The sequence below is a fragment of the Lolium perenne genome, chromosome 7 (assembly GCF_019359855.2).
Source record: "Lolium perenne isolate Kyuss_39 chromosome 7, Kyuss_2.0, whole genome shotgun sequence".
Lineage (NCBI taxonomy): Eukaryota > Viridiplantae > Streptophyta > Magnoliopsida > Poales > Poaceae > Lolium > Lolium perenne.
In genome coordinates, this window is record NC_067250.2 from 90,605,032 (window position 1) to 90,677,120 (window position 72,089).

The 72,089-nt window shown below is 42.1% G+C and overlaps 1 protein-coding gene and 1 long non-coding RNA gene across 2 annotated transcripts; both read right to left on the reverse strand.

Annotated features, from left to right (window-relative positions):
• Positions 1-24,903: 24,903 nt before the first annotated feature.
• LOC139833209 (uncharacterized) lies at positions 24,904-26,147 on the reverse strand. The gene is made up of 3 exons (XR_011748556.1): positions 25,845-26,147; positions 25,548-25,627; positions 24,904-25,222 (listed from the first exon to the last, which is right to left on the reverse strand). It is a non-coding gene; the product is annotated as an uncharacterized lncRNA (long non-coding RNA).
• Positions 26,148-37,793: 11,646 nt separating this feature from the next.
• LOC127316690 (achilleol B synthase) lies at positions 37,794-50,395 on the reverse strand. The gene is made up of 18 exons (XM_051347144.2): positions 50,129-50,395; positions 49,796-49,981; positions 48,590-48,679; positions 48,328-48,522; positions 47,797-47,881; positions 47,265-47,431; positions 46,972-47,160; positions 46,746-46,859; positions 45,087-45,209; positions 43,479-43,598; positions 43,265-43,363; positions 42,871-42,927; positions 39,825-39,871; positions 39,577-39,720; positions 38,723-38,900; positions 38,466-38,540; positions 38,238-38,321; positions 37,794-38,058 (listed from the first exon to the last, which is right to left on the reverse strand). The coding sequence occupies exons 1-18, from the start codon at positions 50,324-50,326 to the stop codon at positions 37,942-37,944; spliced, it is 2,268 nt and encodes a 755-aa protein (XP_051203104.1). The 5' UTR covers positions 50,327-50,395; the 3' UTR covers positions 37,794-37,941.
• Positions 50,396-72,089: the final 21,694 nt, after the last annotated feature.

Sequence of the window (72,089 nt, forward strand, 5' to 3'; positions counted from 1 at the left end):
AACGCTGCCGAAGATGTGTCCATCGACAGAGCAATTGACGCCTTCAGCGATGGCGTCCGGCGGGAGAGTTACATAGAAGAACTCGGGCGCAAAAAGCCTAAAACCATAACCAAGTTAATGGAAATCGCCAACAGCTGGGCTGATGGCGAGGACAACGTGCGAAGGCCACGACAGCACAGTGACGACGAAGACGATGATCAGCCGAAGCACGACTCGGGTGGCCGAAGGGATCGCCACAAGAGGAGGAAGAACCGCAACTATGATGACAACAACCTGGTAGCCGCAGGGTACTCTGATCGGCAGGATGATCGGTACGACGACAGAAGAGATGATCGACAGGACGGTAATCGGAACAACTCCGGGAACCGTGGCAATTATAAACCTCGGCAGCAGAGGGCCCTCGAACTGCCTTATGCTGAACAGATCAACGCTCCCTGTTACCTGCACTCGTATACCGATTCTAAAGATGGAAAAACAAAGTCGAGCCACCTGCTCAGGGACTGTCGGCAGTTCATTGACATGCATAAACTCATCTAGCAGGGAGGCCAGCAACCGCTACCACCACCACCTCCACCTCCACCGCAGCACCAAGTCCAGCAGGCTCAACCTAATCAACCCAACGAGGCGTTTCCACCACCACGAGGACAGATGAGCATGATCCATAGGACAGGTGTCTCAAGAAGAGAGATGAAGAAGTTCACCCGAGAAATTAACCTGGCAGAAAGGATCATGGCAAACATCCCCGAGTATGTCGAGTGGTCCTCCCAGAACATTACGTTCAGTCGAGCAGATCACCCGATGACCATACCAAAACCGGGACACGCTGCCTTAGTAGTCGAGGCACAAATCGGGGGGTTCAAAATGAGCAAGGTTTTCATGGATGGTGGAAGCAGATTAAACCTAATATTCGTCGATACAATCAAAAGTATGGGGATCACCATGAAGATGCTAGAAGAAACAGATACCTGCTTCCATCTGATTCTCCCAACCGCACCGGGCTACTCTCTTGGCAAAGTTTACCTGAACGTCGTCTTTGGCAAAACCGACAATTTCAGGAAGGAGAAGATCGAGTTTGAGGTAGTGAACTGGGATTCACAGTATCACGCCATACTCGGGAGACCAGCTTATGCCAAGTTCATGGCTGTGCCGCACTATGCATACCTCAAGCTGAAAATGCCTGGGAACAACGGGATGAACATCACAGTCTATGGAAGTTTCTCACGTTCAGACAATTGTGATCGCGACTTTCAAAGGATTGCCGCGAAGTTTGGGCTACAACGAGAAATCGTCGACCCTCTGCCCAAGCTGTCGATACGAGAAATCAAGGAGGAACAACATGTCAGGGAAACCAAGAAGAAGCCAGCCGACTTTACTCCTGAAGCTTCGGCAGCAGAAGCATCGGCAGCAAAAGCTTCGGCAGCAAAAGCCTCGGCAGCGGACGGCATAGAAGGCACAGGAGACAGCAAGACGCTGACAATCGCTGCCCGGATCCCTGGCGAAGTCAACGGCGCTTCAATAACCACCAACACGATGACCAAGCCAGAAGACGAAAAGAACCCCTTCAATACTTGAGCAATCTACTAGCATTTAGTTTCATTTTCCTTTCCAAACAGGGCTTCCCCTTTTTCGCCCTTTAGTCCAGCATTTTTTATTAATAAGTACTCAAGTTTCAATTCCTTGAAAAGCTTTGCAGTTGACCGGAGCACCTAAACCGCATCTTTGTAAATCTTGGCAAACGACGGTCCAACACAGTACGCGGCAAAGGATCATGCTCCGAAAAATGCCTCTACGAGTGCTAAAGGATGCAAAATAAACAAGGACATTAACCCTTCCCTTTGCTATAGATGCCTCTACGAGCGCCGTAAATAGCAAGAGTCCGGAAGTACTCATCAACACAACCCACGTTCGATATTTTGCTTATGAAAATATCAAGGAACAACGGGTCCACCGGCAGTCATTCCACCTGAATAATTCGGGAGTGGCTGTCGAGGCATACATCGGTTGAAGGCAAACTTGCGCATACAGCGGGATTAGCAAAACCCGCAACACGAGCTGATCACTCAAAAGTTTTGCCGACCAACAAAAAATACACACGACTAAACGAGCAATTAAGATTTGCTCCTTCAAAATTTGCCAACGGCATCAACATGGTAAAAATACATATACACGTATATACCAAATAACAAGCGATCCTAACACTTGGGTCAAGTAGTCATAACATCTATACAAACAACCTTTGTTCCTGAAATCACCCTTGCGGAGTGTCTTTTTCCTCAGGTGCCTTCGACTCCTTCTCCAGCTTGTCGACAATCACATTGGCAGGAAGTAAAACCTTCGGGTACAACGTCTCCAAGTCACCAGTCGCATTGGCAACGGACAGTAAATTCGCCGAAGGATAGCGCGCAAGTACAAGAGCAAGCATAAATCTGGCCCCTGCAAAGACTTGAGCTCGCACCAAGTCCCGAATCTTCCTGGTGTTCCCAAACTCCGACATCAGAGTCAATAGTGTGGGGGGAACTCTGTTCAAAGGAAACATTGTCCTCCAAACTACCCTCAAGGCTTTGTAGCATTTGTCGAAGAAATGGTGAACCTGTTGGACCCGATCCTGAAACTGTGCAACAGTCGACGCCTTCGACTGCTCTCGCCAGAAAATTTATTCGGCTGATGACAACTGGGTCAGTGCATGAACACGCTCGTGAATCCGCTTGTTCTCCTCCGCATGATTCAGAGATATGAGTGGCAAGGCGATAAATAAAAGTTTAGGCGGTACGTTTCCGGTGGAAGAGTACTGAATACAAGGGTCAAGGGACTTACAGTTCAAACTTTCGGTGGCTTTATGAAGTTCAGTAAGGGCGTAGCGCTCTACATCAGCCGCAATGTCGCCCTTCTTCTTGATGATAGCAGCCAAGGTGTAGGTGTTGCGCAGATCTTTCTCCAACTGCGTGATCCGATCCTTCATCCGCTGGATCCGATCATCCTCAGAGAGGGCACCCGAAGAATCTTCGACAGATGCAGGCACAGGGAACACCTGTAAGAAACAGTGTCAACAAGCATGACAGACCGATTCCTTGAAACATCGGAAGATACTCCCATCGGGAGAATGCTACTGACAATATTATAGCAAAAAGTGTGCTAGCAACATTGCTAGCATAGAGTTTATTACAACCAAAGGATATCCAAGCAAAACAATGTTTCACATCCAATTAAGGAAAAGTTTGCTACAAAAGATCAGAGCGCCTGAGTCTGGGTCGATAAGCTAGGGCCTGCCGACGTCTTCCTTGATGAAACCAGCTCAAGAAGCTGGCGTGCACATCTAACGGCTGACGCTTTGAAGGTGCTCAAATCAACCAACCGCCCATCCTCTTCCTTCGGCAGCTCCTTGGACATTTCTTCAATATTGGCCTTAAAGCCGTGACCCATCATAAGTTGGAAGGCAAGGACGGCGCCATAGGTACGCGAAGTGCGTTTGAATACCTCGATAACTTCCTTGGTGTCAATCGCGAAGGCATCGATTGATGACGCGTAAAGCACACGCCCGTTGGGAACCCAAAGTGGAAGGTGTGATGCGTACAGCAGCAAGTTTCCCTCAGTGAGAAACCAAGGTTTATCGAACCAGTAGGAGTCAAGAAGCACGTTGAAGGTTGATGGCGGCGGAGTGTAGTGCGGCGCAACACCAGGGATTCCGGCGCCAACGTGGAACCTGCACAACACAACCAAATTACTTTGCCCCAATGTGACAGTGAGGTTGTCAATCTCACCGGCTTGCTGTAACAAAGGATTAGATGTATAGTGTGGATGATGATGTTTGCAGAGAACAGTAGAACGAGTATTGCAGTAGATTGTATTCGATGTAAAAGAATGGACCGGGGTCCACAGTTCACTAGAGGTGTCTCTCCCATAAGAAATAGCATATTGGGTAAACAAATTACAGTTGGGCAATTGACAAATAAAGAGAGCATAACAATGCACATACATGATATGATGAGTAGTGTGAGATTTAATTGGGCATTACGACAAAGTACATAGACCGCTATCCAGCATGCATCTATGCCTAAAAAGTCCACCTTCAGGTTATCATCCGAACCCCCTCCAGTATTAAGTTGCAAACAACAGACAATTGTGAAGGAGATATGCCCTAGAGGCAATAATAAAGTGGTTATTATTTATATCTTTATGTTTATGATAAATGTTTATATATCATGCTAGAATTGTATTAACCGAAACATTAGTACATGTGTGATATGTAGACAAACAAGAAGTCCCTAGTATGCCTCTTAAACTAGCTTGTTGATTAATGGATGATTAGTTTCATAATCATGAACATTGGATGTTATTAATAACAAGGTTATGTCATTGTGTGAATGATATAATGGACACACCCAATTAAGCGTAGCATAAGATCTCGTCATTAAGTTATTTGCTATAAGCTTTCGATACATAGTTACCTAGTCCTTATGACCATGAGATCATGTAAATCACTTATACCGGAAAGGTACTTTGATTACACCAAACACCACTGCGTAAATGGGTGGCTATAAAGGTGGGATTAAGTATCCGGAAAGTATGAGTTGAGGCATATGGATCAACAGTGGGATTTGTCCATCCCGATGACGGATAGATATACTCTGGGCCCTCTCGGTGGAATGTCGTCTAAATGTCTTGCAAGCATATGAATGAGTTCATAAGAGACCACATACCACGGTACGAGTAAAGAGTACTTGTCAGGAGACGAGGTTGAACAAGGTATAGAGTGATACCGAAGATCAAACCTCGGACAAGTAAAATATCGCGAGACAAAGGGAATTGGTAATATATGTGAATGGTTCATTCGATCACTAAAGTCATCGTTGAATATGTGGGAGCCATTATGGATCTCCAGATCCCGCTATTGGTTATTGGTCAGAGTGAGTACTCAACCATGTCCGCATAGTTCACGAACCGTAGGGTGACACACTTAAAGTTGGATGTTGAAATGGTAGTACTTGAATATGGAATGGAGTTCGAATATTTGTTCGGAGTCCCGGATGAGATCCCGGACATCACGAGGAGTTCCGGAATGGTCGGAGAATAAGATTCATATATAGGATGTCATTTTATGTGAAATAAAATGTCGCGGAAGGTTCTATGGAAGGTTCTAGAAGGTTCTAGAAAAGTCCGGAAGAAACCACCAAGGAAGGTGGAGTCCACATAGGACTCCACCTCCATGGCCGGCCAGCCCTAGATGGGGTGGAGTCCCAAGTGGACTCCACCATAGGGGGCCGGCCACCCCCCACATGGGAGGTGGGAATCCCACCTTTGGGTGGGAGTCCTAGTTGGGCTAGGTGTGCCCTCCTATGGAAGGTTTTGGTTTCGGGTCTTATTCGAAGACTTGGACACCAACACTTGGGATCCACCTATATAATGAGGGGCCAAGGGAGGGGGCCGGCCACCCCAAGACCACAAGCTGGCCGCCCCCCATAGAGTGGCCGGTCACCCCTCCCAAACCCTAGCCGCCCCCCTCTCCTCCATATTGCCCGCGTAGCTTAGCGAAGCTCCGCCGGACTTCTTCACCGCCACCGACACCACGCCGTCGTGCTGTCGGATTCAAGAGGAGCTACTACTTCCGCTGCCCGCTGGAACGGGGAGGTGGACGTCGTCTTCATCAACAACCGAACGTGTGACCGAGTACGGAGGTGCTGCCCGTTCGTGGCGCCGGAACCGATCGTGATCAAGATCTTCTACGTGCTTTTGCAAGCGGCAAGTGATCGTCTACCGCAGCAACAAGAGCCTCATCTTGTAGGCTTTGGAATCTCTTCAAGGGTGAGACTCGATACCCCCTCGTTGCTACCGTCTTCTAGATTGCATCTTGGCTTGGATTGCGTGTTCGCGGTAGGAAAATTTTTGTTTTCTATGCAACGTTGTCCTACAGTGGTATCAGAGCCGTGTCTATGCATAGATGGTTGCACGAGTAGAACACAATGGTTTGTGGGCGTTGATGCTCTTGTTATCTTTAGTTTGAGTACTTTGCATCTTTATGGCATAGTGGGATGAAGCGGCTCGGACTAACTTTACATGACCGCGTTCATGAGACTTGTTCCTCGTTCGACATGCAACTTGTATTGCATAAGAGGCTTTGCGGGTGTCTGTCTCTCCCACTATAGTAAAGATTCAATTTACTCTTCTATTGACAACATTAGTATCAACGTTGTGGTTCATGTTCGTAGGTAGATTAGATCTATATCGAAAACCCTAAACCACGTAAAATATGCAAACCAAATTAGAGAGCGTCTAACTTGTTTTTGCAGGGTTTGGTGATGTGATATGGCCATAATGTGATGATGAATATGTATGAGATGATCATTATTGTATTGTGGCAACCGGCAGGAGCCTTATGGTTGTCTTTAAATTTCATGTTGAGTAGTATTTCAAAGTAGTTGTAATAGTTGCTACATGGAGGACAATCATGAAGACGGTGCCATTGACCTTGGTGCTTCGCCGACGATGATGGAGATCATGCCCGAAGATGATGGAGATCATGTCCGTGCTTTGGAGATGAAGATCAAAGGCGCAAAGACAAAAGGGCCATATCATATCACATATGAACTGCATGTGATGTTAATCCTTTTATGCATCTTATTTTGCTTAGATCGCGACGGTAGCATTATAAGATGATCCCTCACTAAAATCTCAAGATAATAAAGTGTTCATCCTTAGTAGCACCGTTATCAAGTCTTATCGTTTCGAAGCATCTCGTGATGATCGGATGTGATAGATTCGATAAGTACATACAACGGGTGCAAGACAGTTTTGCACATGCGGATACTAAGGTGGCCTTGACGAGCCTAGCATGTACAGACATGGTCTCAGAACACGTGATACCGAAAGGTAGAGCATGAATCATATGGTTGATATGATGAACACTTTGAGTGTTCGCCATTGAAATCACACCTTTTCTCGTGATGATCGGGTTTAGGTGCGGTGGATTTGGTTCGTGTGATCACTAAGACAATGCGAGGGATATTGTTTTGAGTGGGAGTTCACTTAGGTTTTTAATTATGTTGAATTAAAATTTGAACTCAATATGTCATAAACTTAGTCTAAACTATTGCAAATATATGTTGTAGAGATGGCGTCCCCAATCAATTTTAATCAGTTCCTAGAGAAAGAGAAACTTAAGAGCAACGGTAGCAACTTCACCGACTGGTTCCGTCATGTGAGGATCTTCCTCTCTGGCGGAAATCTGCAATTTGTGCTTGATGCACCGCTAGGTGACCCTCCTGCAGAAGATGAATCCGATGAAGTAAAAGCTGTTTACGCGACTCGGAAAACTCGGTACTCTCAAGTTCAGTGTGCCATCCTGTGCAGTCTGGAATCCGATCTTCAAAAACGTTTTGAGCACCATGATCCTCATGAGTTGATGAATGAGCTGAAAGCTATATTCGAGACTCATGCGGCAGTGGAATGCTATGAAGCATCGAAACATTTCTTCAGCTGTATGATGGAAGAAGGCAGCTCCGTTAGTGAGCACATGCTCGCCATGACCGGGCATGCGAAGAAACTCAGTGACTTGGGAATAGTGATTCCTAACAGACTGGGGATTAATCGTGTCCTTCAATCACTGCCACCAAGTTACAAGAACTTTGTGATGAACTACAATATGCAGAACATGAACAAGGAGTTACCTGAACTCTTTGGCATGCTAAAAGCTGCTGAGATTGAGATCAAGAAAGAGCACCAAGTGTTGATGGTCAACAAGACCACCGATTCAAGAAACAGGCAAGTCTAAGGGAAAATTCAAGAAGGGTGGCAAGAAAGCTGCCACGCCTCCTATGAAACCTAAGAACGGCCCTAAGCACGATGCTGAGTGCTATTACTGCAAGGAGAAGGGACACTGGAAGCGTAATTGCTCCAAGTATTTGGCAGATCTGAAGAGCGGCCTTGTCAAGAAGAAGAAAGAAGGTATATCTGATATACATGTTATAGATGTTTATCTCACTAGTTCTCGTTCTAGTACCTGGGTATTTGATACTGGTTCGGTTGCTCATATTTGTAACTCGAAACAGGAACTAAAGAATAAACGACAACTACTGAAAGATGAAGTGACGATGCGCGTTGGAAATGGATCCAAGGTCAATGTGATCGCAGTCGGCACACTTCCTCTACATCTACCTTCGGGATTAGTTTTAAGCCTAAATAATTGCTATTATGTACCTGCGTTGAGCATGAACATTATATCTGGATCTTGTTTAATGCAAGACGGTTATTCATTCAAGTCTGAGAATAATGGTTGTTCTATTTTTATGAATAATATCTTTTATGGTCGAGCACCACAAAAGAATGGCTTATTTCTGTTAGATCTCGATAGTAGTGATACGCACATACATAACATTGATGCTAAGCGAATTAAACTTAATGATAATTCTACTTATATGTGGCTTTATCGTCTTGGTCATATTGGAGTGAAACGCATGAAGAAACTCCATACTTGATGGATTACTTGAATCACTTGACTTTGAGTCACTTGATAGATGCGAAGCATGTCTAATGGGAAAAATGACAAAGACTCCATTTTCTGGTATGATGGAGCGAGCTACTGACTTATTAGAAATCATACATACCGATGTATGTGGACCAATGAGCGTAGCATCGCGCGGTGGTTATCGTTATGTTCTAACCTTCACAGATGATCTGAGTAGATATGGGTATATCTATTTCATGAAACATAAATCCGAAACTTTCGAGAAGTTTAAGGAATTTCAAAGTGAAGTAGAAAATCAACGTAACAAGAAGATCAAATTTCTACGATCTGATCGTGGAGGTGAATATCTGAGTTATGAGTTTGGCATGCATTTAAAGAAATGCGGAATACTTTCACAATTGACACCGCCGGGAACACCTCAACGAAACGGTGTGTCCGAACGTCGTAATCGAACTCTCTTAGATATGGTTCGTAGTATGATGTCTCTTACTGATTTACCGTTATCATTTTGGAGTTATGCATTAGAGACAGCCGCATTCACTTTAAATAGAGCACCATCAAAATCCGTAGAAACGACACCGTATGAATTATGGTTTAATAAGAAACCTAAGTATGTCGTTCTGAAAGTTTGGGGTTGCGAAGCCTATGTAAAGAAGTTACAACCGGACAAGCTAGAACCCAAAGCGGAGAAATGCGTCTTCATAGGATACCCTAAGGAAACTATAGGGTACACTTTCTATCACAGATCCGAAGGCAAAATCTTTGTTGCTAAGAACGGAACCTTTCTTGAGAAAGAATTTCTCACTAAAGAAGTGACTGGAAGAAAAGTAGAACTCGATGAGATTGATGAATCTATACTCGTTGATCAGAGTAGCGCAGTACCAGAAGTTGTACCTGTACCGCCTACACCGGCAACAGAGGAAGCTAATGATAATGATCATGAAACTTTGAACGAGGAAACTACTGAACCTCGCAGATCGACAAGGGAACGTGCCACTCCTGATTGGTATGATCCTTGTCTAAATGTCATGATTGTAGATAACAATGATGAGGACCCTGCGACGTATGAAGAAGCGATGATGAGCCTAGATTCCAACAAATGGCAAGAAGCCATGAAATCCGAAATGGGATCCATGTATGATAACAAAGTATGGACTTTGGTAGACTTACCTGATAGCCGAAAGGCTGTCGAGAATAAATGGATCTTCAAGAGAAAAACAGATGTTGATGGTAATATTATTGTCTATAAAGCTCGACTTGTCGCAAAGGGTTTCCGACAAATTCAAGGAGTTGACTACGATGAGACTTTCTCACCTGTAGCGAAGCTAAAATCTGTGAGGATTTTGTTAGCAATAGCTGCATTTTTCGATTATGAGATTTGGCAGATGGATGTCAAAACGGCGTTCCTTAATGGAGACATTGAGGAAGAGTTGTATATGGTACAACCCAAAGGTTTTGTCGATCCTAAAAATGCTGACAAAGTATGCAAACTTCAGCGTTCAATCTATGGACTGAAGCAAGCATCAAGAAGTTGGAACCGACGCTTTGATAAGGTGATCAAAGACTTCGGGTTTATACAGTGTCATGGAGAGGCCTGTATTTACAAGAAAGTGAGTGGGAGCTCTGTAGCATTCCTGATATTATATGTAGATGACATATTATTAATCGGGAATGATATAGAACTATTAAGCAGTGTTAAGGGTTATTTGAATAATAGTTTTTCAATGAAAGACCTTGGTGAAGCATCGTATATATTAGGCATCAAGATTTATAGAGATAGATCAAGACGCCTAATAGGGCTATCACAGAGTACATATCTGGACAAGATTCTAAAGAAGTTTAGAATGGACGAAAGTAAGAAAGGGTTCTTACCTATGTTACCAGGCAAGGTATTGAGTAAAACTCAAGGACCGGCTACGGCAGAAGAAAGAGAAAGGATGTGTAACATCCCCTATGCCTCGGCAAAGGATCTATCATGTATGCCATGCTATGTACTAGACCGGATATAGCACATGCTGTTAGTTTGACTAGCAGATATCAAAGTGATCCAGGAATGGAACATTGGACAGCGGTCAAGAATATCCTGAAGTACTTGAAAAGAACTAAGGATATGTTTCTTTGTTATGGAGGTGACCAAGAGCTCGTTGTAAACGGTTACACCGATGCAAGTTGGAACACTGATCCTGATGACTCTAAGTCACAATCTGGGTACGTGTTTATATTGAATGGTGCTGCGATGGCTGGGCAAGCTCGAAGCGATTGCACGGTGGCGAAGTCTTCAACGAATCAGAGTACATAGCGCCTTCAGAGGCTTCATCAGAAGCGGTATGGATGAAGAGGTTCATTGTAGAGCTCGGTGTGGTTCCTAGTGCATTGGACCCATTAATCATTTACTGTGATAACATGGGTGCCATCGCCAATGCACAAGAGCCAAGGTCACACAAGAGGCTGAAGCATATCAAGCTGCGTTACCACTCGATTCGCGAGTACATCGAAGATGGAGAAGTAAAGATTTGCAAAGTACACAGTGATCTGAATGTAGCAGATCCGTTGACTAAAGCTCTCCCTAGGGCAAAGCATGACCAACACCAGAATGCCATGGGTGTTAGGTATATTACAATGTAATCTAGATTATTGACTCTAGTGCAAGTGGGAGACTGAAGGAGATATGCCCTAGAGGCAATAATAAAGTGGTTATTATTTATATCTTTATGTTTATGATAAATGTTTATATATCATGCTAGAATTGTATTAACCGAAACATTAGTACATGTGTGATATGTAGACAAACAAGAAGTCCCTAGTATGCCTCTTAAACTAGCTTGTTGATTAATGGATGATTAGTTTCATAATCATGAACATTGGATGTTATTAATAACAAGGTTATGTCATTGTGTGAATGATATAATGGACACACCCAATTAAGCGTAGCATAAGATCTCGTCATTAAGTTATTTGCTATAAGCTTTCGATACATAGTTACCTAGTCCTTATGACCATGAGATCATGTAAATCACTTATACCGGAAAGGTACTTTGATTACACCAAACACCACTGCGTAAATGGGTGGCTATAAAGGTGGGATTAAGTATCCGGAAAGTATGAGTTGAGGCATATGGATCAACAGTGGGATTTGTCCATCCCGATGACGGATAGATATACTCTGGGCCCTCTCGGTGGAATGTCGTCTAAATGTCTTGCAAGCATATGAATGAGTTCATAAGAGACCACATACCACGGTACGAGTAAAGAGTACTTGTCAGGAGACGAGGTTGAACAAGGTATAGAGTGATACCGAAGATCAAACCTCGGACAAGTAAAATATCGCGAGACAAAGGGAATTGGTAATATATGTGAATGGTTCATTCGATCACTAAAGTCATCGTTGAATATGTGGGAGCCATTATGGATCTCCAGATCCCGCTATTGGTTATTGGTCAGAGTGAGTACTCAACCATGTCCGCATAGTTCACGAACCGTAGGGTGACACACTTAAAGTTGGATGTTGAAATGGTAGTACTTGAATATGGAATGGAGTTCGAATATTTGTTCGGAGTCCCGGATGAGATCCCGGACATCACGAGGAGTTCCGGAATGGTCCGGAGAATAAGATTCATATATAGGATGTCATTTTATGTGAAATAAAATGTCGCGGAAGGTTCTATGGAAGGTTCTAGAAGGTTCTAGAAAAGTCCGGAAGAAACCACCAAGGAAGGTGGAGTCCACATAGGACTCCACCTCCATGGCTGGCCAGCCCTAGATGGGGTGGAGTCCCAAGTGGACTCCACCATAGGGGGCCGGCCACCCCCCACATGGGAGGTGGGAATCCCACCTTTGGGTGGGAGTCCTAGTTGGGCTAGGTTTGCCCCCTCCTATGGAAGGTTTTGGTTTCGGGTCTTATTCGAAGACTTGGACACCAACACTTGGGATCCACCTATATAATGAGGGGCCAAGGGAGGGGGCCGGCCACCCCAAGACCACAAGCTGGCCGCCCCCCATAGAGTGGCCGGTCACCCCTCCCAAACCCTAGCCGCCCCCCTCTCCTCCATATTGCCCGCGTAGCTTAGCGAAGCTCCGCTGGACTTCTTCACCGCCACCGACACCACGCCGTCGTGCTGTCGGATTCAAGAGGAGCTACTACTTCCGCTGCCCGCTGGAACGGGGAGGTGGACGTCGTCTTCATCAACAACCGAACGTGTGACCGAGTACGGAGGTGCTGCCCGTTCGTGGCGCCGGAACCGATCGTGATCAAGATCTTCTAGGCGCTTTTGCAAGCGGCAAGTGATCGTCTACCGCAGCAACAAGAGCCTCATCTTGTAGGCTTTGGAATCTCTTCAAGGGTGAGACTCGATACCCCCTCGTTGCTACCGTCTTCTAGATTGCATCTTGGCTTGGATTGCGTGTTCGCGGTAGGAAAATTTTTGTTTTCTATGCAACGTTGTCCTACAAATTGCATTAAGTATGGTGCGTAATGTAATCAACAAATACATCCTTAGATATAGAATTGATGTTTTATCCCTAGTGGCAACAGCACATCCACAACCTTAGAGGTTGCTGTCACTCCCCATATTTAATGGAGGCATGAACCCACTATCGAGCATAAATACTCCCTCTTGGAGTTACAAGCAATGACTTGGCCAGAGCCTCTACTAGCAACGGAGAGCATGCAAGATCATAAACAACACATAGATAGATTGATAATCAACATAGCATAGTATTCATTATTCATCGGATCCCAACAAACGCACATGTAGCTTTACAGATAGATGATCTTGATCATGATAGGCAGCCCACAAGATCAGACAATGATAGCACAATGAGGAGAAGACGACCATCTAGCTACTGCTATGGACCCATAGTCCAGGGGTGAACTACTCACACATCAATCCGGAGGCGACCATGGCGGTGTAGAGTCCTCCGGTTGATGATTCCCCTCTCCGGCAGGGTGCAGGAGGCGATCTCCTAAATCCCCCCGAGATGGGATTGGCGGCGGCGGCGTCTCTGGAAGGTTTTCCGTATCGTGGCTCTCGGTACTGGGGCTATTATCGACGAAGGCTTAAGTAGGCGGAAGGATAGGTCAGGAGGCGTCACGAGGGGCCCAGACGCCAGGGCCACGCGGCCAGATCCTGGGCCGCGCCGCCCTGTTGTCTGGCCACCTCGTGGCCCCAGTTCGTTTCTCCCTCGTTCTTCTGGAAGCTTCGTGGAAAAATAGGACCCTGGGCGTTTATTTCGTCCAATTCCGAGAATATTTCCTTACTAGGATTTCTGAAACCAAAAACAGCAGAAAATAGCAACTGGCTCTTCGGCATCTCGTTAATAGGTTAGTGCCAGAAAATGCATAATAATGACATATAATGTGTATAAAACATGTGAGTATCATCATAAAAGTAGCATGGAACATAAGAAATTATAGATACGTTTGAGACGTATCAAGCATCCCCAAGCTTAGTCCGTCCCGAGTAGGTAAACGATAACAAAGATAATTTCTTAGGTGACATGCTATCATAATCTTAATCAATACTATTGTAAGCACATGTAATGAATGCAACGATCCGAAGCAATGGTTAATGTAATGAGTAAACAACTGAATCATATGGCAAAGACTTTTCATGAATAGTACTATAAAGACAAGCATCAATAATCCTTGCATAAGAGTTAACTCATAAAGCAATAGTTTCATAGTAGAAAGCATTGAAGCAACACAAAGGAAGATTAAGTTTCAGCGGTTGCTTTCAACTTGTAACATGTATATCTCATGGATATTGTCAACATAAAGTAGTATAACAAGTGCAATATGCAAGTATGTAGGAATCAATGCACAGTTAACACAAGTGTTTGCTTCTAAGATAGAAAGAAATGGTTAAACTGACTCAACAAGTAAAAGTAGAAGAAAGGCCCTTCGCAGAGGGAAGCATGGATTGCTATATTTGTGCTAGAGCTTTTGTTTTGAAAACAAGAAACAATTTTGTCAACGGTAGTAATAAAGCATATGTATCATGTAAATTATATCCTACAAGTTGCAAGCCTCATGCATAGTATACCAATAGTGCCCGCACCTTGTCCTAATTAGCTCGGATTACCTGGATTATCATCGCAATACATATGTTTTAACCAAGTGTCACAATGGGGTACCTCTATGCCGCCTGTACAAAGGTTTAAGGAGAAAGTTCGCATTGGATTTCTCGCTTTTGATTATTCTCAACTTTGACATCCATACCGGGACAACATAGACAACAGATAATGGACTCCTCTTTAATGCATAAGTATTTAGCAACAGATAAAATTCTCATAAGAGATTGAGGATATTTGTCCAAAACTGAAACTTCCACCATGAATCATGGCTTTAGTTAGCGGCCCAATGTTCTTCTCTAACAATATGCATACTCAAACCATTCAACTCATGGTAGATCGCCCTTACTTCAGACAAGACGAACATGCATAGCAACTCACATGATATTCAACAAAGAAATAGTTGATGGCGTCCCCAGGAACATGGTTATCGCACAACAAGCAACTTATAAGAAATAAGACACATAAGTACATATTCAATACCACGATGGTTTTTAAGCTATTTGTCCCATGAGCTATATATTGCAAAGATAAAGAATGGAAATTTTAAAGGTAGCACTCAAGCAATTTACTTTGGAATGGTGGAGAAATACCATGTAGTAGGTAGGTATGGTGGACACAAGTGGCATAGTGTTTGGCTCAAGGATTTTGGATGCATGAGAAGTATTCCCTCTCGATACAAGGTTTAGGCTAGCAAGGTTGTTTAAAGCAAACACAAGTATGAACCGGTATAGCAAAACTCACATAAAAGACATATTGTAAGCATTATAAGACTCTATACCGTCTTCCTTGTTGTTCGACCTTTACTAGAAAATATCTAGACCTTAGAGAGACCAATTATGCAAACCAAATTTTAGCAAGCTCTATGTATTTCTTCATTAATAGGTGCAAAGTATATGATGCAAGAGCTTAAACATGAGCACAACAATTGCCAAGTATCACATTATTCAAGATGTTATACCAATTACCACATGTAGCATTTTCCGTTTCCAACCATATAACAATTTAACGAAGCAGTTCAACCTTCACCATGAATATTATGAGTAAAGCCTAAGGACATATGTGTCCATATGCAACAGCGGAGCGTGTCTCTCTCCCACACAATGAATCCTAGGATCCAACTTTATTCAAACAAAACAAAAATAAAAACAAACAGACGCTCCAAGTAAAGCACATAAGATGTGATGGAATAAAAATATAGTTTCACTAGAGGAACCTGATAATGTTGTCGATGAAGAAGGGGATGCCTTGGGCATCCCCAAGCTTAGACGCTTGAGTCCTCTTGAAATATGCAGGGGTGAACCACCGGGGCATCCCGAAGCTTAGAGCTTTCACTCTCCTTGATCATATTGTATCATCCTCCTCTCTTGACCCTTGAAAACTTCCTCCACACCAAACTCGAAACAAACTCATTAGAGGGTTAGTGCATAACCAAAAATTCACATGTTCAGAGGTGACACAATCATTCTTAATACTTCTGGACATTGCACAAAGCTACTGAAAGTTAATGGAACAAAGAAATCCATCTAACATAGCAAAACAGGCAATGCGAAATAAAAGGCAGAATCTGTCAAAACAGAACAGTACGTCAAGACGTATTTTTCTGGGGCACCAGACTTGCTCAAATGAGAAAACTCAAAACTAATGAAAGTTGCGTACATATCTGAGGATCACGCACGTAAATTGGCATAATTGTCTGAGTTACCTATAGAGACTACTGTACAAATTCGTGACAGCGAGAAATCTGTTTCTGCGCAGTAATCCAAATCTACTATCAACTTTATCATTAAAGACTTTACTTGGCACAATAATGCAATAAAACTAAGATAAGGAGAGGTTGCTACAGTAGTAAAAACTTCCAAGACTCAAATATAAAACAAAAGTACTGTAGTAAAATGATGGGTTGTCTCCCATAAGCGCTTTTCTTTAACGCCTTTCAGCTAGGCGCAGAAAGTGTATATCAAGTATTATCAAGAGACGAAGCATCAACATCATAATTTGTTCTAATGATAGAATCAAAAGGTAACTTCATTCTCTTTCTAGGGAAGTGTTCCATACATTTTTTGAGAGGAAATTGATATTTAATATTACCTTCCTTCATATCAATGGTAGCACCAACAGTTCGAAGAAAAGGTCTTCCCAATATGATGGGACAAGGTGCATTGCATTCAATATCCAAGACAACAAAATCAACGGGGACAAGGTTATTGTTAAACATAATACAAACATTATCAATCCTCCCCAAAGGTTTCTTTATAGCATTATCAGCAAGATTAACATCCAAATAACAATTTTTCAATGGTGGCAAGTCAAGCATATTATAGATTTTCTTAGGCATAACAGAAATACTTGCACCAAGATCACACAAAGCATTAAAATTAAAATCATTGACCCTCATCTTAATGATGGGTTCCTAACCATCTTCTAACTTCCTAGGAATAGAAGTTTCAAGTTTTAGTTTCTCTTCTCTAGCTTTTACGAGAGCATTTGTAATATGTTTTGTAAAGGCCAAATTTATAGCACTAGCATTAGGACTCTTAGCAAGTTTTTGTAAGAACTTTATAACTTTAGAGATGTGGCAATCATCAAAATCCAAACCATTATAATCTAAAGCAATGGGATCATTGTTCCCAATGTTGGAAAAAATTTCAGCAGTTTTATCACAGGCAGTTTCAGCAGTTTTAGCAGTTTCCGGCAGTTTTGCTCGCTTTACATTAGGAGTAGAAACATTGCTAACACCAATTATTTTACCATTGATAGTAGGAGGTGCAGCAACATGTGGAGCATTAGCATTACTAGTGGTGGTAATAGTCCAAACTTTAGCTACATTATTCTCTTTAGCTAGTTTTTCATTTTCTTCTTTTTCCCACCTAGCATGCAATTCAGCCATTAATCTTATATTCTCATTAATTCTAACTTGGATGGCATTTGCTGTAGTAACAATTTTATTTTCAATATCCTCAGGTTTAGCAGCCATTTTGTTAATTAAGGAAGATTGTGACGCAGATAAGTATGAGATTCGGTTTTCAGTATTTGCAAGTTTAGTTTGCAACCCAGAGATCTCCATATTAAGATTTTCAAGTTGATTTCCTATATTTTTCAACAAGGTAGACTGTTCATTCATAGTTTTAGTAAACAATTTATTTTGTTCATATTGGGATTGCATAAAGCTCTTAGTAGTTCTTTCAATTTCTACCATCTTTTCCTCATTAGGTGAAACATATCTACTATAAGAGTTACCATTAGCAGGATAAGGCCTAGAGTTATTGTAATTGTTATTCTTAATGAAGTTAACATCAACACGCTCTTCTTGAGCAACTAATGAAGCTAACGGAACATTATTAGGATCAACATTAGTCCTACCACTCACAAGCATAGACATAATAGCATCAATCTTATCACTCAAGGAGGAGGTTTCTTCGGCAGAATTTACCTTCTTACCTTGTGGAGCTCTTTCCGTGTGCCATTCAGAGTAATTAATCATCATTTCATCAAGAAGCTTTGTTGCTGCCCCCAAAGTGATGGACATAAAGGTACCTTCAGCAGCTGAATCCAATAGGTTTCGTGAAGAAAAATTCGAACCTGCATAAAAGGTTTGGATGATCATCCAAGTAGTCAGTCCATGGTTGGGCAATTTTTAACCAAAGACTTCATTATTTCCCATGCTTGTGCAACATGCTCTGTATCTAATTGCTTAAAATTCATTATGCTACTTCTCAAAGAGATAATTTTAGCAGGAGGATAATATCTACCAATGAAAGCATCCTTACATTTAGTCCATGAATCAATACTATTCTTAGGCAGAGATAGCAACCAATCTTTAGCTCTTCCTCTTAATGAGAAAGGAAACAATTTTAATTATATAATGTCACCATCTACATCCTTATACTTTTGCATTTCACATAGTTCAATAAAATTATTAAGATGGGCATCAGCATCATCAGAACTAACACCAGAAAATTGCTCTCTCATAACAAGATTTAGTAAAGCAGGTTTAATTTCAAAGAGTTCTGCTGTAGTAGCAGGTGGAGCAATAGGTGCGCATAAGAAATCATTATTATTTGTGTTTGTGAAGTCACACAACTTAGTATTTTCAGGAGTATTCATTTTAGCAATAGGAAATAAAGCAAACTAGATAAAGTAAATGCAAGTAACTAATTTTTGTGTGTTTTTGATATAGGAGACAAGATAGTAAATAAAATAAAACTAGAAACTAATTTTTTTTGTGTTTTGTTTTAGTGCAACAAACAAAGTAGTAAATAAAAGTAAAGCAAGACAAAAACAAAGTAAAGAGATTGGAGGTGGAGACTCCCCTTGCAGCGTATCTTGATCTCCCCGGCAACGGCGCCAGAAATTTAGCTTGATGACGCGTAAAGCACACACCCGTTGGGAACCCCAAGTGGAAGGTGTGATGCGTACAGCAGCAAGTTTCCCTCAGTGAGAAACCAAGGTTTATCGAACAAGTAGGAGTCAAGAAGCACGTTGAAGGTTGATGGCGGCGGAGTGTAGTGCGGCGCAACACCAGGGATTCCGGCGCCAACGTGGAACCTGCACAACACAACCAAATTACTTTGCCCCAACGTGACAGTGAGGTTGTCAATCTCACCGGCTTGCTGTAACAAAGGATTAGATGTATAGTGTGGAAGATGATGTTTGCAAAGAACAGTAAAACGAGTATTGCAGTAGATTGTATTCGATGTAAAAGAATGGACCGGGGTCCACAGTTCACTAGAGGTGTCTCTCCCATAAGAAATAGCATATTGGGTAAACAAATTACAGTTGGGCAATTGACAAATAAAGAGAGCATAACAATGCACATATATGATATGATGAGTAGTGTGAGATTTAATTGGATATTACGACAAAGTACATAGACCGCTATCCAGCATGCATCTATGCCTAAAAAGTCCACCTTCAGGTTACCATCCTAACCCCCTCCAGTATTAAGTTGCAAACAACAGACAATTGCATTAAGTATGGTGCGTAATGTAATCAACAAATACATCCTTAGATATAGAATTGATGTTTTATCCCTAGTGGCAACAGCACATCCACAACCTTAGAGGTTGTTGTCACTCCCCCAGATTTAATGGAGACATGAACCCACTATCGAGCATAAATACTCCCTCTTGGAGTTACAAGCAATGACTTGGCCAGAGCCTCTACTAGCAACGGAGAGCATGCAAGATCATAAACAACACATAGATAGATTGATAATCAACATAGCATAGTATTCATTATTCATCGGATCCCAACAAACGCACATGTAGCTTTACAGATAGATGATCTTGATCATGATAGGCAGCTCACAAGATCAGACAATGATAGCACAATGAGGAGAAGACGACCATCTAGCTAATGCTATGGACCCATAGTCCAGGGGTGAACTACTCACACATCAATCCGGAGGCGACCATGGCGGTGTAGAGTCCTCCGGGAGATGATTCCCCTCTCCGGCAGGGTGCCGGAGGCGATCTCCTGAATCCCCCGAGATGGGATTGGCGGCGGCGGCGTCTCTGGAAGGTTTTCCGTATTGTGGCTCTCGGTACTGGGGCTATTATCGACGAAGGCTTAAGTAGGCGGAAGGATAGGTCAGGAGGCGTCACGAGGGGCCCAGACGCCAGGGCCGCGCGGCCAGCTCCTGGGCCGCGCCGCCCTGTTGTCTGGCCACCTCGTGGCCCCACTTTGTTTCTCCCTCGGTCTTCTGGAAGCTTCGTGGAAAAATAGGACCCTGGGCGTTGATTTCGTCCAATTCCGAGAACATTTCCTTACTAGGATTTCTGAAACCAAAAACAGCAGAAAACAGCAACTAGCTCTTCGGCATCTCGTTAATAGGTTAGTGCCGGAAAATGTATAATAATGACATATAATGTGTATAAAACATGTGAGTATCATCATAAAAGTAGCATGGAACATAAGAAATTATAGATACGTTTGAGACGTATCATCGATCAACTCCCCCGGGGTTTTATCTTGACTGATCTTGGGGAAGATCATCGAGTGTATCCGCGCCATGGCACCCTTCCCCTTCTCAAGAAGCTCCCGAGTAAGCTGATGGGAAGCAAGAGCCATCGACAAGCCATTGGATGGAGAATTGTTTGGAACTTTGTCCAAGGCATCGGCAGGAATGTTGGCGGCTTCTGCAGGAGTACTTACCAGCAATGGACACTGCGGTGGTCGGAGTCGCCAGCGGTGAGGATTTGTTGTGGTGGCTCACCGAACTTAAGAACACTGATGAACTTGGTGCGGCGGTGCAAGCTCCAGCGAAGCTCCGGCAGACTCCAGCACGGCAGAAGAAGAAGCTCGGTGGCGGCGCTCGAAGGAGAGGTGAAATAGGGGGGAATGGTGCGATTAGAGTGTGCGGTGTGGATATTTATAGGCGCGGCATGAGATTCGTGCTCCGCATTCTATGGTCGGAACGCAAGCGCCGTGCCGTTGGATGAGCGACACATGTCCAAACCCTAGGGGTAAAAATGGCTAAGAATCAAGTTACCGTTCGAATTGCCCGAAAATGGCACCAAAATTGGCGGAACCGTTTGAACCTTCCAAGGACTGGGTAACAAATCCAATTATTAAGTAAGTATCTCTGCAGGGGAGTAACCAAAGATTCATTGTAACAATATGGTCGATGGACGAAGTCCCGCGGGATGAAGGACTTTTCGGCGTGCAAGCTGTAAAGAAGTTTCATGAAGTCGGAGTTCTTCTAGCTTCCCCGGGTTTCCAGGAAGCTTGCCAGATACAAAGATGGTTCAGGCAAGGCGGAAAAGGAGGTGAACCTCGAAGAACTCTAGGAGATACTATTGGGGTATACTTCATGGGTGTACCATCGACAGTGGCTACATCCGGCAAGCTCGGGTGGCCCATAGATGATGATGCATGGTGGCATATGGCCTCTCGGGCGGCCCAGTTGTTGTTGATCAAGATGGAGGAAGTCCGGTCCAGGAACAAGGAGCCGGATCCACCTACCTACTCTGGAAGTCGGTTCCGGTATGGCCCATAAGGGGAAGCCGGATCCAGCATGGCGTATTCGGATAGTCGCATCCTTGACGAGCACAGAAATGTAATGTTCCGTAGTTAGGCAAGATTGTATTCCAGCTAGGTGTAAACCCTAGATCCTGGCGCCTTTATAAGCCAGATCCCAGGAGCCCTAGAGGCATAACCAACCCTCATTGTAACAACGCGAAAGCGCCCAGATAATTCCAGACAAGCAGCAGTAGGCCCTGTCCTCGAGCAGGTGTTCTGAAGTTGGGTAAATCGCGTACCACTATCCCGAGGACTCTTCGCCCAATGGCCCCTACTTCTTCTCCCCTCCGTGAGGATTGATGACCCACAAGTATAGGGGATCGCAACAGTCTTCGAAGAAAGTAAAACCCAATTTATTGATTCGACACAAGGGGAGCCAAAAAATATTTGTAAGCCTTAACAGCGGAGTTGTCAATTCAGCTGCACCTGGAAACAGACTTGCTCGCAATAGTTTATCAGTAGCAACAGTTTTATAGCAGTAGCAGTAGTGAAATATAAGCAGCAGTAGTGATTATAGTAAACAACAGGATTAAAATACTGTAGGCATAGGGATGGATGAACGGGCGCTGCATGGATAAGATAACTCATGTAATAATCAAGACAAGGCATTTGCAGATAATAATAAAACAGTATCCAAGTACAAAATGACCATAGGCATGTGTTCCGTATATAGTCGTACGTGCTCGCAATGAGAAACTTGCACAACATCTTTTGTCCTACCAGCCGGTGGCAGCCGGGCCTCTAGGGAAACTACTGGTAATTAAGGTACTCCTTTTAATAGAGCACCGGAGCAAAGCATTAACACTCCGTGAACACATGTGATCCTCATATCACAGCCTTCCCCTCCGGTTGTCCCAGTTTCTGTCACTTTGGGGCCTCGGGTTCAATATGTGTATACAACTTGCAGGTAAGATCATAAAACAATGAATATCATCATGAATCAATAAGATGTTCAGATCTGAAATCATGGCACTCGGGCCCTAGTGACAAGCATTAAGCATAACAAGTTGCAAAAATATCATAAAAGTACCAACAACGGATACTAGGCACCATGCCCTAACAATCTTATGGCTATTACATGAAAAATCTCATCCAATCCCTACCATCCCCTTCAGCCTATAGCGGGGATTTACTCACACATGGATGGGGGAAACATGGATGGTCGATGGAGAGGCGTCGGTGGTGATGATGGCGATGATCTCCTCCAATTCCCCATCTCGGCAGGGTGCCAGAACGGAGTTTCTGATCCCGAAATAGAGTTTTCGATGGCGGCAGAGTTCTTGATGTCTTCTAGCAAATTGGTCGAACCCCCGTGCGTTTTTAGGTCAAGGGATTTAAGTAGTCCAGAGGGGAGCGTTGGGGGCTGGCCGAGGCGGCGGCCCCATATGGCGGCGCGGCACAGGGGCCCACCGCGCCGCCATGTGGTGTGCGCACCTCGTGGCCCCCCTCCGTCTCGTCTTCTGGCTCCGTAGGTCTTCTGTGAAAATATGCCCAATGCAATTATTTCCGGGGATTTTCCTGAAAGTCGATTTTCTGCACAAAAATAAGACACCAGGGCAATTCTGCTAAAAACAGCGTTAGTCCGTGTTAGTTGTATCCAAAATACACAAATTAGAGGCAAAACCATAGCAAAAGTGTTCGGGAAAGTAGATACGTTTTGGACGTATCAACTCCCCCAAGCTTAGCTTATTGCTTGTCCTCAAGCAATTCAGTTAACAACTGAGTGCGATAAAAGAACTTTCACGAACACATTTACACATATGATGTAAATATTCTCATTATATGAACGAGTACTTAGGTAATTCATGATAAGATAAATGAAAATAAAGTCATCTAATAATTATGTCAATCATGAAAAAGATACCAACAAATTAATAATAAGCATCATGGGGGTTTAAATACACTAGTGGATCAAACCCGGAGAGAAATTGGGTGAACCCCAACCAGCACCCGAATCCCCACTAACCTCTCTCTCCCCGTACCTCTGCTTTTAATTACCGTTCGGTTGACCCCAATGGCTCCATCCCACAAGCAGCCGCAATCAGCGCACCCAAGCAGCAGTAGTCAGCGCACGGAATAACCAGTAGCAGGCATCGCATGGGATAAGTAGCAGCTAACAAGCTATAGCAGCATGCTCACAAAGCATCAACCAGAATAAAAACATCAACATTGAATTAACATAATACTCCCAACGTCCAGGAAAACATGTCGGAGGCTTAGTACACTTATTTGCAATAAATAAATAAAAACCTCAAAACGTCCAAATGCTTCAAATTGGTGTTCCAATCCGAATCTCAAACACGAATCTTCTATCCTGGACGCCCGTCGTTGTTATCGACTGATCAGCAAGCAGGACAGGGGCGAAGCCAGAAAACACAGAGCTCGATCTGGGATCACCTGGCCCCATCGTGATCGACCTCGTCCCTGCTATATACTCCGCGCGGTCTCGCCGCTGGCCTGGTCGTGACACCGCGCCCAAGCTCGCCGTCATCGTCGACCTCCTCCATGCATTGTGGCGCCACTGGTCCTCCGTAGGATGTATTAAAACCCACAAGGATAAATAGATACTCTGACTACTTCAAACATAGGTAGGGATACAGAGATAACTCTGACTACTTCCAAACATAGGTAGGGATACAGCAGGACCAGCAACCAATACTTAAAAGGGAAATTTTGCTACAGGACACCGTTATTTTCTGGCGTTTGCCAAAACACACTGCTCGATTGTGTCTTTGCCAGGTACCATTACAATTTCGTGGCACAATTGCTAGAACACACCATCTAGCCGAAAACGGAAAGTTTTGCACTTTTACCTGGGATGACTGGTTTTGAAGAAAAAATGCAAAACTTTCCGTTTTCGGCCAGGTGGTGTGTTCTAGCAAATGTGCCACAGAATTGTAATGGTACCTGGCAAAGACACAATCGAGCGGTGTGTTTTGGCAAACGCCAGAAAATAACGGTGTCATGTAACAAATTTTCCCTACTTAAAATGAGAAGTATCAAGACTCACGTTCAGCTCGTGATCAAGTGACTTGAAGTTGCAGTGAATACTCAGCCCAGCATCGAATAGGTAAGGGCAATGTGGTGTTCCTGCAGATACCAAATATGTGCTGTGTTAGAAGGAAGGAGGTCAAGTACACCATGGAAAAACATGATTATGACAGTTTAGCTTCCAGGTTCTTACCATACTTGGTGTATCTCACTGAGGCACATTCCGCAGAAAAAATATGAGAATTATACATGTGAAGTGACAAGTTAGTATTGAAAATTTGGTACTACTAATGCTATTCAAGAGACATCTTACTAAACACAAACGCATTGGGCATACAACTAGCTAGACACAAATATCACAGGCACTAACAGGGATACAACTCGTTAGAAAAAAAAGCAAAGCATATCAAGATATTTTTCTATGGTAAAGATAAGCAGTCAATAGCAAGCAATATTAAAGGATACTCAACTTAATTCATGGAGTCATGTTAAAGGATACTCAACAACAACTTTTATTCACAAGAAAATGGACAGACAGGTGAAGTTGTAGTAACCTATGCACCAATGATAGCAAGCTGGACATCTTTTATTCACAAGATTGTGATTAAACACATGCCCATCTTCACCCATGCCCATCTTCTAGAGCTTCTTCATGTAGAACTCTAGTGCTCCATCATATACCTACAATTTGCAGCAGAAAATGTAAGCACAAGGCTTAGAAAAATGGTATACATGTTGGGCAGGAGACTACAAAGTGTGAGCATAAATAATGGAAGTGACATCTTAAATCAGAGTAGCATATCTCTATTTTCAGCAGAAGGTAAAAAACGGAAAAGCCTTGTTGGTACAGATAGTCAAGACAAATCAGCAGAAGGTATTACACATCAAACAAGCTGTAGCCAATCTCTCTATTTTCTACTGTAAAATCACTGATTTCTTTAGAAAAACAACCAATTTGATCAGGTATCAGCAACCAAATCTAAAAATGAGAAGTATCAAGACTCACCTTCAGCTAGTGATCAAGTGACTTGAAGTTGCAGGGAATAGTCAGCCCAGAATCAAATAGGTAAGGGTAATGTGGTGCTCCTGCAGATACCAAATTCTTACCATGCATTAGCACAAGCTGCGGGCAACTAATGCAGAAATAATTAGCAACCTCCAGCAGCTGCCCCTGATCCTAAATTCTGGGCACGATAGCCGTCCAGGAACGAGCAAGAACCATAGCAGGTCGATGGTTGTCAGACCGATCCATGTCGATCAGGTCACAAAGGGGAAAGGGAGGACGAGAATGAGAGGATCTTACCAAGTGACAGCCGGCGTCGGAGTCGGGGAAGGCGGAGATGCAGGAGATCTGGAGCTTCCTCGGAGGTCTTCGGTCGGCCTCCTCTCCTCCAGCCGGCCACCGTCGGCGTCAGCGTCGAGGAAGGGCGGCATCATCTTAGAGGAGCTCCTCTCCTCCAGCCGGCCACAACCGAGTCTCCGCCGACGTCCCGTCCGTTCGAATCGCCGCCGGCGCCGCCGCTGTCGCGAGAGGGAGAAAGATGGGTCGCACGTGTCGCTCGCCTTCTCGGGATGCAATCCAAGGGTCCAGAGCAGTGTTTCTAAAACCCGGTTGAACCGAGGGATTTCGGACAAAACCGGGCGGGTTAAAAAACCGACGTGATTTAACGGAACGGATTTTCGGCACGGACCGGTATTTAACCCCCCGGGGGCCCAACACCGGTGTATCCACGCGGATTCTGGCCCAATACCGGGCGGGTTGGGGCTAACCGAACGAGGCCTCAGGATTGAAATGCTCATAAAAAGATATGATAAAGTGGTATCTCGCTTGCCCGTATTTGTACAGCAAAACATAAATCCCCAGGCACCTCTGAATTTTATGGAAATACTAGAAATAAAGATTATCAAAGATAAAAGCAGCAAAGTTATACCACAGTTAACCATATTCTGGGACAAACATATTACACTAAGAATGACAATTATGCTCTCACGAAGGTGCTCAAAGAAAGGATGGTGACTCAACATAAAAGTAAAAGATTGACCCTTCGCAGAGGGAAGCAGAGATTAACATGTGCTAGAGCTTTTCATTTTTAAAACAGAAGTAAAATTGTTTGAGAAGTGTTTGTTGTTGTCAACGAATGGTAGTGGGCACTCTAACTACCTTGTCAACCAGACTTTCAAGAGCGGCTCCCATGAAGGGCGTTATCTCTACCAGCAAGGTAAATCGTCCCTCTTCTCTTTTGTTTACACATGTATTTTAGTTTCATTATGGATGACACTCCTCCCAACCTTTGCTTACACAAGCCATGGCTAACCGAATCCTCGGGTGCCTTCCAACATTCACATACCATGGAGGAGTATCTATTTGCAAATTAAGTTGCTTACTGATAAATCAGGGCAAAACATGTGAAGAGAATTATTAATGAAAGTTAATTAATTGGGGCTGGGCACCCCGTTGCCAGCTCTTTTTGCAAAATTATTGGATAAGCGGATGTGCCACTAGTCCATTGGTGAAAGTCTATCAGGAGTAAATTACAAGGTTGAAAGATAAAACACCACATACTTCCTCATGAGCTATAAAACATTGACACAAATTGAGAAGTACTTTGAAGGTTTTAAAGGTAGCACATGAAAATTTACTTGGAATGGTTTGAAATGACATGCATAGGTATTTATGGTGGACACTTTGGAATAACTTGGTTTTCAGGGGTTTGGAAGCACGAGCAGCATTCCCGCTTAGTACAAGTGAATGCTAGCAATAGAGTGGGAAGCGACAATCAAGAGAGCAATTACCGTCATAATCATGCTTGCGACAAAATAAAATTAACGGAGGCATAAAAGTGATACAAGAACTCTGAAGCAAAGTAAATCATCGAGGCTTAATTGACTTTTGTTTTTCAGTCATATGCATGCGTGAGCATATGCCAAGTCAATTCAAATGAATTATTCAAAGGAGGATACCACAATGTCATACCTATCTATGAATAAAACAATGCAAGCAAATATTTATGACATGCTACTCATTATTAATAATTGAAGCTAAACATGAGAGATCATGAACTACTAGACTTTCATCAAATGACATATACCTCACATGAAACAACTAAGCATGCTCACATGGATGAGTATATGTACAAAAATGAAAACAAATAGAGTTCATACCAGCCTCTCACCACAGTCGAGTTGTCGTAGATCGTCATTATTGCCTTTCACTTGTGTGGCTTGAATAATATGAAATGAAAACCAAGCTCCAACCACCGGAGACCGCTGAACTCCATAATAAACTTTAAAAAACCGAAGAAGAACAACAAATATTTTTGGTGTTTTCGAATTGGAGTCACCGAACGAAAGTAAAATCTTTTTGGATTTTCTCATAGCAAACCAACGATAGTAAATAAAGCAAAATAGGAACAAGAAACCAAATAAACAAATGATAAAGAGAAACAACAGAAATATTTTTGGTATTTTTGTGTTTTAGAAAAGTAACAAAGCAAAAAACAAGAGAATGAAAACGAAAAGAGTCACACAAAAGCAAAGTGGCAGAAATCTGCCAAAACTTGACAGATGTACAGTAATTAATTTTTCAGAAAATCTTCTGCTGTTCAAATCGAAAAGTGCTCAACTAATGAAAGTTAGATAATAACCTGGGAAACATGCACAAAAATTGGCTGCTCAAAATAACGTTCTGGCTATTTTTAGGAATTTTTTTAATATCAGTCCAGAATCTGTTTTTTTAGACACCACTTCCCCAAATATCATCTTCCTCATATTAGAGGCAACCATCGGCACACAAATGAAATAAAAATGTAAAAGTAAAGGTTACTACAGTAGTAACAACCTTCAAAAACTAAAATAAGAACCTACTGAAATAAAAATAACCGAAAGAGAAACAACCAAAAGAAGCGAAACAAGTATATACAAATTACCGGCAATTGTAATATGCAATGAATGAGTGATGCCGGCATACCTCCCCCCAAGCTTAGGATTTTGGACTAAGTGGAGATCAACCCCAGCGAGGGTCAGGGTTCCACGCCGGTGGATCATACATGGCATGGTCGTAATAAGATCCCTGTGCAGAAGAAGAGGATGAAGGCTCCACATGCCCAAAATGCTGATGTGAAGAACTTGCTGCATCGGACGACAAGTCGAGGGGTTCCTCGGCCTCCTCTATGCCGTCCCCTGCGTGATGGCCGCTCCTCTCTATGTATGCATCAAGTTCATCTTCTGTGACCGACCAACTTTTCCTGGAATCAAGGTTAAACAAAGCAGGTGCAGGCAATCCAACTAGCCTTTCAGATTTAGTTACTCTCCACTTTTTCTTGAAAAAGGTTATCTCATAGAATAGGTTATTCAAATTAGACCAATTAGAAACAAAGTCATGTTTTATCATGGAAACAATATCAAGTTTCTCTATAGAGAGCTGAACGAGAGGCAATGAGACCTCCACAAATTCCTCCTTTATCACAGTTAGTAGCAAGCCTAAAAGCTATCGAAGCACCCAAATTATAAGTTCTATCACGTTGCAATGCAGCAGCTAAGAAAACCAAGTCATGGATGGATAACTTATTTGCATTCTTTCTAGCAAGAACGCACTTGATGATAAAGTAAGCAAAATAACAAATAGATGGGAGTTGAATACTACGAATTTTACTACTCTCATTCGAGAAGCTTCTCCCTTGACAGATCATCTCGTATAGATTCAAGAGTTGCCGTGGCAGCCCCCTAATCTTCTCATGTGATCCCCACTGTGGCACTTTAATAGCTGCACAAAAATCATCAAAGGGCAAGTTGATAGTTTTATTGTAGATTTTATATTGAACCATGGGGTTAGGTTGGGACCAATGGAATTCAAAATCCTGCACCACTGACATGGTTAGTTTTGCATATTGGTAAGGTTCACCAACAACAAAATCCTCTAACCCTGCATTAGAAATTAGCTTTTGAACATCCTGAAAAATTCCTGCACTCTTCATGAAATCGGTGCATGGGTAGTAGGAGGGAAACACCCCCTCTTCACGGTGGACTCTCATAATGTCATGCACCTCCAATTCATGTTGGCTATGTTGGTGTCTATTCCACTCCATTTTCTGAAAATTTTCAACGATCATTATAAAAGTTGATTTTGAGACATATAAATGAGGGAAACTACTATAGGAACTTGATAGAGTACTAAACATGCATCAAAACTAATTTATACAACTTAGAACAAGCATGCAAACTCACTTAACATGTCACCTACAGCAGCAAAATACTCAAGTTATACTCAACCAAACAAAATTTTATTTGGATAATCGGAGGATTCACATACCGGAGAACAAATGCCCCAAATCTCAGCAGCAAAGATGGGCTGAGCAAGGAGATCGAAAATCTTGAGCAAGAACAGCAAGAAACTCGGGTTTGAACAATAGCGGTGTGTTTTCCCGTGGAAGAGAGTGGAGTGGTAGGTGGATAAGTGAGTGGAGGGCCAGGTGGGGCCCTCCCCATAGAGTGGCGCGCCCCCCCATGCTGGCCGCACCGGCACAAGGGGTGCAGCCCTGGGGTGCCCCACTGGTCAGCCCCAGGCACTCCCAGGTTGCAAATTTAAAAATAGGACCAGTGGTATAATTTTTGTAAATTTTTGAAAACTTCGAATAATGCACATTTCTGGGTGTTCAAATAACTGTTTCAGGGTAGAAAAAGATTTTCAAAATTTTAAACAACTAAAGTATCTTGCAAAACAAGTAGTATTACAGAAAGTAAAACAAGTGTGGAGAAAGAAATAAATGTTGTTCAGCTCTTCCATGCATTTAAAATGTACTTGTTAACAAGGTTGATCAAGTCTTGCCACCAAATAAATTTTACATGACATAAGAAGAAATAAACCTCAAATCAATCAAGTTACCTTATATTGTATTGATATGGACCCAATCATAATATTTTGATATCCTTCTTTAGGCTCATATATAGGACAATCAATAACTCCCACTTTGATAGTTCTCAAATTAGAAATTGTATTATCTCCATATACTTTATCAATCTTCTTGGGAAAATAAGCAGTATGCTCCTTGTCATCAACATTGAAAGTAACTTTTCCTTTATTGCAATCAATAACAGCCCCTGCAGTGTTAAGAAAAGGTCTCCCAAGAATAATAGACATATTATCATCTTCAGGCATTTCCAACACAACAAAATCAGTTAATATTAAGCAATTATTAGCAACTTGAACAGGAACATCCTCACATATAGCAGCAGGAACAACAGCAGATTTATCAGCCATTTGCAAAGATATATCAGTTGGTATCAACTTATCTAAATAAAGTCTCTTCTAAAGAGAAAAAGGCATAACACTAACTCCTGCTCCCAAATCACATATAGTAGTTCTAACATAATTATTCTTGATGGAACAAGGGATAGTTGGTATACCTGGGTCTCCCAGCTTCTTTGGAACCTTGCCATTGAAAGAGTAATTAGCAAGCATAGTGGAAATCTCCTCATTAGGAATCTTCCTTTTGTTAGAGACAATATCTTTCATATACTTTGAATAAGGAGGCAATTTAATAGCATCAGTCAAAGGAATTTGCAAGAACAAAGGTTTCATCCAATCACAAAATTTATTATAGTGTTCTTCCTCCTTTGATTTAAATTTCTTAACAGGAAAAGGCATTTGCTTTTGAACCCAAGGTTCTCTTTCATTACCATGTTTCTTAGCAATGAAATCTTCTTTAGTGTACTTTTTATTTTTAGCATGCTTTTCAGGTTTATCTTCAACCTCTTCTTTATCAGAAACATCATTCTTATCATTATCTTTATCATGTTCATTACCACTTTCAGTTTCAACATCAGAAATAGAAATACTATTAGGATCATTAACAGGTTCAGAAGATTCTACAACAGTTCTATGTTTCTTTTTCTTTTTCTTAGAAGGAGCACTAGTTTCTTTAGTTCGTCGAGAATCTTGTTCAACTGTTTTGGGACGCCCCTCAGGATATAGAGGATCCTGAGTAGAAACACCACCTCTAGTTGTTACTTCATAAACATGTTTTTCTTTAGAAGTATTTTTTAACAAGTCATTTTGCACTTTAGTAAGTTGATCAATTTGAGTTTGAACCATATGAAAATGTTTAACAAGCATCTTAACATCATTGGAGCTTCTCTCCACAATATCATACAATTTACTAATATCTTGAGAATTTTCCATTAAATGATTCTCTACTCTCATATTAAAGTTAACTTGCTTAACAACATAATTATCAAACTCATCTAAACATTGATCAGGAGGTTTTGAGTAAGTAATATCTCCTTTATCAAAGCGTTGAAGAGAATGTACCTCAATTGTGGATGAAGGGGGAGTTATCTTACATAAATTTTCTATGGGAGGTAAATTCTTCACATCTTCAGATTTAATACCTTTCTCTTTAAGAGATTTCTTGGCTTCCCTCATATCTTCATCATTTAATTCAATCATACCCCTCTTCTTCAATATTGGTGTTGGAGTTGGTTCAGGTGTAGTCCAATCATCATGATTTTGGCTTATTCTAGCCATTAATTCTTGACTTAAATGCAGGTTCTTTTCCTGAAAACACAACCAGCACAACTATCCAGGTATGCCCTAGACTCAATGGTTAGCCCACTATAAAATATTTCAAGTAAGTCATGCTTTTCCAAATCATGTCCAGGCCGGGCTCTAAGAAGAGAGCAAAACCTTGCCCAAGCTTCAGGCAATTTCTCTCCATCTTCCTGGTCAAAACTATAAATTTTCTGCAAAGCAATATGTTGAGCACTAGCAGGAAAATATTTTCGAGAGAAAACATCAAGCAAACCACTTGGACTATCAATAGAATCAGGAGGCAAACTATTATACCAAGTTTTAGCATCATCCTTTAATGATAAAGGAAAAAATCTAGCAACAAAATAAGTACGCTTCTTGATATCATCAGAAAACAAGCTACTCAAAGTAGAAAGCTCATTCATGTGCTCTACAACACTTTCTTTTTCAGTACCAAAAAAATGTGTTTTCTCAACAATAGATATATGAGATAAATCAAGAGAAAAATCATAATCCTTATCCTTAATGTTTATAGGAGATGTGGAAAATTTAGGATCAGGAGACAGTTTATATCTAACAGCATGTTGTGCAAGAAGCTTTTTAATGTTACTTGCACCAGTAGTAGCATTACATTTATCAATAAAATCATCATCAAGTTCCACATAATCTTCATCAAGATCATCACTAGAGTGTTCAACAGACTCAGGTGAATTAACAGGTGTAACAGTATTTTCATTAGGAATTTCAGTATTTTCAATTTATCTAGACCTAGCAATTGTAGCATCTAGAAAAGGACCTAATGAACCATTATCATCAAGAACAGTAGAAGCATCATCAAGATTATATGAGGAATTTTCAGATTCAGCAGAAGTACCAACATGTGAAGCTTGTGGTGTTGAAACAAGTTGACTTATCACATATGGTGAATCCAGAGCAGCAGAGGTACTCAGAGTTGTACCTTTTCTTGTAGTGGATGGTAATATGACGACTTTAGCATCGCAAGGTTTACCCATGATGGAGGATTTGCAGCGACAATATCAATTCAGGTGAACTTGCAAATAAAGCTATGCTCCCCGGCAACGGTGCCAGAAAATAGTCTTGATGACCCACAAGTATAGGGGATCGCAACAGTCTTCGATGGAAGTAAAACCCAATTTATTGATTCGACACAAGGGGAGCCAAAGAATATTTGTAAGCCTTAACAGCGGAGTTGTCAATTCAGCTCCACCTGGAAACAGACTTGCTCGCAAGAGTTTATCAGTAGCAACAGTTTTATAGCAGTAGCAGTAGTGAAATATAAGCAGCAGTGTAATAAAGACAGCAGTGGTGATTATAGTAAAGAGCAGGATTAAAATACTGTAGGCATAGGGATGGATGAACGGGCGCTGCATGGATAAGATAACTCATGTAATAATCAAGACAAGGCATTTGCAGATAATAATAAAACAGTATCCAAGTACTAAATAACCATAGGCATGTGTTCCATATATAGTCGTACATGCTCGCAATGAGAAATTTGCACAACATCTTTTGTCCTACCAGCCGGTGGCAGCCGGGCCTCTAGGGAAACTACTGGTAATTAAGGTACTCCTTTTAATAGAGCACCGGAGGAAAGCATTAACACTCCATGAACACATGTGATCCTCATATCACAGCCTTCCCCTCCGGTTGTCCCAATTTCTGTCACTTTGGGGCCTCGGGTTCCAGACAGCAATATGTGTATACAACTTGCAGGTAAGATCATAAAACAATGAATATCATCATGAATCAATAACATGTTCAGATTTGAAATCATGGCACTCAGGCCCTAGTGACAAGCATTAAGCATAACAAGTTGCAACAATATCATAAAAGTACCAACAACGGTTACTAGGCACCATGCCCTAACAATCTTATGGCTATTACATGAACAATCCCATCCAATCCCTACCATCCCCTTCAGCCTACATCGGGGATTTACTCACACATGGATGGGGGAAACATGGATGGTCGATGGAGAGGCGTCGGTGGTGATGATGGAGATGATCTCCTCCAATTCCCCATCCCGGCAGTGTGCCAGAACGGAGTTTCTGATCCCGAAATAGAGTTTTCGATGGTGGCGGAGTTCTGGATGTCTTCTGGCAAATTGGTCGACCCCCGTGCATTTTTAGGTCAAGGGCTTTAAGTAGTCCAGAGGGGAGCGTCGGGGGCTGGCCGAGGCGGCGTCCCCATATGGCGGCGCGGCCCAGGGGCCCACCGCGCCGCCATGTGGTGTGCGCACCTCGTGGCCCCCCTCCGTCTCGTCTTCTGGCTCCGTAGGTCTTCTGTGAAAATAGGCCCATGCATTGCAATTATTTCCGGGGATTTTCCTGAAAGTTGATTTTCTGCACAAAAATAAGACACCAGGGCAATTCTGCTGAAAACTACGTTAGTCCGTGTTAGTTGTATCCAAAATAAACAAATTAGAGGCAAAACAATAGCAAAAATGTTCGGGAAAGTAGATACGTTTTGGACGTATCAAGGATCCATCCTCCGGAGTAACGTCGAATAGGCAACGACAGGTAGCAACCCCGCCGCCAGAGCTCAGTTGCCAAGTGTAGGACTGATGGGTTACCCCGACCAAGGCACAGTGCCCAGCCCCCGCTCGCACGGTGCACACAATCTAGAACTCATGGAACGCTTGATACAAGTGTTTGAACTCCGTGAAGGCCACTACAAAAGCTCAACCCGCAATCCTTGTATGGGCCAATCTGAGAGACTTGTTTTATAAGATTCATGGATACCAGGCTGAGAGACCAACTTGTGAACTTCATAAAGACCAACTTGAGAGTAATAAGCGCACTTCACATTCTTGGTGGATTCAACAGCCATTCAGAATACGTGGGTGCTTGCAAAAGACCCTTCCAGAAATAAACATGTCTTGAGGGACGTGCTTCTGAGAGACCTTAGGTGGGTGGCTCGACGCGCCCCTATTGGTTCCCTGCAGAAGAACTGCTGCCTCAGATTCCTCCAGGAGAAATGGGCCCGGGAGGACTTGCTGCGGGTGCGCCTCTGGGAGGCATCTTGACGCGTCCTCACCTATCATCAGTAGAACACTTGATGCTTTCTAGGCAAAAAGACCCCATATCTTGCAAAAGAGTGGGTGAGGGCGGCGCTCTATCGATGCGAGCCCCCCGAGCCCTGCCTAATCTTGGTGTTCCGGGGAATCCTCCTCTGGTGCATCCTGGAGAGACTTTGACTTTAAGCGAGGAGGAGACCTTTCCTGCCGTGAGGGCTCTGATGAAGAATCCTCGCCTAGCTCCTTGTTGGCGCACTTGTTGGCTATCTCGAAGATCCAGGTGACGGTAGTCGGTCCTAGAGAGAACATCATCTTTTCCGCCACCCACCGATTGGTGGTGCCCACGGTGAAGGCGTTCACCACCCGGGCATCACTGACCTTAGGGAGCTGAAAGTAGAGGTTGGCGAAACGCTATGTGAAAGAGTGCAGCGACTCGCCCTGGCGCTGTTCCAAAAGCAGGAGATCCTGTAGAGTAGGCGAAGGCACACTGTGCTCTGGTAGCTCTGCTGAGGTAGAGCCTTTCTTCCTTTTGATGCCTAAACACCTGACGCGTTCGACGCCGCCATGCTTCACCTTAGCCCGCCCTCTTGAGAGGGGGAAGAAGGGATTCCCGACAGGTGGAGCGCCTCTTGGTGCGGCATCTGCCGATCCCCCAGCGACCACCGCAACCTCGGACATCACGTGTGCGAGTCCGTAGATGCTGGCCAGCCACTGGTCGGAGCTTGTTCCTTCCGGACGGAGCCGGAGCAGCTCCAGCGTCAGCCTCAGAGCAGTCTCAATGACCGGCTTCTGGCGACGGTCAGTCAGCGCCGCGGGCTCCGTCGTGTTGGCCATGGTGATATGGCCAAAGACTATCGGAAAAGAGCGGAGACGGACTGAGTCCCCTACCTGGTGCGCCAAATGCCATAGATTTGTGTCCGCGAAGGAACACGGGTATCACCGAACCCGAATGGTTCAAACACAGGGGACTCAAGATCACGTCGTCACTTCACCGACGTTGGCACTACAGCAAGAGACACAACCGTTACCCAGGATCAGGGCCCTCGGAGAGGTAAAACCCCTACGTCCTGCCTTGGTGTATGTATTGAAGGTCACAATGAAGAAGATGACCGTATAGATATCTAGGGTTTGTGATTGCCCAGGATCGTCCCCTTCTACGCTAGCAAGGCTAGCCCTTTTATAGAAGAGATGGTCCTCTTCCCCTCGAAATATATTGAGGGGGGAGGGTTCCCACATCTCCAAACTGAGCGCAGGAAACTCCCCGTCCTTTACAAGATGGACATAGTCCATGGACGATTATAGTGCCGGTCCATGGCAGATGCTGAGGTCGTCAATGACGCCTCTACTGGCAGATAGTGCCATCCACCTAGCCTTGCATGAAAGAGGCAAGGGCAAGGCCTTGGTCTTCTGGTCCTCATCGAGCCCGCTTTAATCACCAAAAGGGAAAATGAATCTTGCCTCCTCAGGACGGAGCTTTGTGAGATCAACCATGACGTGTATGGCGCATGCCTTACTTGTCTTGTAGTCTAGGAGCCCACTCCGCCCGTCCTTGCAGCAGACTTGGTGGAGAAGGAATCCTAAGCTCACTGGCTGGTCTTGTCACCTTCAATGGGACTTTTTGCTTGGGCAAGTCCGTGACTCAGGGACCTCCGCGAGGGAGTTCCTCCCCGAGCATGTATTCTGCTTCGGCTTGATGTCTCCATGAGGGCTTTGCACCTCGCGGAGCCTTATTCGAGAGTTGCCTCCCGGAGTGATTGTCTCGGTGTGAACTCCAAGGGCCCAACGACCGTAGGTCCATGGCACCCTGGTCGCCAGGGATACCACAACCACAACAGACGCGGTGGTTGGTCAACCGCGTGTGTTTAAACAGAACCGTGGTTTGGCGTTTGCTATCTTAGAAAGGAAGAACATATATACATGCGCTATTGAAAAGAGGGTAATATAGAACCAAGTATGCACAAGAGAAAGAAAACATATAACAACTAAGTGAAGTATACTCGCATACTGTCGGCGCATTCCAAAACAAACACATTATCGACAAGTTTGCAAAAACATAAAAAAATCAACAAGAACTAACAACCATAGAGGAACGATGAAAACAAAAAAAGGTTCACATTAAAAGTTTACTCCGTCATTACTGATTCGTATATATAGAAATGCTACCGTAAAGGGTAAAGACATGCACTGTCAGGAATTGCTTAGGAGTAAACTAACCAACCGTGACTAAAGGTTCTGTTTGAACCGGAACTAAAACCGTACGGCGTCCCTAGCCATTTGAACCGGGACTAATGGAATATTAGTCCAGGTTTTAAACACATCTGAAGCTAATGCTATGGGCAGCTCCGAACGAACGACATGTTTTCTACTAGTGTTGTTTTTTTATTCCTTTTCAGACTAATATGCAAAATACGTTATGAGAGAAAATAAAGACCACTTAGAGAACAAAACTATCCTTCGCTAAGTGTTACTTGTGATGATGCGGTGTTATATAAAAAAGGGTGTCCAACTATGAAGTTGTCTTACCGCGTCGAAATGGGCATTCTTCATTTATGTCAAATTCATCAATGTTCAGTGTTATATATTTTGACCGCTTCTACATGTACGTCAAATTCATCAACATTATGGATGACCACTACTCTTAGAGGGGTGTAGAGAGGTGAATAGTATATATATATATAAATGGCATGGAGTACGAGATACAATGTTCACTGGATTTGGTGTTGCAGGACATATAATTGTTATGATAAATACATCTTATTGGAATACATCAGAAAAATAATCAACATAAAGTTGTAATATCCATGTCACTTCTCTAACATTAGTATTTCTCCCGCCACATTACTTCTTGGTGAGAATAAGTCGGCGACGAAACTCTCCGAGAGCCCATATGGGGAATATGGTGTGGTAGTTGGCATAATTATAGTACAATGAAGAGTTGAAGCATCCAATGTGTTCCTATCACAAAAAAGTAGACCAAATGTTCACCAATTTAGACGGATTGGTATTTGTAAGTTTTGAGAAGTAATATATTCTTATATTGGTCCTCTAATTCATGTAGCAATATATTTTACAATGAATCTCCAAATGAATAGCAAGGATACTAATAATTTAATGCACATAACTTGAAGCCATACCTGTTGAGGGAAATCACCTGTGTCTTGTTGCATGTTGATCAATAGTTTTGCCGCACGATGCAATGGTATTGGATCCCGTTCAACCTAATCAAAATATCCAACATATGAAATCGAAGAGTTGATAATGAAATTATTTCAAAACAAATGACACAAAGTTACGGCAAACAACTTGTTGTATTGAAAATACATGCTATAACAAGAATATAATTCAAGGGGACAATAACGTACCTGCCCGGAATATATTAAAGCTAACATGGACCAAGCGGTATTCACAGCATGAGGTCTACCGCTGTCAACATACACCTGTAAGTGAAATTTGTAAGGAACTTTAGCGAAATAAACTTCAAAATTGCAGTCTTGCATCAGAAACATTTTGCCCAACTTGTAAAGATCATTTGTACATTTAAGTAAGTTGTAATTTACAACTTACTAAATAATCAGTAAATACATATTTTAAACAAAAATTAATAATCATAGTTAAGTACCTCATTTTCGCTTGAAATATAGCTCTCTCCCCATCCACCAGTGGGCTGCTGATTTGTCAACAGAAATTTGCATGCTCTTCTGATAGAAGAACTAGTGTCATAAGTTCTTCCAGCTATTGTTAGACCCTTTATACCAAACATTGTCCCATAAGTGAAACAGATACCCCAAGTACCGTACCTGTAAGATAATTATGTTGAGACATTGTTGGTTACTAACCACGTAATATGAACAAAAAAGACAACTGCCAAGGAAAAAATAACTCCTTAATCTTTATAAAATAGAGACTGGGTATAAACTATTTTTCTCTTTTTTCTTCATGCGGCTAATGAGTTTATAAAGCTCATTTTACCTATTAAAACAATATAATATGCAAGGTATTAATATGTTTGGTTCAGAAATACGTTAACCGATGGCCCAGTTTGCATAACTCAATAAGCTAATAGTGGTTTTGTTGGATTTTTCGTTCAATTTCTTCAACACTATGTTCCAAACTAATAAATTTGTTCAATTTGGGTTTTTTGGTTTTTTGGGGGATGTCCATTGTAATAGTGAATATGTTTTTCTTAACAGGCACGGCTATTTGTTAATCATATATATAAATTTGACACAACATTTTTGAAGATCACTTTACCATGGGAACCCATTTGTTATACAAGTGGATTAAAATCAGTTACAATTTACCACTTAAGGGCATACCAAACTAAACTCGAGATCCTCGGTGACATAAATGATGTGTCCAATGAGGCTAATTTTAAATCCATATTTGGCTTGAATGTTCATAAAAATAAATCATCGGTGTAGAATCGCAACATGATCAAAAGTAGTTTGCAAGAAATAGCACAATGTTGGTTACCATGAACCGTCCTTCTGTTGTTTGCTCTCAATAAAAAGAGCTGCCTTTTGTACACATCCGTCGATCTCATTGTTGCGGTAGAGTGGGTGTTGGTCTTTAAACATCATGAGAGCATCAATCACCGAAGATGTGCATTCTACAGATCTAGATATAATATATGTACTATAAGTCAGTTTATGTAAAGAAAATTTGAATATAGAAGCATAACTAGTTAACGAAAATTTAATAAAGGTTTCTGGATTGCTTACGGATAATCGACAACAATGTTGCGGAAACTCTCAGAAGGATTGAGAACCTAGAAGACAAATAATATACGAGTTAGTAAAATTAGTGTCCAGTTTGAGTTCAATAAGTCATTAATGAAACAATATTTTACGCATGCCACAAAGACTTATTGGTGTAATTTTTCCCAGGACCTTCTGCTAGCACGTGATGTACATGACAGTGGATCTGATCACAACACATCCTATTAAACTCATTGAGATATCGACCAGCTCGCCCAATACTTTTGGTCGTCAAACCCCAACCCTTTCTGTCTTCTGAGCACGTACACTATTCATGGATTTGAAGTTGTTTGGTCTTGATTCATTGATATCTCAATTAACCCCATTTTCTGTTTTGTCCGACGATTGTAAGATCTACAACAGAATTAATCTATCTGTTGAGATTGTGTTCAGATTTTCATCAAGAGATTTTATATTAGCTAGGAACTCGAATTTTGGTTGCATAATCAATGGAGAAACGCTTAATTAGATCTGTTAAAAATAATTCATTAATATATTATTTCTGCAGGGAACAAGTGGTGATGTTAACTTGTCAATTAAATGTACTTATGTACTGGCACGCTCTATTTTGTTCTTCTATATAAATGGTGTTCTACTGTTCTTTGCTTCTAATAATCACTGAGCTGCTCCTATTCAGGTGCATATAGTTTCTACTAGCTGTTAACCGGGTCATGCATCTGTTGATCAATTCTTCATCTTCGACAAGCTGCAACTACTCGCCCGGTCACTTATTATTTATCGTGTATGCCAATCTATGTAATTTTCTTGAATAGCTGAATATTCATGTTTACTTTAGTTGTTTATAAACATATATATAAAACATGGACATAAGATTGTATCTATAAAAGGAATGAGAACTTGATGACCTAAAAAAAGAACACATGACATTGCATACAAAAGAACTACTTAGTTTTGCATCTTTGGGTACGCCTTCTACATGCCCAATGTTGTTTCCAACTGATTTCAGCATGTTTTCTATAGTGTACCAAGTTGGTGTAAGTCGTATACATTGTTGTAGAGGACGTGGGCATAGCTCAGTAGTTGGGGTCGTAGTGACGCACCCCAACGACCAGAGTTTGAATCCTGTCAGGAACGAATTTTTGAAATTCTCACGCCGAGGTCCCGCTTCTACTATCATTTAGTGTCTAGTTCCTCCTAGCACTAATTTAATTTTTTTTTTGTATACATTGTTGTATATAATGCCTATGTACTAATTTTATCCATGTCTTATTGATATAATTTGCTAAGCCATAATTTTGACCACACTATATCCAAAGTTGTACACTATTTAAATAACATTTCAAGTGATGCTACCTTATCTATATGATCATTCAACATTACTATTGTCCAGTAATAGTTTTCTAAAAAGACTTGCTCCAATGTGTGGGGTATCCTCTAGTTTTGTACTAATAGACCTATTGAATTAGGTTGCCACGAATATATATATATATATATATATATATATATATATAATATAGTTTTGTGGTAATTTTAGTTCCTTCTTTTCTATTAATTCACCTATATTCCATTCTTCTCCCGCTCTTTCTTCAGAACCAATTTTTAGTGGACTCATAAATTTTAAGCCCTTTGACTGCATGCTTTCAATTACATCATCCACATTTACTCTATATCTTGAGCTACTTTTATTAGTGAGCCTTCCTATGAACTCTATGCTTACTAACAAATTTGTACCTTTAAAGTCTTCATATCCTTTAGTTTGAAACCCAAAGCTCATTTTTTCAATATTTTTTGTTCTTATACCTATCCCCTCCATATGTTAACGGGATTTGGACAATATTATTGCAGAAATTATAATCTGCTTTCTTCATAGATCTTTGAGCTTGAATATTTGTACATATCTTTCTTAGTTGTTTGAAAACAAATGTTATTGCTTGGAGATCTTAAATACATTATTATTATTTATTATTATATATTCTACTATCATTAATTTTCGTTTTTTTTTTGATTTTTTTTTTCAATTATCCGGGTATAGGTCTTCCACGCCATGCAATAAATGCATTTAGACTGTACTTAGGATTTAAAGAATTTACAGTACGAACTGACTGTGAAGCAATATGTAGATACTATAATCAGATAAATAGCAAGAAAAGCTCTACTAGAAGATGGGTTCTATTTGAAGATATCATAACTGGGAATGGATATAAAGTTGTTTTTGAGCATATTAAAGGAAAGGATAATTGCTTACTATTATGCTGATTTTGAATATATTTTTGAACTATTAATGCTTTCCAAATGCTAAGTATATTTGGCCAATCTATCGGGTCATGGGCTGCTAGATTTAATATCGCACCATCATATTTAGTGTTCTGGAATTGTACTGGCTTTTCAAAGTCTCTTCTTCTGTTACCCATATGCCTATATTGTCCAGGAATATAAGTTGGTTGAAAATCCTCCTTTTATATATATATATATATATATATATATATATATATATATATATATGTAAACTAACTGGTGCACCAATTGAGATATATATATATTAAGTGTCACAATAGCCGGTGTTTCTATGGAGGGTATGTGAGATGTTCCGAGCACTTGGTTCGGGGTGTCACAGTTAGGTGGTTAAAGGTTGCTAATTAAAACATGTTTCGATATAATTTTTTAAGATATATGCAAACATGTATAATGTTTAATTTCTTAGAATCTAAATGCTCATCTACACCATTATAAAAATCTTCATTATTCAAAATATAAGTTTGGCACAATAGGACTAAGTGATAAAGGTATTTAATGTTTTATTGTATCGACCATGTCTTCCATTAAACATTCATGTAGTACATATGTATGTAATCTTTCCTTTTGTGGTCCTATGTGTACTCCCGCATACCTCGAATTCTTATTATACAATTTTAGCTTTGCTCACAAGTAAAACAAGTTGAATATTTACTAAGATTAACATATAGCACCCTTCTTTTCTGAAAAACTGAACTTTTACCACCTATAATATTTAGTTCATCAGTGGTAAAACGTAGAAGATAGATACACTTACTTCTAACCAAGAGGATGTTCTCGCACGTTCATATGTAGAAAAGCTACCATCCTTGTTCTTCACCAAACAAAAGTATAGAAAATCTGTTGTTAGTGAGATACAAAAGATCTAAATATATTATTTGACATAAATTCCACACAAAACAATTTGAGGTTGTTTCACACAATTTTTTTTCCAATTACTTCCCTACTAGAGGTACTTAGTTTCTAACATGATCTCCTCCAAGCATTATTGATTAGGAGATTCCAGGGGTTGCTTCATATGGTCCTATAGATCTACTAGAGAAGCATGAAACTTTTGGTGGTTTGGTAATGGATTTTCAGGTGTTTCAATAATCCTTACTAGTAAAATTAGAATGTGCTCCTAGTTTCTCGATTCATATATATGTACATACCATGAAAGAAAGAACACAGTCAATGGCTTCATACAACCTTTCTTGTTTGATTGGTTGTCCAACAAGGTCCGGAGAAATCTTGGATAACGATAGCAATGCCTAAAGAAAACGATACTATGTAAGAGTATGTAAAACGATGACTTTCTCATGATAAATTATTATTTCACATGAAAGATATTCGTTGTGAATAAGTTTATAGGGAACATATATCAACCTTAATTGCTTCTGCCGTACAATCAGATACAGACCACCCATTGTCGGCTGTTGAAAGAGTCCACGAACCTTTTGATCTATGGCGATAGTACTTTTCATAATTTGGATGCTCTTGAAGAACCTACAACAATAAAACAAACATCGTGACTCATTAATCCTAGGAAAAAAATTGCTAGGGGATGCAACACACCACCTTATTATGCATTTTCCATGTACCATTACAATTTCTTGCAGTGCTAGGAAACTTTTTATAGGGGTCATATGGACCGTGGTGTGGTAACTTGTAAACACGCCACAAATAATATTTTTGGTGTAGGAACTTTTGTTGCTCCACCGGTACTGGCCTATTACTAGTGTGACAGATGAGTGTGCCACATCACAGGAATAAGGGCCCCACAAGATAGCCTGATTGCAAACTCCTAGTGGAGTGACATATATTTGCATGCTAGTACGATCTTTCTACTCGTGGCGTTTCCTTTGCCACAACACTAAATTTTCTATAAAAAATGCAGAAAAGAAATAAAAGAGATTTTTAAATAAAAATAGTGGCGCATGTAGCTAGTGGCGTGGAGAATTGGGCCATGCCACTAGCGGCTCACTGGCAACCGACTAGCCTCACCCAGACCTGCTGGCTAGCCCACAAACCTGGCCGCAAAAGACTCATCTTTCAATCTATTGTCCTCGCTCACTCTGCCTCCTCTCTCCCCACACGATGTCGCGCCACCACGTTCTTCGTCTACCCCCAGCGCCGCCACCACCACAAACCGTTCTCTACTGCTGCCTCCTAATATGGTGTGTGTCGTTGCCTCCTCGATTTGGTCGGTCCATCGCCTCCTCTATTCCTTGTTGCCGCCTCCTCTGGTCCATGCCATCGCCTCGTCCATTCTATGCCACCGCCACGAACTATTGCCTCTCTCCTCTGGTCCTAGTTGGAAACGACTTATATAATGATGCAAGATGGACCCCGTGAAGAAGTTCATCTTGTATCTTGACAATGAGTTTCATACTACTTCCTTCATGTACACTCACCCAGAGAACACATCATCTTCTGACTCTGAAGAGCTCCCCTAAAGCTGTTGGTGATTCTATGAGTCTCTCCGAGATTTCTAGTAGTACTTCTAGTTATGTTCTACATGTTTTATCTTCTATGTCTTGAGATATATATATATGACTATGTCGATGTAGTGGAGACGTCAATGATATGACTATGTCTCGTAGATTTAGTATTGGCAACTTCTAGACAATGTTATCTTCTATACAATGTTATCTTTCGTATATTGTTCTAATTATGATTATGAGATATACATAGTGTTGCTGGAAATTCATTAATTGCATGTTTTTTCATTCCCCAAAATAAGTTATTGGCGTGGTAAGGACAAGCCATGGGTAAAAAATACCACAGATACATATGGGAGACAGCTACAAAATATAAATAACGCAACACCTGTGGCGTGTCAAATCCACGCCACTAAGTTTGGTATTGTCGTGCCATTTTTCTGTACTAGTGTTAGTAAAATTTCCAAAACACAATGACAGCTCAAAACTAAAAGTTTGACTTTTCTCGTGAGAAATTACCAAAATAACCTTAAGAAAATGGATAACAACAAACCTGTGAATTTTTTAAAAACTCATGAGCCTTTTTTATACACGGGCCAAATTCATTAGTAAGATCAGTTGAGCAGTACGCTTGAATTATGAAAGCTGTCTCCCAGCTTTGGCAGCCTTCATATACCTATATTAACAAGGATATGCAAAATATTGTCAAATATTTCATTTTACATATCAATCCTTCTAATAAAATTTATCAACTTCAACAATAGAAGGAACAAACATTGGTATCCAATTGTGTTTTCTTTGTAACTAATGTCATGACAGTCACATAATTTTTACGTGACCAATATTATAGCCAAATAGAAAAGACTCTAGCATCCCAAAAAAATCAGGTGACAAATTCAGCTAAACTAAGACAAGATGATGATGCTATGTTATGTGAGTATTACGAAACGTAAGGATATGATATTGAAAGAGAAAAGATATATAATGTATCCCTAATAATTCCGTATGATAGTGCACTTATTGCTATGATAGCAAGGAATTATGTGGCGGCTTTGTCGGCTCCGAGAGAAAATGACATCATGTGTTTTGCTTGTTCGTATTGCACTCCACTCCACCAAAGCAAACAACCTTGATACATACGACATCACATGTTTTGCTCGTCCATATTGCAATCACCTTCATGTGCCTATCCTTCATTACTCCTTTTAGATGCATATTTTCATAGCATGCAGTTATAGAAGAAGTAAAAAACTTAAGAGACAACAACCCAATGCATTATCTCTTAAGTGTCTTTCTCGGGATGTTGCAATTAATGATTTTATCCTCATGCATGCGTGAGATTAGACTAGTCAATTTTGTTGCATATGACCACGTGCAAGGGTTACGTCTAAGCAAAGAGAAAGTACATTAAGGTGATGTCAGCTGGCTATAAGGCTTCAAATATTATATTTATACTTAGTTGGAGGAGGTAGTTAAAAGCTAGTTGTAGCACAACCTTTTAAATGTGTACTCTATGATACTATAAGGTGGACCATATATAAATAAAGTAGTGATTTTTGTAGGTAACTATTGTTTATGTTAGTTATAAGGTTAACTATAAATAACATGACAATTTGCTATAGCCAGTAATTGGCTATACTCTTGTTGTAAGATTTATCAATTCTCTCTATCCTCCTTAACTATCAAGCCACATTAGCAATATACCCTGGATATAGCACTAAGCAATCTCCATTGCCAAAGGACTTATGGAAACATGCGCAAGGGTCTCCTGTGTTGCATTATTGTATGAACCAACGTAGTTGGGAGATGGGAATGACATATTCATATTGGGATTAATAGGTGGGCTGTTCATTTATATAGTATCCATTTTTTGTTGAAATGGAAATATTGTTTGCATGCTATGTCGAGGAAATGATGTTGACAAAATGTCAAAGCTATTAAAAGGGTACAATCACTATGTTATCATTGCACCTTATCTACATTATGTAATTGAATTGTAGACAACACACCAACCAGCCTTCAGATATCAACAATAGTTGATAAAAGTAATTAGATACCTGCCTCCCCTCAAATTGAACAACAAACTTAGACTAGGATAGAGATGGGGTGGAACTATTATTTGACACCATTTTGTATAACAACTAATTCACCCGGCATATTTTTAATTCAACCTACAAGTCCCATTAATCTTGAAAATATGATAGACCATTACCTGTGCCTTCATGCCATCTTCAGAAAGCCAGAAGTAATCATCAAACCTTGGAAGATGTTGTTTGAACTCATCTGAATTTGGATTTTCAACCCAGCAACAGATCATGTTCAATGCCTAATAAATAAGATATTAAGTATTTTTTCAACATAATTTAACTTTTAAGCGAGATAGAGTGCTCTCAAGGTAAATAAAACAGAGGTATATGTACAACTTCCACAACATTTACCTTATCAATAGGGCAAATTCCAATGTATTTTGTTGTTTCGTCGTTAAAATGAATATATTCCATGAGGCTACTTAAAGCTCTTTCTCTTAGCTTGCTGACTGGCCAGATATTTAACGTGGGCTCCACAAACTTGTTAAGACAACTATAAATGAAACTTTGCACCTTTGAGCCGGGATAGTGCAGGTCCTCCTATAACAAAGGTAGAATGTGGAATGAAGAGTTCCTTAATCATGATATTGTTTTGCACCAATACAGAACTGCTTGTTCTATGTTAAATTTAGACAATATCAAACCTGGGCACAAGAACTTCGTGCATTTTTCCAGTTGACCTCATCATATGTTGTGTTATATAGTTCCTCCCGCAATGCGAGTATAGTTGGAGTAATCGGCCCCACAAATTTCTTTCCATAAAGATATGCCATTGGCATGTATACCAACCGGGTGAAACACCAAAATCGACCTAGATGAAAAATTCTAGGTTCATCAAATAAATAAATAATCATTGTTTAGAAGAATGATAGATGAAGATCATGGTGAGCTATGATAGATACACCAGGATTTTGGAATGAATTACGCTAGCCACCAAAGGATAAAGTGGGGAATGACAAAATTATGGAAAGCTTATTTGGGAAACTAAACAATAATATCAGTAAATACAGAAGAATGATATAACAAAGAAATATTTAAAACAAAATAATGTTGAACTAAGTAAAAGTATAAAGTATCTTCTAAAAATAGGTATGTAAAAAAATCTTGTTCTAAGCTTATCCTATCCATGAAAACATTTGTTCATGTGTTATGCGTGCCAATGGATGAAATAATCACCTGGATGAATCGGAAGATAATGGGGAACCAACCACAACTCCGGAATAATTGGATTGTTTCCGGACCAATCATAGATGCCAATTATCTGAGAGTAACATTGAAGACAATCTTAGATAAATATTACTTACGCATGAAGCAATATGCTGAATATTATTTAGATTTTTGGAAAACCTTCCAATTAATAAGCACAAACGAAAACTGGCTGAGCGCAGTTTGCGCAGATAATATGTGTTTTGTCATGTTTAATCATTTCAACAAGGTACAATGGATGACACATCTCATTCAAAGAAAGATATTACTTTGACCGTTCATGAAAAACATGGAGCCCACATCCATTGCATACTCTTTAGCAGTACCATAATACTCCTGCTCATTAAAATTGCAGCTCCTGATTTGTTTGCGGTTTTTATTATTTCATGTAAAATGGTTCTGGTTAGATAAAAGGAGACAATAAGATAAGACAAATATATTTCATTGAGTGAACTTCACCACTATGCATAAATGGCCTTGGTTGGTTATTCTAAAACATACCGAGAGCCATATCTTTCCCCACTGTGGTATTGCAGTCGCACTTCCATGTGATAATATCCATTTGCGCCCCTCAGCTAATGCAACATTGCTAGCATCTGGCACCTCCCCGAGAATTCTTAAGGTTGCATAATTTAAGCATGAACCAAACATGGTGCTTGGTCCCAGAATTTGTTTTCCCCAACCACCGTCCTCGTTCTGCAGATATTGTTATTAATTTCTTATAGCACAAACTTGAGATATATATTGGCTGGAATCAACATACCTGATGGTTGTAAATATAGCGGCATATCTCACGTCGGTGCTCTGAGGATACGACGATGTTAAGTGCTCCAGTAACATGCAACGAGAGTATCTACGAGAGTGCAAAAGAAGGTACATGTAACATATTGAGATCAGCAGGAAAGCGAACATTTTGCTTGTACAATCTGACTAATTGGATTTATTTCAGGTTATCATACTTGCAAGTATGGAAAAAATTACATGTTCTAAGATTGGAGTACATGTCAGAAGTTAATAATACACATTTTTTCTATTCTCGTAACTAGATTTACAATACACCTCCTCTTGTATTCTTGTAGCTAGAGTTCTATGGTGTTTCATGCTTGGGAGGTACCAGTAACTCTTACCTGAATACTGGTACCTGCTTAATATCCATATATAGTCCATTCACGTGATGTTAGGATGCTCGTCACATGCTCCATATATAGTTACCAGCCCACTAACTCGCTCAAACCCTATCTACCCATTAGTAAAGTGATAATTGCAGTTGTGCACGCATGGAGACATGCTGGGTCGTAGGCCTGCCAACGGCTCCCGATGGTGAATGCCTCCATGTATACGAGCAAGTCCATCACCATGATGAATTGCAGCATGATTTGTCTGCTTCTTATTCAGGACGAGAAGGGGAGTCTGAGCAGGGTGATCGTGTTTCGGGGTTTCAACAAGAAATTTCTTAATGTGAGCAATTACTGTATAATACATTTGGATGTTACAGGGAAAATAACCGAGAGAAACCAATTCCAACGGGTTTACTGGTGACGGTAGAGTCATGAAGGCACAGAAAGTTTGTCTCTACTCTCATTTAGCTTGTCAGCGAAGACTTGTTTTTATAGGGTAAACATATATGTAATATCCTCCTATTGGTCATTGCAGATCGACCAGGCGTGGTACTTGCGTGGTCAAACAGGTACTCTATCCCATCCATAATAAGTGTTGAGAAATTTGTACTAATTTAGTACAAAGTTTGTACTAACTCATCAACACTTAGTTTAGATCAGAGGGAGTACAGTCGATCTTGCACGATATCATTGAATGGATGGTTGACAACAGAATTTCGTCTTGAAGATTCCGTGACATAATAGTGAAATATTGATCTTCTTCAAGCAAAATAGCGTATGAAATAATGAAGTAGGAGTAAATTATCTTTCTAGTGCATGCATAACAACTGAACAATGTACGGAGTACTTACCAATATAGGCATAATAAACAAAATCCCACTGTAATCACTAGGCCAATGCCCATCATGTGCTTGTAGAGAAGAATATTGATTTAGTGCCCTCCTCAACGACGCTGAGATAAGTTCTTCCGTGACGTCACTGCTGTTTGCAATCTTCATTGTCGGAGCATTTGCTTGAAATTGGTTTAGTTTTGCGTACTGCAAGAGTGGTCACCGTAATTACTTGATATATGTCATACAAATAATGAAAACTCGTACGTCTGAGGATTTACAAAATGTAAAATGCTAGCTGCTAGGTACCAGACAAGTAATAGTTTGATGCACATATATGATAGACTTGGTTACCTGCAACCGCAAGAGCAGGTCCCGTGACTCCCGCTTCTCCAAGCGGTGCTTGGTGAAGTCCTCGCGCAGCCTCTCAACCTCGGCGCGCTCCTCGGGCGTACCGGCGTTGGGGTCGAACTCCCAAACCTGCCTGCCGAGGAAGCCATTGCTGGACTGCAGCCATGGCCCACTGCCCTCAGCGATCTTTAGCCTCCACATGATGGGTGATGAAACGAATGCACGACCTTACTTGGAGTATATGTACTCCGTATGTATCTCAGAGACAGCAGACAGAGAGAGTGCGTCAAGCCGGTAGGTCCTAGCTGTGCTTATATAGTACGTCGTAACAACACGAAGATGCATGCTTCCATCAATTCATGATTACACATGCAGCTCCCAGACTAGTGCATTACAATAATGCTGGGTCTACGGACGGATTGCTACCGAAAGTTTTCTACGGACATACGTGGCGTGCGCTTGTTTCTCTAGGCTAATAGCATCTCCAGTGGCGTCCCCCCAAACCGTCCCTCAAAGCGATTTGGGGCACGCCGGATAAAAAGACATTCCCAGCCGCGCGCCCCAAAGGCCTTTTTTGTCCGGCACGGTCCCATACGGTGTCCGGCGCCCCGAGCCCGTCCCCGCTACACAGGGGACGCACCGGGCACGCCGGACACGACAAAATGAGAGGCGAGGAGGCGCGGGCCCGACGCGTCAGCTGCTCGGACGCTCAACCGCCGCCTACATAGCGACGGTGCAGTTGCCAGGAAGCGGGACCGTCGCATTGGCAACCGTGTCGATGATGCGACAACCGCCGGAATGGAGCGGGGACTCCTCGGAAGAGCAACCGCCGCTCTCTTCGACTTCTGCGCCGCCGTTCATCCGCGCTCAATAAGACCCGTACGTCGACGCTTTTGGATCTTCACCGGCCGCATCCGACACCTCCAGCGACGATGAGCTACATCTCTGAGCTCCCGTCCGACACCTCCAGCGAGGGAAAGCCTGCTAGATGGCGCCATTGGTGGGATAAAGCCCAGATGCCAAGCAGCGGCGACGATTCCCTGCCGCCAATTGACAACGCGGATGAATGGCTAGGCGTGGAGGAGGACGCGGAGGAAGAAGGGTCAGAGGAGGCGGCGGTGGCCCGTGCGAAGGCGAAGGCGGACGCGAAGGCCAAGGTGCAGCCGGCGAGCACCAGCGACGACGAGGAGGACTCCGACGCGTCGGTGGACACCGCCTCTTCGGAAGAGGTGACGAGCAAGAAGCGCCACCGCAATGACGACGACGAGGCGGGGCCATCATTGAACAAGAAGTAGAAGAAGTAGTTTAAATTAATTTATATGTAATTTAATTATGTTTTTTCGAAGTTTTATATGTAATTTGTTTATGTGATTTGCATATTAGTAAAGAGTTTTATTCTATCTATTTAAATTATTTTAAATGTTTGGGCGGCGTTTGAGGGACGCGACTGGGGAGCGACGTCCCCAAACGCGGCACGAACGAAACACGTCCCCCAAACGCTCAATCCAGCGCGCTTTGGGGGACGGTTTGGGGCACGCGACTGAAGATGCTCTAAATTCTATTATAGACCCACAACCATAACACAATTGATTAAGGGTTAATGCCACAGAGACTAGTGTAGCATTACTGGGTGCATTAATTTAGTTTGAGCGAGCTGGAATGTAGTATCTCGTCAACGATTTGCCATCGTTCATCTAGCAACGCAGAAGCAGAATACCAGCTAATACAGTACTATAGTTTATTTTCCGAGCTAATCACACGGAGCGCGAGGACGATCTCCCACATGCGTGGGGGAGGTTGCAAGTCAACTTGTTGGGATGGTTACTGCTGCTTCGGTGGAAGAAGCCGCCGAGGCGACTACGTGGTTGTCACCAGGCCCAGCCGAACAGGTGGCCCAATTTTTAAGGTGACACTTCCGGTGAATTCGGAGCGTGGGGTGCGCAGATTATCTGTTGCTGCTTTGGTGGCGTGCGATCCATAACCAGAGCCAGATTTCCTTATATCGAATTCATTGAACTTGTCATATTTAGAATCTTTCTGCTCTGTTTACAATTTTTTCGTACTATCTTCTCTTTAACCAATAGGTTAGCTAAATGTGAGCGGACGCTCCGGATGTAAAGAGAAAACACTTCGGCACAACAGGAATGAGCAACAAAATGACAAGATGAGGTGCCCTGGGCACCCCCATATAGAAAGAAGGGTCGAAGGTTTAGGGCTTGCCCACCCCCCCGCCCTGCGGTCCCGTCGAGTGGTGCTTGTTTGGGGTGTGTGGCACCAGAAATAGGGATTGAAGCTCTCGCCTTACCAACGAGCCGACTGCTGATGGTTGTTGGTCACGACTACTGCAAAAAAGTGAAGCTGAATCTTTTTATTTCTGCGGCGGCTACCATTCCTCCTCATTCTCCTGCATCGCCGCGGTATACCATCTGCTGCCGCATAGGCCACGAGAGATGATGGAGGTCATCGATCTCACCGACGATGACTACATGCTAGTAGACTTCGTTGTGCTATTACATTTCATATTTTTTTAAATTTTTGCAAACTATACATCTCTATCTCATCGATGAAAAAAATAAAATAAAAATACGTCAGGTCGCTGGAGGCACCTCCAGCCACAAACGTACAATCGTGATCCGAAGATCATTTCCACGTTCGCAACCCGACACAAATCGAGCCATGGAGATACCCTAAGACAAATTACTAACTTGATTAGAGGTAAAATTATACCAACAACATGCAGCTGTCAGACTGGTGTATTAATTTAGTTTGAACGAGCTGGAATGGATCGAGTACATATCTCGTAAACGATTTGCCATCGTTCATCCAGAAGCGCAGGAGCACAATACCAGCTAATACTGTATCTCTCGTCAACGATTAGCCATCATTCACATCCAGGAACCCAAGAGGACAGTAATAGCTAATATGGAGCGCGACGACGATCTCTCCCACGTGGTAGGTGCTGGCCACTACGTCGTTCAACCCTTCTACTAGGGCGGGCACTTGCGCGGAGGCTGCAAGTCAACTCGATCGACTGTTTGTGTCCAAGGCTCCAAGCAGATGCAAAATGGGCAGTCGCGTCGGGCCGATGCCCTGATCGATTGTCCATGAAAAGAGATTGATGCGCGTCTCGCCGTGCGCCTACGGCGGCATCAACTATAAATCAATTATATGCAAGGCAGTTCTTATCGCACTGCGGCAGAATCTAGCTTTGCCGTGCAAAGCTTTGCCATGGCATGTACACACGGCAAAGTTTTTGCCGTGCGAGGCCCTCAAAACTCGTACGGCAGTGACGGTAAAGCTGTTGTTGTCGTGCGTCTCACCTATGCTGCACGACAAAAGCGTTGCCGTGCGCTTGATTTGCTGCAGTGCTTGCATTGCGCTGCCTTGCGCCCCAGAACTTTGCGGTGCGGGTAGATACTGTCGTGCATCCCTCGTGCTACCGTCCAATAGTCCTCTGCTGTGGTGCTTGGTTTTGCCGTGCGCCCACCCTCCAACACGCACGGCAAAGGCCCTCCAAGCACGCCCATTGCACTGCCAGGAGCACAGCCTTGCGTCACATGACCCCTTTGCTGTGTATATGCACACGGCAAAGTGACCAAAATGTCCTTTTCCGTGTGCATACACACGGCAAAGGCACCTCTAATTTTTTTGTTTTTGTTGTTTTTCATTATTCCCTGCATATGATTTAATATAGATGATTCATAACAACAATAATTGATAACAACAATATGTGTAACACTTCAACAACATATAACAAGTGCATCGAGTCAAACGACGACATATAAAGAGTGCATACACAAGTCCAGATACATCTCCTTGTCCACCACCAACAACAACAACAAAGTCCATTACAACATAAAATCCATATGGTTCATAGAATCCAAGGCCGACATGTAATCCATACAATGAGTGCAACAACCTTGTCCATCATCTCCTTGTCAATCTCTTTGTCCTTGTCCGGATCCATCTGCTAGGTCATATTGACATGGAATTTGCATATTGACATGGAATTTGCATATTGACTAGCTCAATTTCTACAAGTCTAATGGCATGGCTATATTTTAAACAAGTGATGGCTAAAATTTTCATATTGACATGGAATTTAACATTGTGGCATGTATTGGCTAAAATTTGCAACAAGTCATGACATTCTACAACCTAGAAGCGCGTTGGGCACAAGTGTAGAAGAACTCTCCTAGGATCAGGTTCCGGATGATGTTCGTGTTGTTGACGGTGAGAGTTGTCACCGGGCTCTGACTGGGTGGTGCCTGGATGAGCGGCATGTTTTGCTGCTGCATGTTTGGCATCATCTGCGGTGCCGGCTGCATCTGATGTCATGATTAGACAATAAGACAAGAGAAAATAAGCTGTAGATATTAAGTTAACCACTTACCCACGAGAAGGCGAAAGAAGGAGTAGGAAGCTGGCTCCTCTGTGGAGATAGAGAGGCTTGGCTCATCATCCAGCTAATCGTTTGTTGCTACTACTGCTGTATCTGCTAGTACTCCCTAAGCTACTGCACCAGCTGCGCCTGCCGCTGCTAGGCCTCCTGTTCCCTTGCTGCCAGCTCCACCTACGTTGTGTTGCCGCGATGTCATTAACATTGCAATGGAAACCATGTAAATAAATGTAGAGGACCGAGGAAGAATATACACGTAACCGCTCGACGGCTAGATCTGAAGCCCGTGGCTGGGTCTCTACCTGAGGCTGGCCACTCTTAGGACCACGACGGATCTGGCGGAGAGTTGGAACAGTCGTTGGGTCGACGCACACATCACCACACCAAAGGCGGCCATGCTTCATGCCTTCTCCCGCAAGTACCTCAACCTCAACGTCAAAGTCCTCGGTCTCTAGCTGGGAGGTCTCGCCGTGCTTCTGCTTGTACTTCGAGACTTACGTCGTACACTAGGTCTCGACTTTCTCGTTGACCAATCTGGACCCCGTCTGAGGATTGTGCGCTTATGTTCGGCTTCGCTCCAGTCTTGACTTCCTGCAAAAGAGAACATGTAATTAAGTGAAGTGGACACCCTTGCGGAGTTAAAAATATATAACGTGAAATCAAAGAATGAAGGAACCATTTGCTCACCTTAGCCTGCATGTGAATAGAGAGGGGGATGCTGCCTAGGATATGTGGTACACTTCGCATCTTTGCCCGCTTCTTTTTGCCCTCCTCGTGCTTCTTGAGGTACTGGGGGCATGGCCACCACATGACCATCGCCAGAAATCACGCGGTGTCGTTCCCAACGTACTGAGGAGTGTTCTACATACACAAGATAGACCCATTATGGTAAAATAAACTACATAGCGATAAAGAAATCAATAACACATAAATGCAAATACCTGCAGGTACTGCCACGGTGCCATGAGTGTGTCCCGAGCGTCCTCCTTAGACATCCAAACTTTGCGGTCGGCGTGCCGGTTGCGGACGCACTGAACACGTGCCTCATAGTGCATGCCAGTCACCCTCCTCCTGCACATCTCGTGTACGATACAATCGCATGCAAGTTCCTTACCATCAGCCCTCGTGAAGTATTTCTACAACCATGCACATAGGTAAAACAAGGGGCATTGGTGCCACTATTGTTAACCAAGGAGTGTTTGAATGCTAATAAGTCAAAAGTCACGTACCGATAATTTTTCGTACTTCCCATGAGGATCTGGCGCGAGGCTGTAGTGCGCCTGATACGTCTCAAACGTATCTATAATTTCTTATGTTCCATGCTACTTTTATGATGATACTCACATGTTTTATACACATTATATGTCATTATTATGCATTTTCCGGCACTAACCTATTAACGAGATGCCGAAGAGCCAGTTGTTGTTTTCTGCTGTTTTTGGTTTCAGAAATCCTAGTAAGGAAATATTCTCGGAATTGGACGAAATCAACGCCCAGGGGCCTATTTTTACATGAAGCTTCCAGAAGACCGAAGAGAAGACGAAGTGGGGCCACGGGGCGCCGCCACACTAGGGCGGCGCGGCCCAGGGGGGGCCCGCATGGCCCTAGCGTGTGGGGCCCCCGTGAGCCTCCCGACTCTGCCCTTTCGCCTACTTAAGCCTCCGTCGAAGATAGCCCCAGTACCGAGAGCCACGATACGGAAAACCTTCCAGAGACGCCGCCGCCGCCAATCCCATCTCGGGGGATTCAGGAGATCGCCTCCGGCACCCTGCCGGAGAGGGGAATCATCTACCGGAGGACTCTACACCGCCATGGTCGCCTCCGAATTGATGTGTGAGTAGTTCACCCCTAGACTATGGGTCCATAGCAGTAGCTAGATGGTCGTCTTCTCCCCATTGTGCTATCATTGTCGGATCTTGTGAGCTGCCTATCATGATCAAGATCATCTATCTGTAAAGCTACATGTGCGTTTGTTGGGATCCGATGAATAATGAATACTATGCTATGTTGATTATCAATCTATCTATGTGTTGTTTATGATCTTGCATGCTCTCCGTTGCTAGTAGAGGCTCTGGCCAAGTCATTGCTTGTAACTCCAAGAGGGAGTACTTATGCTCGATAGTGGGTTCATGCCTCCATTGAATGCGGGAGTAATGACAACCTCTAAGGTTGTGGATGTGCTGTTGCCACTAGGGATAAAACATCAATTCTATATCTAAGGATGTATTTATTGATTACATTACGCACCATACTTAATGCAATTGTCTGTTGTTTGCAACTTAATACTGGAGGGGGTTCGGATGATAACCTGAAGGTGGACTTTTTAGGCATAGATGCATGCTGGATAGCGGTCTATGTACTTTGTCGTAATGCCCAATTAAATCTCACACTACTCATCATATCATGTATGTGCATGTATGCTCTCTTTATTTGTCAATTGCCCAACTGTAATTTGTTTACCCAATATGCTATTTCTTATGGGAGGGACACCTCTAGTGAATTGTGGACCCCGGTCCATTCTTTTACATCGAATACAATCTACTGCAATACTCATTTTACTGTTTTCTGCAAACAATCATCTTCCACACTATACATCTAATCCTTTGTTACAGCAAGCCGGTGAGATTGACAACCTCACTGTTAAGTTGGGGCAAAGTACTTGGATTGTGTTGTGCAGGTTCCACGTTGGCGCCGGAATCCCTGGTGTTGCGCCGCACTACACTCCGTCACCAACAACCTTCAACGTGCTTCTTGGCTCCTACTGGTTCGATAAACCTTGGTTTCTTACTGAGGGAAAACTTGCTGCTGTACACATCATACCTTCCTCTTGGGGTTCCCAACGGACGAGTGCTTTACCGTCACAAGGAAGCTACTACGCCCACGTTAACTGTACGCTAGCAGCTCTTTTTCTGGCGCCGTTGCCGGGGAGATCAAGACACGCTGCAAGGGGAGTCTTCCACTTCCAATCTCTTTACTTTGTTTTTGTCTTGCTTTACTTTTATTTACTTCTTAGTTTGCTGCACTAAAACAAAACACAAAAAAATTAGTTGCTAGTTTTACTTTATTTACTATCTTGTTTGCCATATTAAAAACACAAAAAAATTAGTTACTTGCATTTACTTTATTTAGTTTGCTTTATTTACTACTGCTAAAATGAGCAATCCTGCAATTGCATCTTTTTGTTTCATGTTTTTATTTCACTAGTTAGGCTTAATGGAAAACAACAAAAAAATTAGAGATCTTTATGAACTTTATATTGAATTAGGACATGATGTGTTTGAAGAGAGAATTAAAAAACCTATGGAACTTTATATGCATGCTAATGGCAATGTTATTAATATGAACGCTTTGAACACTATTGTTGCTAATGCTGTGGAAAATTCTAAGCCTGGGGAAGCTGGTTTTGATGAGTATGATATTTTTAGTCCCCCAAACATGGAGGAGAAAATTTTCTTTGATGATACTATGCCTCCTATATTTGATGTTTATGGTGATGAGAATAATAATGATAGCTACTTTGTTGAATTTGCTCCCACTACAATTAATAAGAATGACTATGCTTATGTTGGGAGTAGTAATTATTTTATGCATGAGACTCATGATAAGAATGCTTTATGTGATAGTTATATTGTTGAGTTTGTTCATGATGCTATTGGAAATTATTATGAGAGAGGAAAATATGGTTGTAGAAATTTTCATGGTACTAAAACACCTCTCAATATGCTGAAAATTTTGAAGTTACTCGTGTTTTATCTTCCTATGCTTGTCACTTTGTTCTTCATGAATTTATTTGTGTACAAGATTCCTTTTCATAGGAAGTGGGTTAGGCTTAAATTTGTTTCATACTTGCTTTTTGATGCTCTCTTTGCTTCAACTCTCATCCTTATGTGAGCATCATTAAAATTACTGAGCCCATCTTAATGGCTATAAAGAAAAGCGCTTATGGGAGACAACCCATTATTTTACTACAGTACTTTATTTTATATTTGAGTCTTGGAAGTTTTTACTACTGTAGCAACCTCTCCTTATCTTAGTTTTATTGCATTGTTGTGCCAAGTAAAGTCTTTAATGATAAAGTTGATACTAGATTTGGATTACTGCGCAGAAACAGATTTCTTGCTGTCACGAATTTGTATAGTAGTCTCTGTAGGTAACTCAGAAAATTATGCCAATTTACGTGCGTGATCCTCAGATATGTACGCAACTTTCATTAGTTTTGAGTTTTCTCATTTGAGCAAGTCTAGTGCTCCAGAAAAATACGTCTTTACGGACTGTTCTGTTTTGACAGATTCTGCCTTTTATTTCGCATTGCCTGTTTTGCTATGTTAGATGGATTTCTTTGTTCCATTAACTTTCAGTAGCTTTGTGCAATGTCCAGAAGTGTTAAGAATGATTGTGTCACCTCTGAACATGTGAAATTTTTGGTTATGCACTAACCCTCTAATGAGTTTGTTTCGAGTTTGGTGTGGAGTAAGTTTTCAAGGGTCAAGAGAGGAGGATGATACAATATGATCAAGGAGAGTGAAAGCTCTAAGCTTGGGGATGCCCCGGTGGTTCACCCCTGCATATTTCAAGAAGTCTCAAGCGTCTAAGCTTGGGGATGCCCAAGGCATCCCCTTCTTCATCGACAACATTATCAGGTTCCTCTAGTGAAACTATATTTTTATTCCATCACATCTTATATGCTTTACTTGAAGCGTCTTTATGTTCTTGTTTTTGTTTTGTTTGAATAAAGTTGGATCCTAGCATTTATTGTGTGGGAGAGAGACACGCTCCGCTGTTGCATATGGACACATATGTCCTTAGGCTTCACTCATAATATTCATGGCGAAGGTTGAACTGCTTCGTTAAATTGTTATATGGTTGGAAACGGAAAATGCTACATGTGGTAATTGGTACAATATCTTGAATAATGTGATACTTGGCAATTCTTGTGCTCATGTTTAAGCTCTTGCATCATATACTTTGCACCTATTAATTAAGAAATACATAGAGCATGCTAAAATTTGGTTTGCATAATTGGTCTCTCTAAGGTCTAGATATTTTCTAGTAAAGGTCGAACAACAAGGAAGACGGTATAGAGTCTTATAATGCTTACAATATGTCTTTTATGTGAGTTTTGCTGTACCGGTTCATACTTGTGTTTGCTTTAAACAACCTTGCTAGCCTAAACCTTGTATCGAGAGGGAATACTTCTCATGCATCCAAAATCCTTGAGCCAAACACTATGCCACTTGTGTCCACCATACCTACCTACTACATGGTATTTCTCCGCCATTCCAAAGTAAATTGCTTGAGTGCTACCTTTAAAATTTCCATTCTTTATCTTTGCAATATATAGCTCATGGGACAAATAGCTTAAAAACTATCGTGGTATTTGAATATGTACTTCTGTGTCTTATTTCTTATAAGTTGCTTGTTGTGCGATAACCATGTTCCTGGGGACGCCATCAACTATTTCTTTGTTGAATATCATGTGAGTTGCTATGCATGTTCGTCTTGTCTGAAGTAAGGGCGATTTACCATGAGTTGAATGGTTTGAGTATGCATATTGTTAGAGAAGAACATTGGGCCGCTAACTAAAGCCATGATTCATGGTGGAAGTTTCAGTTTTGGATAAATATCCTCAACCTCATATGAGAACATTATTTGTTGCTAAATGCTTATGCATTAAAGAGGAGTCCATTATCTGTTGTCTATGTTGTCCCGGTATGGATGTCTAAGTTGAGAATAATCAAAAGCGAGAAATCCAATGCGAACTTTCTCCTTAGACCTTTGTACAGGCGGCATAGAGGTACCCCATTGTGACACTTGGTTAAAACATATGTATTGCGATGATAATCCAGGTAATCCGAGCTAATTAGGACAAGGTGCGGGCACTATTAGTATACTATGCATGAGGCTTGCAACTTGTAGGATATAATTTACATAACACATATGCTTTATTACTACCGTTGACAAAATTGTTTCTTGTTTTCAAAATAAAAGCTCTAGCACAATTATAGCAATCCATGCTTCCCTCTACGAAGGGCCTTTCTTCTACTTTTATTGTTGAGTCAGTTTACCCATTTCCTTCTATCTTAGAAGCAAACACTTGTGTTAACTGTGCATTGATTCCTACATACTTGCCTATTGCACTTATTATATTACTTTATGTTGACAATATCCATGAGATATACATGTTACAAGTTGAAAGCAACCGCTGAAACTTTAATCTTCCTTTGTGTTGCTTCAATGCTTTTACTATGAATCTATTGCTTTATGAGTTAACTCTTATGCAAGACTTATTGATGCTTGTCTTGAAAGTACTATTCATGAAAAGTCTTTGCTATATGATTCAGTTGTTTACTCATTACATTAACTATTGTTTCGGATCGCTGCATTCATTACATGTGCTTACAATAGTATTGATCAAGATTATGATAGCATGTCACTTAAGAAATTATCTTTGTTATCGTTTACCTACTCGGGACGAGTAGGAACTAAGCTTGGGGATGCTTGATACGTCTCAAACGTATCTATAATTTCTTATGTTCTATGCTACTTTTATGATGATACTCACATGTTTTATACACATTATATGTCATTATTATGCATTTTCCGGCACTAACCTATTAACGAGATGCCGAAGAGCCAGTTGCTGTTTTCTGCTGTTTTTGGTTTCAGAAATCCTAGTAAGGAAATATTCTCGGAATTGGACGAAATCAACGCCCAGGGGCCTATTTTTACACGAAGCTTCCAGAAGACCGAAGAGAAGACGAAGTGGGGCCGCGGGGCGCCGCCACACTAGGGCGGCGCGGCCCAGGGGGGGCCCGCGCGGCCCTAGCGTGTGGGGCCCCCGTGAGCCTCCCGACTCTGCCCTTTCGCCTACTTAAGCCTCCGTCGAAGATAGCCCCAGTACCGAGAGCCACGATACGGAAAACCTTCCAGAGACGCCGCCGCCGCCAATCCCATCTCGGGGGATTCAGGAGATCGCCTCCGGCACCCTTCCGGAGAGGGGAATCATCTCCCGGAGGACTCTACACCGCCATGGTCGCCTCCGGATTGATGTGTGAGTAGTTCACCCCTGGACTATGGGTCCATAGCAGTAGCTAGATGGTCGTCTTCTCCCCATTGTGCTATCATTGTCGGATCTTGTGAGCTGCCTATCATGATCAAGATCATCTATCTGTAAAGCTACATGTGTGTTTGTTGGGATCCGATGAATAATGAATACTATGCTATGTTGATTATCAATCTATCTATGTGTTGTTTATGATCTTGCATGCTCTCCGTTGCTAGTAGAGGCTCTGGCCAAGTCATTGCTTGTAACTCCAAGAGGGAGTACTTATGCTCGATAGTGGGTTCATGCCTCCATTGAATCTGGGGAAGTGACAGCAACCTCTAAGGTTGTGGATGTGCTGTTGCCACTAGGGATAAAACATCAATTCTATATCTAAGGATGTATTTGTTGATTACATTACGCACCATACTTAATGCAATTGTCTGTTGTTTGCAACTTAATGCGGAGGGGTTCGGATGATAACTTTGAAGGTGGACTTTTTAGGCATAGATGCATGCTGGATAGCGGTCTATGTACTTTGTCGTAATGCCCAATTAAATCTCACACTACTCATCATATCATGTATGTGCATTGTTATGCTCTCTTTATTTGTCAACTGCCCAACTGTAATTTGTTTACCCAATATGCTATTTCTTATGGGAGAGACACCTCTAGTGAACTGTGGACCCCGGTCCATTCTTTTACATCGAATACAATCTACTGCAATACTCGTTTTACTGTTTTCTGCAAACAATCATCTTCCACACTATACATCTAATCCTTTGTTACAGCAAGCCGGTGAGATTGACAACCTCACTGTTAAGTTGGGGCAAAGTACTTGGATTGTGTTGTGTAGGTTCCACGTTGGCGCCGGAATCCCTTGTGTTGCGCCGCACTACACTCCGTCACCAACAACCTTCAACGTGCTTCTTGGCTCCTACTGGTTCGATAAACCTTGGTTTCTTACTGAGGGAAAACTTGCTCCTGTACACATCATACCTTCCTCTTGGGGTTCCCAACGGACGAGTGCTTTACCGTCACAAGGAAGCTACTACGCCCACGTCAACTGTACGCTAGCAATGCCCACCTCCAAGCTACGTCGCAGCCACTAGTAGGGAGATTGACAATCCCAGGTAAATACTTTCTAAGTAGGCCTCCAAGGATGTTCGCGTAGCCACGTGCCGGTTCCTCGACGGGTCGCCAAACTGAACAAATGCACAACGAAACATTAACATCAGTATGTATGTGATAAAAAAATCAATAATGATAAAATTGCGATAACAAAATGCCAAAATTAACATGTACCTCTTTCCAGCGGGAACTAGATCAACATCGCTGTAGGGCCACGTTCTTAGCTTGGGGAGTTGTGTTTTCCCACGCTGGTATAGCTTCATATCACGTGGCTGCAACCTCTCCTCAGCTGCAATGTACTGCTCCTCCACCGGCGGTTCCCAAGCGTGGGTCAGGCTCATACGTTAAGCCCCCAACCCCTCATCCTCCGAGAGGTCCTCCTCGTCCCCCTCACCCTCCTCCTCGTGCTCCTCGTCCTCCCCACCCCCGCGCTCCTCGTATGCAATGTAAAAAGATGAATATTAGTTAAAGCAACAAAGAGATAAGTAGATGAATATTACTAAAAGCAACAATAATGCAAATAGATGAACATTAGTGAAAGCAACAAATAGAATAGAGTTCTCACAAACATAGCAGGGAGTTCCTACAAATAAACTAGCTCGACAATCACTATTACATAGAGTTATTACAAGGGTTTTCTATTTCCGTGCCATCGGTTCCTTAGTTATACTCAGTTTTCCCCAGCTCGTTAGTTTTTCCTCTTTTTTCCCCTCCCTCTAGTTTGAAACCCCTAGCAGACGTTGGAATGGCCGGTTGCCATCTGGTCAAAGGCCTTGACCGTTATCTGACGGGTGGGGCTGCACAGGGGCAGTTCCTCCCTGACCGTCTCATGCTGACGGGTAGGGTCAGGAGACACGTCGGAGCAGCCATCCATCTATCGCCGACGTGTGGGCCGTTTTATTTCCTGATTGTATACGCGGTGCTGCCAATAACAAATGGGGCCGCTCTATAGGGCTGCCGCAGCCAATAACCAGTGGGTTCGTGTATTTTTCAGGAAAAGACATATATTGCCGCTCTATGGGGCTGCCTCAGCCAATGACCAGTGGGGTCGTCTATTTATTTAGAGAAAATCATATATCTCCACCGGCAGCCCCCAAATAGTCGCCGGTAGGGGCGCCGGCACTGCCGTATTTGGGGATGCTACTCCCACACCGGTGCCCCCCATACGCCAGCCCCGATAGATTTTGAAATTTAAAAACCCAAATTCATACGAAATTCATACAAAATTCATATGAAATTCATACGAAATTTACACAAAAGTAGCTCGAATTTAAACATAACTAAAAGTTAAACTTAATTCCGATCTACTGGCCGTCGGTTGGGGTGCCTGCTGGCGTGCGACAGCTTCCTTGTAACGGAAAAGCACTCGTCCGTTGGGAACCCCAAGAGGAAGGTGTGATGTGTACAACAACAAGTTTTCCCTCAGTAAGAAACCAAGGTTTATCGAACCAGTAGGAGATGAAGGCCACGTAAAGGTTGTTGGTGGAGGAGTGTAGTGCGGCGTAACACCAGTGATTCCGGCGCCAACGTGGAACCTGCACAACACAATCAAAATACTTTGCCCCAACTTAACAGTGAGGTTGTTAATCTCACCGGCTTGCTGTAAACAAAGGATTAAACGTATGGTGTGGAGAATGATGTTTGTTTGCAAAGAACAGCAGCGAACAATGATTGCAGTAGATTGTATTCATATGTAAAAGAATGGACCGGGGTCCATAGTTCACTAGTGGTGTCTCTCCAATAAGATAAATAGCATGTTGGGTGAACAAATTACAGTTGGGCAATTGAAAAATAGAGAGGGCATAGCAATGCACATACATATCATGATGACTACTATGAGTTTTACTTAGGGCATTACGACAAAGAACATAGACCGCTATCCAGCATGCATCTATGCCTAAAAAATCCACCTTCGGGTTAGCATCCGCACCCCTTCCAGTATTAACTTGCAAACAACAGACAATTGCATTAAGTACTGTGCGTAATGTAAACAATACAAATATCCTTAGACAAAGCATTGTTGTTTTATCCCTAGTGGCAACAACACATCCATAACCTTAGAACTTTCAGTCACTGTCCCAGATTCAATGGAGGCATGAACCCACTATCGAGCATAAATACTCCCTCTTGGAGTTACAAGTATCAACTTGGCCAGAGCCTCTACTAGCAACGGAGAGCATGCAAGATCATAAACAACACATATATGATAGAGTGATAATCAACTTGACATAGTATTCCATATTCATTGGATCCCAACAAACACAACATGAAGCATTACAAATATATGATCTTGATCATGATAGGCAGCTCACAAGATCTAAACATGATAGCACAAGAGGAGAAGACAACCATCTAGCTACTGGTATGGACCCATAGTCCAAGGACGAACTACTCATGCATCAATCCGGAAGCGGGCATGGTGATGTAGAGCCCTCCGGTGATGATTCCCCACTCCGGCAGGGTGCCGGAGGCGATCTCCAGAATCCCCCGAGATGGGATTGGCGGCGACGGCGTCATAGTAACTTTTCTCGTATCGTGGCTCTCGGTACTAGGGTTTTCGCGACAGAGAGAATATATAGGCGAAAGGGTAGAGTCGGGGGAGGCACGAGGGGCCCACCCCATAGGGCGGCGCGCCCCCCCTCTTGGCCGCGCCGCCTGGTGGGTTCGCCACCTCGTGGCCCCACTCCGTCTCTCCTTCAGTCTTCTGGAAAGCTCCGTGGAAAATAAGGCACTAGGCTTTTGTTTCGTCCAATTCCGAGAATATTTCCTATGTAGGATTTCTGAAACCAAAAACAGCAGAAAACAGGAACTGGCGCTTCGGCATCTTGTTAATAGGTTAGTGCCAGAAAATGCATCAAAATGATATAAAGTGTATATAAAACATGTGAGTATTGTCATAAAACTAGCATGGAACATAAGAAATTATAGATACATTTGAGATGTATCAAGCATCCCCAAGCTTAGTTCCTACTCGCCCTCGAGTAGGTAAATGATAACAAGGATAATTTCTGAAGTGACATGCTACTATCATAATCTTGATCAATACTATTGTAAAGCATATGAGATGAATGAAGTGATTCAAAGCAATGGTAAAGATAATGACTAAACAACTGAATCATATAGCAAAGACTTTTAATGAATAGTACTTTCAAGACAAGCATCAATAAGTCTTGCATAAGAGTTAACTCATAAAGCAATAGATTCTTAATAGAAGGCTTCGAAGCAACACAAAGGAAGATATAAGTTTCAGCAGTTGCTTTCAACTTCAACATGTATATCTCATGGATAATTGTCAACACAAAGTAATATGATGAGTGCAAATAAGCAAGTATGTAGGAATCAATGCACATAGTTGACACAAGTGTTTGCTTCTAAGATAGAAAGAAGTAGGTAAACTGACTCAACATAAAGTAAAAGAAAGGCCATTTGCAGAGGGAAGCAGGGATTACTCATGTGCTAGAGCTTTTATTTTGAAAACATGGAAACAATTTTGTCAACGGTAGTAATAATTCATATGTGTTATGCATAAAACATCCTATAAGTTGCAAGCCTCATGCATCGAATACCAATAGTGCTCGCACCTTGTCCTAATTAGCTCGGATTTCCATGGATTATCATTGCATTACATATGTTTCAACCAAGTGTCACAAAGGGGTACCTCTATGTCACATGTACAAAGGTCCAAGGAGATAGATCGCATTTGATTTCTCATTTTTGATAGATCTCAACTTGAGGACATCCATACCGGGACAACATAGAAAACAGATAATGGACTCCTCTTTAATGCTTAAGCATTCAACAACAGATAATATTCTCATAAGAGATTGAGGATTAATGTCCAAACTGAAACTTCCACCATGATACATGGCTTTGGTTAGCGGCCCAATGTTCTTCTCTAACAATATGCATACTCAAACCATTTAATCATGGCAAATCACCCTTACTTCAGACAAGACGAACATGCATAGCAACTCACATGATATTCAACAAAAGTGTAACAGTTGATGGCGTCCCTAGAAACATGGTTACCGCTCAACAAGCAACTTATAAGAAATAATATACATAAGACATATTCTTTACCACAATAGTTTTTAAGCTATTTTCCCATGAGCTATATATTGCAAAGACAAGGAATGAAGTTTTTAAAGGTAGCACGCAAGCAATTTACTTTGGAATGGCAGAAAAATACCACATAGTAGGTAGTTATGGTGGACACAAATGGCATAAGTTTTGGCTCAAGGTTTTGGATGCATGAGAAGCATTCCCTCTCAGTACAAGGCTTTGGCTAGCAAGGTTGTTTGAAGCAAACACAAGTATGAACTGGTACAGCAAAACTTACATAAGAACATATTGCAAGCATTATAAAACTCTACACTGTCTTCCTTGTTGTTCAAACACTTTTACCAGAAAATATCTAGACTTTAGAGAGAGAACAATCATGCAAACCAAATTTCAACAAGCTCTACAGTAATTCTCCACTAATAGGTTCAAACTACATGATGCAAGAGCTTAAACATGATCTATTTGAGAACTCAAAACAATTGCCAAGTATCAAATTATTCAAGACCATATACCACTTACCACATGAAGCATTTTATGTTTCCAACCAAATAGCAATAAACTAAGCAGTTTTCAACCTTCGCCATGAACATTAAAGTTGGGATAGAATTGAAATCATACATACGGATGTACATGGACACATCGAGAAAGTGGAGAAGATTTTTTTGAGACGGAGGTAGTAGTTCGAACAAATTTATCATAATGTATCCCAATTTGCGGCGTCGAACACGGCCGCGCAGCGATGGGCTAGAAGGGCCGGGACGACGGGCGGCTGAGGGGTGGTCATCTGCGCCATCCGCAAACTCAGACATGGAGGAGGGCTGGATCTGAGGAGGGCGATACGTCGTAGTGATGTTGTAGGCGATGGCTTCAATGTTCTTGGCATCGATGACCACAATCGGCACGGCCGCCCTCTTGGTGTTCTTCATTAGCGACGGATCTGAGGAGGGCTGGATCGGTGGATTCGCAGCGCGGTTGTAGACGATGGCTTCAATCGTCTTGGCATCAATTCGCACGGCCACCGTCGAAGCGATGTTGTAGGCGATGTCTTCAATATTCTTGGCATCGATGACCACTGTCGGCATGGCCGCCGTCTTAGTGTTCTTCATCAGCAACAGGTCTGAGAAGAGAAACGGAAGTGTGACAGAGAGAGACATTTCAAATATTTCTGAGGGTTAGATCCTCACCGACACTATTACATCCACGCTGCTGCACGGTTAGATCCGCGCTGCCGCACGCACGGTTAGATCCGCGCCACCGCACGCACGCTGCAGTTCCGCGCCGTCGCGACCGCCAGAGTAAGAGAGGAAATAAGAGAGAGGAAGATGCGACTGCCAGGGTTGGTAGGTATGTGCTCTGCTCTGCTCTTCTCTCCGTATGCGTCCATCGAGGTAGAGAGAGATATACATGTCGTCCGATCATAAATGATCCAAGGGTGCAAGCGTACGTTGAGCTATCAACCAACCAAGATCCGTGTGACATACATCTCGACCAATCAGAGATCAGCCAGTGAGTACAAGTGAGGAAAACTGAGTAGAACTAAGAGGGGGAAAAGTGAGGAAATGTTTATCGGAAGGGCAAAACTGAGTAGGACTGAGTAAAACAAGTAGACCCGGAGGGGGAAAACTGAGTAAAACTAAGTAAAGCAGGGGCACCCAAATAATAAAGGGAGTAAGGGAAATTGAAGCTTTTGGCATAAAAATTGTTAGATTGTGTTATTTGAACAATATAGTACGTTTTTGCCGACGTGATATTGTTTTCAATTCAAAGATACACAAGTGTGATGAATTTGGACTCATTTGGACAAAGTTTAACCATGTTTTGAATTATGTGGTGTGTTGAGTAGAAAGCCATGCATCTTCATAGCTAGTAGATCATGGACTAGGAAGTGGTTTTGGGAAAAACTACATATCTCTATATTTCCTTTTCCATTATTGTTTCTCTAGGTTGTAGGTAACATAACAAGACTCCATGGGAAGGTTCCACCATGTTTTGAATTATTTTGAATTAAACTAAACCCAAAAATATATTTTTGAGTTTAGTCACTTAGAAAATAATAAATGTGTCTTAAGCAATAACACATACATTATTGTGATTATTCAACATACAAAGGGATCCCCAATACAAATTGTTCATACAAAAGAAAACCCCAATACAAATGGATCCCCAATACAAATTGTTCACACAAAGGGATCCCCATACAAATTGTTCATACAAAGGGATCCCCAATACAAAGGGACCCCCAATACAAATTGTTCACAGTAATTCAAATTAGGGCCTTCAAATTAATTTTTCAAATCTTTCTCTTGCTCCTGGTGTGACTCGCTGGGGCCACCACCTTACTCCGGGTAACCCTACGAGGGATATTACTGGTGTCTATCTTCCTTTTTCCCTCTTGTTCTTCTTCTTCTCTTCGGGTTCTTCCCTTGCTTCTACAATCTGCTCTACCATCTGTTCACTCATCTGGCGCAACATTTCTTCAACGGCCTCTCGATCCATCTGTTCCCTCTGCTCTCGATCCATCGGTTCAAGAAGCTCTCGATCCATCTGTTCCCTCTGCTCTCGATCCATCGGTTCAAGCAGCTCTCGATCTGTCGGTTCAAGCAGCTCTCGATCAATCTCCTCATGTTGAATTGCTGCTTCAATCTCCTCATGTTGAATAGCTGCTTCATTCTCCTCTGCATTTGCTTCTCTCACCCGATCTTCCATTCCAAAAGCTGGGTCAACTTCATTTTTACAAAGCCAAGCAATGTGTCCAGGGATTCCACAATGTTTGCACTTACATTTTCGAATCGGTGCACCGCCCTCTACACTAGCTCTGATCCTATTCTTCCTCGGCCTACCTGTCGGTCTAGTCAAAACTGGAGAGTACATTTTGAAGCCTGGATCGACTTTCATCCATTGGTCTTTTCCCAACAAGGTAGGAACATTCATAGCATATGCAACCCTAAATTTGTTAACAGAGAAATACTCTGACACATACTGATCAACTTCACCTTCTGCACCCCTATAACACTCATGAAAAACAATGTGTGTATGCAGGGTATCCCACGAATCTGTCATCGCCTACAATGGCATGTCCTATCAACCAAACTCACTAGATACCTCCACAGCCTATTTTTACTGTCAGTCTAGGTTACCTCAGCCTCCATTCCTGTTCTGATGCATTTCATCTTCAATTGTTTTGCCCTGGCATGCAAAGACTTAATCAAAGATGGGAGCATGAGATGGCCTTGATATTTGGTGGCTGCAATTCTTTGACACGGATCGATCTTTATCATGATCATCTTCCTAATCTTATCAAATATTTGCCACAACATAAGGCCATTCAATGACTTGACATTTCCATTGAAACTCTCCTCAAGGTTACTTGTTACATAGTTTAACTTGCAAAGTTCATTGAATTGGCTTCTTGACCACGCCCTACCATGATGTTCCTCCAAGTACTCCTTCACTCCAGGTTTTTGTTTATACAACACATCTAAATGAAACAGATGCTTCCTACTACTGCATGTGTATGAAGCTGGCCATAGGTTGTCAGTAAAAACTTTACCCTTGAATTTCTTTGTAAAATTCTGTACCAAGTGTCGCATACATTCCCTATGCTCCACTCCAGGGAATACTGCTTCTACTGCACTCTCCAAACCTTTGCAAGCATCTGTGTTGATAGCAAGTCCTGGTGGTTGACCTATAAGGTCGCGCAAATTCTGCAGAAACCAAGTCCAACTTTCCTCTGAATCAACCTCCAAAACTCCATAAGCAACAGGGAACATCCAATTGTTTCCATCAACTGCAATAGCAGCAACTAGTTGTCCTTTAAACCTGCCATGAAGACTTGTTGCATCCACGGCCAAATAAGGCCTGCAACGGTCCATAAAGCCTTTCCAGCATGCTTTGAAACAAACAATAGCCCTTCTAAAATATTCCTTATGCATTATCCTCCCGCTTATCAATTTTTAGGGAACTGTATGCTTGTCTATCGCTATAACACTGCCTGGGCTAGCCATCTCCACTTTAGCTTTGAAAGTGTAAAGCAACTGAAAGCTTTCATTCCATGGACCATTGATCCTGTCAAGAGCCATTTCCTTTGCACAGAACATCCTCATGTAAGGTATTTGTATATCAAACTTCTCATTCATCTTTTTTTGGAGTGTTGTTGGACCAAGTGAAGGAGTTTCTCTCAGTCAATCTATGATTGCATCTGCCAACCACCTAGTCTTCGCTAGCTTTGTTTTCTCCTCTGGCGCTCCCCCTAGAGGTGGACAACTATGGTCGACCAAGTTCTTCTTTATCTGAAACATAATGATAAGGGATGTCAGTACAGTTAACAAATTTTACACCGTGATCTAAAATACACAACTGGTTGGCGTAGTACCTGAACCAGGGTGCTTCTGAGCATTGTGGATGCATGCAGCCTCCACCTACACCTCTTATATGGGCATTTAACTGTGAACCTATCTGGCCCCCTTTTAATAACCTCATAATCATTCATGGAGAGAATGCAATATGTAGTAATTGCATTACGGCAGTCCATCATCATTTGAAATACAGTGCCTTCTGCAAGCTGAGGATCCGCCCTGTTCCACTCAATTATTAGCAAGTCATCACATTCGTAATTGGCTAAAACAAGGTTGTCATTGTTCTCAGCCTTCTCTTCATCATCAGTGTCATCAAATCTGGCACCTTGTGCAATATCTTCCATGTATTGATCCTCCATTGCCTGCTTACTGCATCGATCTACCAATTCAGGAAACATCAACTGATCCTCATCATCTTGAGGAGACTAATCCTAAATATCTGCATTATCCTCCACATCGACCGCAGGAACGATCTGGCTACCACTAGAATTGGGGACAGATGGTGCTGCTGTGGACCTACAAGGAGCACGGCGGCGCACAATATTAGCAGAGGGAGAAACATTAGAAAGACATGATGCCTGACCATCTGATGATGCTCCAACACTAGATGATGCCTGGATCCTTTCCACATGGATACAAATTTTAACATAACGACAAGAATCATTCAAAGCAAAAAGAATTCCCAGATCCTTGTCGGAAGTTAGTGGAACATTTCTCTCCTCTGTGCTGTTGAAATATTCGAAATCAACTGAATCGCGAGGGCCCCAGGCGTACATAGCGCAGAAGTTTTCTTTCAAATTCCTGAACAAGATAGTGGTTGCAACCACACTGGGATGTAAAATCCGCTCATATTGCATTCAGAACCACGCAAAAACCTAGTATCCAGCCTAACCACTAGTCAAAAAGCCAGTGCTGGATCAATCCTATTCGAAAAGCAACGCAGTTAATTGAGCAACAATGATTCACGCTAAAAAA

Bases quoted from the DNA above. Each gene is read 5' to 3' on its own strand.
- LOC127316690 (XM_051347144.2), bottom strand. From the start codon at position 50,326: ATGTGGAGGCTAAAGATCGCTGAGGGCAGTGGGCCATGGCTGCAGTCC. The intron at 46,860-46,971 runs GTAAATGTTGTG...CTTATTTATTAG, and splicing joins GAATTTGCCCTATTGATAAG to GCATTGAACATGATCTGTTG. The intron at 43,364-43,478 runs GTTGATATATGT...CGTTTTCTTTAG, and splicing joins GTACGGCAGAAGCAATTAAG to GCATTGCTATCGTTATCCAA.